The sequence below is a fragment of the Magallana gigas genome, chromosome 6, assembly GCF_963853765.1.
Source record: "Magallana gigas chromosome 6, xbMagGiga1.1, whole genome shotgun sequence".
NCBI classification, from domain to species: domain Eukaryota; kingdom Metazoa; phylum Mollusca; class Bivalvia; order Ostreida; family Ostreidae; genus Magallana; species Magallana gigas.
The window spans coordinates 42,247,593-42,319,681 of NC_088858.1; the positions used below are offsets into that span (position 1 = coordinate 42,247,593).

General features: G+C 33.2%; 3 protein-coding genes and 1 long non-coding RNA gene across 12 annotated transcripts in view; 2 read left to right on the forward strand and 2 right to left on the reverse strand.

Moving 5' to 3' along the window:
• Nucleotides 1–13,878: 13,878 nt before the first annotated feature.
• Nucleotides 13,879–32,565, reverse strand: LOC105337611 (neurofilament heavy polypeptide). Of its 8 annotated transcripts, none has more exons than XM_011442423.4 (9): nt 32,408–32,565; nt 24,596–24,705; nt 21,470–21,729; nt 19,404–20,567; nt 18,113–18,403; nt 16,878–16,958; nt 16,239–16,342; nt 15,941–16,037; nt 13,879–15,578 (listed from the first exon to the last, which is right to left on the reverse strand). In XM_011442423.4, the coding sequence occupies exons 3-9, from the start codon at nt 21,692–21,694 to the stop codon at nt 15,522–15,524; spliced, it is 2,019 nt and encodes a 672-aa protein (XP_011440725.3). In that variant the 5' UTR covers nt 21,695–21,729; nt 24,596–24,705; nt 32,408–32,565; the 3' UTR covers nt 13,879–15,521. The 8 variants fall into 8 exon arrangements, with proteins under 8 accessions (XP_011440725.3, XP_065944155.1, XP_011440724.3 ...); XM_066088083.1 differs by having other exon boundaries at nt 19,404–20,435; nt 21,470–21,734; XM_011442422.4 differs by having other exon boundaries at nt 21,470–21,734.
• On the forward strand, nt 28,528–52,556 carry LOC109619910 (uncharacterized). The gene is made up of 3 exons (XR_002200594.3): nt 28,528–28,695; nt 51,557–51,684; nt 51,969–52,556. It is a non-coding gene; the product is annotated as an uncharacterized lncRNA (long non-coding RNA).
• On the reverse strand, nt 39,030–50,271 carry LOC105337613 (kelch domain-containing protein 2). The gene is made up of 11 exons (XM_011442427.4): nt 50,126–50,271; nt 49,657–49,824; nt 48,729–48,918; nt 47,663–47,936; nt 47,069–47,194; nt 46,604–46,791; nt 46,088–46,284; nt 44,693–44,784; nt 44,283–44,337; nt 40,786–40,883; nt 39,030–40,119 (listed from the first exon to the last, which is right to left on the reverse strand). Exons 1-11 carry the CDS (start codon nt 50,185–50,187, stop codon nt 39,860–39,862), a joined length of 1,710 nt encoding a protein of 569 aa, XP_011440729.2. The 5' UTR covers nt 50,188–50,271; the 3' UTR covers nt 39,030–39,859.
• A 12,387-nt stretch (nt 52,557–64,943) lies between the features above and the next one.
• LOC105318925 (1-deoxypentalenic acid 11-beta-hydroxylase) overlaps nt 64,944–72,089 on the forward strand; it is a 10,160-nt gene continuing 3,014 nt past the window's right edge. The window contains exons 1-6 of one of the 2 annotated variants that reach the window (XM_011416248.4): nt 64,944–65,477; nt 70,280–70,437; nt 71,021–71,138; nt 71,244–71,344; nt 71,485–71,626; nt 71,766–71,860. In XM_011416248.4, coding sequence (XP_011414550.3) covers nt 70,288–70,437; nt 71,021–71,138; nt 71,244–71,344; nt 71,485–71,626; nt 71,766–71,860 — 606 coding nt within the window. In that variant the 5' untranslated portion in view covers nt 64,944–65,477; nt 70,280–70,287. Of the gene's footprint in view, nt 65,478–67,019; nt 67,167–70,279; nt 70,438–71,020; nt 71,139–71,243; nt 71,345–71,484; nt 71,627–71,765; nt 71,861–72,089 lie in introns of those variants that run through there. The other variant, XM_011416249.4, reaches the window with a different exon arrangement.

Sequence of the window (72,089 nt, forward strand, 5' to 3'; positions counted from 1 at the left end):
CCTGTTGTTAATCGCATAAAAAATAAAAATATTGTCAATATTTATCGGAAACCCTCTCAACTTCTTTAATTTCATTAAAAATACTACGTATTTTTCATTTACAACAATAAAGCACAGGGACCCGTTTCATAAAGATTTCCTAAGATGTTTCTAAGATAGAACTTAAGATATGCCTAAGTTATAACTTAGGAAGTTCCTAAGATTTGTCATAGCTGTTTCACAAAACTTTCTTAGCGTAACTTAGCGTAAGTTGACTAAATCTTATCTTAAGATACATTGTAAGCCACTTTTAAATCATTTCGTTAATTCCTAACTTATATAGATCATGTAAATTCTTTTCAATTTGGCATGGGTGTACACTTTCTATGTAAACGTAAAAACACGTTCCCTTATTCACCTAGAAACAAATTTAGTTAGAAAAAAAAGTTAAAACGTGTAAATACAGTGCAAATAGTTCGTGCATACACGAGTAGATAAAATAACGTAATAAAACCGTATATTCTTTGAAAACGGTATTTTTTAATTTGAGAAATCGCAGCATTTTTCTTATTTATGCTACATGTACATATAATTCTTGACAGCATGAATCATTCGAAAAAAAATTGGTCACTCCTAGAATTTCTGTTACTCTTTAGAAATGATCGAGTGCCTTTTTGCGTAGTTGGTCCATTATAAATAGTCCGTGTTTACATATACAGATATGCTTTAAAATCCTAAATTAAAAATACCCGTTGGGATATCCAAATATTATGACTTTATTATATATTACGGTGTATTTCAAAATGGAATACAATACTTACATGGATTTAGAATGGAAAGATGTGGAACTTTTAAACTAAGTTTAATGTAACGCGTGGTTTCTTGCAATGGTTGAAACAAGAATAGGGTTTTTTAACAAAAGGAAACATTGCAAATACATGCATCTTGGCTGATAGGGGAAGCGAGGATAAAAGACAACAATTTCTTAATGAAACAGCATTTCCCAAGGATGATTTAGCATTGACATACCTAAACCACTTGCCGGTCACTCCTACCCCTCCCAACAAAAATTGAAATAAACAACCTCTCACCCCACCGCAAAGAAAACACCTAAAATTTCTTTCGTAAAAGAAAAGCTTATTTGGTGGAGGGATAGGACAAATCATCCAGTCATTCTGTATATTAAGTTTTATTAAGTATTTATTCCTATTTTTATCGAACTACTTAAGACATCAGTGATTCTCGGGGATGAATAATTTCATTATCATCAGTGCACTAACTATAACAATACCCGCTACCCATCTGCGCATGCGACCAGATAATCTTTAAAAAAAATGTTAAAATTAATAAAAGTCTACACAAAAGAAATTAATTGAAGAAATATATGCTATTCTGATAGTTCTAAAGTTTTCAGTTAAGAAGTAAAGTGAACAAGTCCTAATGATTCGTTTTTTCTTGTATTTTTGTTCAACTTTAAAATGCATGAGAATTCATCTATATTACTATATTAAAATAATAGACTCGAATTTTTGGGCTTTAATACCGAGAAATCGGAAGAGTACTGTCTTTTGTTTTATATATTTTAAACTTCATTGGTACTTGAAGATTACCAATTTGTTTTTATTTTTTCTCAGTCAAGCTTTGCTAATTAATAATCAACGAAAATTCCTTTCGAAAATCCGGAAACCATCTGGATTTTTTAGATTTTACAATCTTGCGCATGCGCATTGTATTCACGCTAAATCTATGCTCTTTAGTTTATGTTTCCACAATATCACATTTGTATGGATAAACTCAGAAACGATATTACAAATACGTGTAAATTTTCATTGAAAATTTGTCATATAATATTATTCTGTTCATCAATGGAAATACGGGAGATAACTCTAACTCAGTGCATTTAATATGAAAGATCCCGAAAGTTCCGAATGTATACGTGGTGTGTTAATTCGAAGCAAGTAAAAACGTTGGTGAAAAAGTGTTGAATTCCTCCAGTCACTTATTCTTCATTAATATGAATTAAATTTTTGGTTGAAAGGTATTAACAGCATCAAAATGATTTTTTATAAATAATTTGACTGTTATTTTCAATGCAGCTTCATTAATTTTCTCCAAAATTGTTTCGGAGTGATTCTGCAATTTTTTGCTACATTGCGGGTATATAGGAGGCATTTTAACTGTGGTGAAGGCCTGTGCCGAGACACAGTTAGATTATTCTAACTAAGCAGAGGGTTGTAAAATTGATAGCATTATTGTATTAAGCGTGGTTATGTAAATGTCAACAATACGGTGTGTCGATGTATCTATTTCGTAAATGTCCTATACCATATGCAATGTCAACCCGTGCATGCACGGGTCAAAGCACGGGTCAAAGTCTAGTTTCATTATAAAGTAAACAGTCGCCATGTTAAGTTTGTTACTAAGACATCAATTTACCTGTCTTAAAGTTAAGACATAACTTAGGAATTTCATAAGATAAGACTGGAATAGTGAAACGGATAAGTAATGAACTTAGGAAAAAGTTCTTTCCTAAGATATAACTTAGTCCTAAGTATGCTTTGTGAAACGGGCCCCAGGATTCTAGCAGCACTTTTCAAGTAGTTTAGGTCATGTACTGTTGATATTCACAAAAGTTATCTTTCATAATATCCGGGGTAGTGTTACACTTTTGCATTTTTGTACACATTGACAGAGGAAAGGCTGGCCAAGACATATAAATGTCGATCTGCTTACCTTATAACACACTCGCTGATAAAACAAAATATCCATGCCTGTATATTGTCCTGATTATATCCTAACCGACACTCATCTAAGTCTTATATCGGCATTGTTTACATTGCATTACCAAGATTTGTCTCCCGACATAATCATCTCTATTAATCCTCATGTTTATTTGAGGGTTTTTATCTTTCAACAGCTGTTTTGGTCAGATTTTGGCATAAACAAGTCAGTTAAGGAAATGATCACATTTTTGGTCCATATGTGTACATGTAGAAGATAACAAAACACCCCATTTTTATATACAAAAACAACTATCAATACAAAATATATGTTTTTTTATTGTCGGTAAATACCAATGGTAGCGAAGCGCGTGAATCATTAGTCATAGGTATTAGGCGTGTAGCCCAAAGGTTGCTGGTTCAAATCCATCTATGGTCATTTAATATAATGTTGTGTGTTGTGCCCTTAGACAAGGCACTTTATCTACATTGTCAAAGTCCATCGAGCTGATATTGGGTTCCTGCGATAGACTGGTGTCCCATCCAGGGGGACTCGATGACCTTCATCTGCTTTGCATCGAGGACACCGGGAATAAGCGTCTTATGCGTCTTCATGGTACGAAAGACGATTTAACTTTAATTACAAAGTGTAATAAGCAGATGTGGCATTACATTTACTAGATTAAATACAAGCACGTACATACACAAATAGTAGTTTGATAAGGCGTCATTCTTTGTGTCCCGAGTTTCAGTTTACTAGTATACCTTTCGTTGCCTCTTATGATATGTTTTCTATAGCTATTCGTTCAATTTACGCAGCTCAAGTGTTTTTGATTCACTTGTCTTTCCATGGATTTAGAAAAGGCATGGTTTATCTACGAAAATTTAACACCTGTCTAACCATTATGTTAGTCTTATTTGTGAATTTTTCTTTAATTCACAGTGTGACAGCATTCATTGCGACAATGTGAACAACAGTTATACAAAAACATGAATGATTAAAAAAAGAAACTCAACATTCTAACAAAGTTGATTTTATTTCTTGCAACGATAGTGATTTTCTCCTTTCAAATCAGTTTTTTTTAGATAAGCATATACGTACATGTATATAATATGTTTTAGTTATGACAAAGAATGAACAAAATAATTAATAAATAAAACAAAATCTTGTTTCATTTTGAGAATAACTTAGTAGTAAGAGAAAATACTGACTTAAACAAATAATATAGTGAAAAATTAAATACATTAGCATGTCAACTCGAAAGTATTTCATGATCATATATTTAAAATATCTTAAACAAAACAGAAATTTTAATTGCAATTTTAAAACGTTTTTCTCAAATCTTTGATTGTTTAGAGAAAGGGGATATTTGTTTTACAGTGTGAAATAAAAAATGAATGATTACTATCCGTCGTGCAATTTGATGCAAATATGATTTGAAATGAGGCAAATAAAAACGAGTTTAATATGAATATATATCAGGTGAACTACGACTTTTTCTTTAAATAGGTGTCTAACGATTATTCTGAAGAAAAAAATCTTAATCTTGCATAAAAGTTGTCACAAAACCTTAATTCAATGGAAAAACCACCATTTATTGTAATAAAAACCGACACGTTTAAAAAGAAGTCTTTAGCAGGAGATTCACTCTTGATAAGAAAATCGAAATATCGAAAATGATGATCGTCAAAATCAACCTGGTGCCTCTCCGGATTAGGCCAATATTATAAACTCACAGTATGAAGGAACATTCTGGAGGAGACACACTAAGGGTTTAATGATGACATCTAAATATTTCTCTTTTCAGATGATGTTAGAGAAGTGCTAAGACAGCTATCAGAATTAGTTCAAAAAGTAAATGATATCAGCAGTGAAGTCAAGATTCTGATAGCTGTCTTAGCACTTCTCTAACATCATCTGAAAAGAGAAATATTTAGATGCTAGTATGATTTTACAAATAGATAATTCTTGTTCCTTTTATAACACACCTATGTGGATCGTAAATTACTGTGTTAAAATCTATGGGGGTGTTATGAATGTGTTACGATCTTCCTATGTAGTTTTGATTAAGGTTTTATACAACTGTGTGTTTTATCTTAATTGATGTTTAAAAATGATTATAAGTGTTAAAAATGCTTAGTAAATACTTAAACAAAAAGTAAACTGTTTTGATATCGAACATACCGTATATTCCAGTACACACTTTAAGATAAAACATCGAGCCTGCATATGGACTATGTTCCAGAATCCGGCAATATAATGCATAAGTCTGCATTGAGTTGACTTCAAACAGTCCGACTTGCACGAATCTAGGGTTGTTCTGTAGGAACGCTCAACATCTTTATCGAACACAGCAAATTCGCCTTGATACTGAAGACTACAAGGAGTTGTCCGCACTGTCCGAAACAAATACAACACAAATCATCTCACTTAACAATTGAACAAAATATTACGTTAAAATCATCGTTGATAATTTTTCAATATTAACAGCAATTACACAGATCATGAGATATAAAAGAGAGAGTGCAATCATGAAGCTTACATTCACCGTGACAATTTACTTTTGTATACAGTTCGTCGCTACTTGAGTGGCGTCATCATTGATTATACTGTATCCAATGTAAAGGTAATAGGTTTTTTTTAAGAATCACTGACAATAAATTGTACAGAACTTGTGTTATTGTTTGACAATTAAGACTTTGTAAATACTGAGCAATGTGTATGTCAATAATATGTGTGTTTCTAAAAGAAGAGTTAATGGTGCATTTGTTTATACATCATAGAAAGACACATTACTGTTCATACAATATTTATAAAAATTACCTTTTTTTAACAAAGCAACTAATGCACTTAATTATTTTTTGCTGTGACATGTTTCCCAAGATGAGAAGTACAACATATATTAATCTAAAATTTAGCCAGTTAACCATTAAATGATAAATTTATTTTAAAATGTCCAAAAAGAGACTCTATGCTTGTCGGAGATGTACGGAAACAGCCGAGCGTCTGGTTGAACGAGACTATATATTGAACTCTGGCGTAGGAATACGTAAAATGTACGACTTCAAAAAATATCTAAATTGTTCGTACCATTTAAAATCTGACTATTTACAAGGTACATGTATCTATATAATAAATGGGTTTCCTTGAAGAACAATGCTTAAGAACTCATTACATCGAATTTATTGATTAGAAATAAATGTTGTCAGCGGTGTTGATTTGATAGTATGACTAAAGTAGTCATAACATCAAATTTTATTTTTAAGGTATCCCACTCCTCAATGTTGTTGTATCAAGATTTTTTTGAGAAGTATATCATTGAAATCTGTAGACAAAACAAACTTAAAAAATACAAAGATAATGGGGGACCAGTATCCATCCCTCTGAGTTATGGCCCCTTTAATATGACCTTTTTGCACCTACATATGTAAAATGCAATTTCATCCTGATTAGGGTTTGTTGTCAGTATTTTTGATTAAGCAAACTTATTTCTTCAAATATTGTTTTTAATCATGCACAATGGTCACACTGAATAGAGGGATTATGAAAAAAAATTGTACAAAGCTGCATGAATTTTTTTGTGACCTTTTTGCACTTAAAATAGACAATTTCTATAATAGTTACAATTTGATTTGAAATGAAAACTTCTTGAATATCAAGAATTTTATAAAATCAATCCAGTTTGCCTAAATATGTTTTCAGTATTATTTTGACATAATATAACATGGGGGTCAGTGATGTCAAATTTTAGATATAGGGCTTCAAAGGTAAAATTCTCGCAAAATTTGGCTTAAAAAAATTCAGACATGTTCTATATATATGCATGATTTTATGCTAAACGGCTATCACATTCTCAAGATTTGATTTTGTACATGTCACACAGAACCTATAAAATATGTTACAAACCTATCAAATGTTAAAAATGTGAATAACGAATAAAGTATAATAAAAAGAAAAGTATATTGAAAATTCATAAAATTGCTTGTTTCTGTCATTTTTGTCTAAAAAAAACCTTCCGCACGAAAAAATAGTTCCCCAAAAAACTTGTTTGTTTCTTGAATTTAAATGGATTTTCTTTATGAATGTTGTGTAATTATGAAATAATGATCTATCTGTGATGATTAAATAAATAAAATCATATTCATTTTAAATATAATGATCATCTGCGCAATGAAATCAAAACATGAGTAGTGAGATACCTTAAATAAACGTTTGTGTGGAGACACTTGTCTTGCTTGAACGCTGCCTTTTAAATTGCCGAAGGTTGGATATATCGATGAAAACTTTTGATAAAAAGTGGGTATACGTATTGAATACAGAACAATAACCAGCTGAGACTTGTAATTTTGGGGCTTTTTTAATGTACACAATTTTGTATTTTCTAGCGAAAGAACAATACTTTAACCAAAAACTAAACAAATAGGGACCCGCCCTATAACGTAATACGAGATGAAACTATATACTTACGAAAATCGGTGATATTCGCTTGCCCCAACAAAATAAGATCTGAATACTTCTTTTGAGATTCTAGGATGTGAAGCATATCTCGTAGAGTTTGTTGTCCATCATTATTAGCTGTATATATCAGCTGCGAGTCTACAGCCAATACACAAAGACAAACAATCATACAAATATTCGACATTTTTATCATTCAGTGTCAGTTCCTTGAATACCACCAGGTTGTTTAAAAAAGTACAAAATTAAAATGACGCATTACTCAAGTGTCAGGTTTCATTTGGGACAATTATTTTTTACTTTATTTCTTAGACATACAAAGTAGAATAAGGCTAAAAATTCTTTGGTAGTTGCATTGAGCATGTTTGTGATCGGTGATCCCCACTCGCTGATGTAATCATGCATATATGTGTGTAATATTAATGAAATTTACATTCATGAATTATAAAAATAAAATAAACGTACATGAATATGGTAATGAACTCCAGACAAGTGATCATGCAGTGATTAGTGATTAATGTGATCAAGTGATAAACAGTGTTGATATTGAAATGAAATTAATGATTGAATGCAAGCAAACCAATTGCCAATGTAATTTGTAAGGACTTTTTAAATTGTTTCAATCAATTCCATAGATGAACATGATCATCTGAGTTAAACTTTTAACAAAACTATCTGAATTGAGTTTCATAACATAAAACCAGGTCAGGTTATGTATAGTAAGAAAAATGGGTTGTATTTTTTTTTTGCGCACTTGTAATGAATATACCGGGTATGTAATTTTTACCTACGCGTAGACCAGGAAGTCCATGCATTCACAGTTCAAGGAAAACACTGAACAATGAAGAGAAAGTCGATCGGAGTTTTGTATTCAAAGCACAAAAGAAAGTTTTAGCAAATGAATACTCATTCGGATCACCTCGCCCTTTCCGTCGCTTACTAGAAAAAGTTATTTTATCAAAATGGCCAAAAGCAATCATGGAGATGGACCCTGAAACAAAAACTTGAGGAATCATTTTATAGGCCGGGGGTTTGAGGCCTGGATAATTATGTAATTTAACAAACAAATTTTAGTTAAAATACTTACCGTCCTTACAGGCATATTCATACTAAATGAGTGTGTGAAATTGCCGTTATTCTTAACCAAATACATGTACGATATTATTACAATTGTCTGTTTCTTACTTTTGTAACATAATATTAGTGACATTGTCCACTTGAAATGTCAAAACTTCATTTAAATTTCATCCTTTTTCTGTTAAACAGTTAAATCAAATCTGATCACAATTATTTACTGCACTAGAATTCAGTTCAGATCATTTACCTTTAAAGGGACCTAGACACAATTTTAGATTAAAATTTTCTTTTTCTTTTTTTTTATGTAGAAAATGGTTTACTTGATTATTTTGAATGATTGACCAAAATTTGAATGTTAAAGGGACATGGTCACGATTTTGGTCAAAAATTAATTTTCCGATTTTAATGTTTACAATGTTTCAGAAAGTCATTTTTGATAGGCAACCGAAATTTGAGTGTCATTTGTTGAGTTATAATCGAGTTACAGAGCTTGAAATTCTTCGCTATGTAAACAAAGCGTTTGTTCACTTTTTGAACGTTGAAGTAAAAATTTCAGTTTTAAATCTAAATCGAATGTGTTAAACGTTAGGAACTGTTTATCTATGCTTAAGATGAACAAATAAGCTGGAAAAAGATTTTTTACTGGTATATTGAACCTATGTAAACAAAAACAGGACACGAGCCTTGTTTACATGATTAAGAATTGTGAGCTCTGTATCTTGCTTATAATTCTACGAATGACTCTCAATTTTTTTTTGATCATATATATTAGAAATTTCTAAAGCGCTGTAAATAATAAAAACATAGAAACAGAATTTGACCAAAATCGTGACCATGCCCCTTTAAAAGTTATAAAAGTTATAAGAAAGATAGAAGGGAGAGAAATCATTGTTATGTAAACAAAGCTCGAATCTTATATTTGTTTACAAATAATGTAAAGTATGGAATTACCGTTTTTCCCAAATGACTAGTGGCAAACAAGGTAAACTAATTCAATGTGTTCATAGATAATATGATAAACAGAAAAAAACAATATTTCATTTAGACTTATACCAATAAAACACTTATGTAAACCATAACAAACCTCGGGCTTTGTTTAAAAACAAAGATTTTTAAACTCTGTATCTTGCTTATAACTCAATATTTGACTTTCAAATTTTGACAAAGCATTAAAAGTACCCATATTAGCCATTCTAAACATTAAAATTGGAAAAATAAAATTTTAAATTTTGAGCTCAAATCGTGTCCAAGTCTCTTTAATGCAACGTATGCATTTAAGACTCTTATCAACTAAGGAAACTTTTTTTGCGAATGTATGCACAAACTGAAGTAAAATAGTTTCTTTATGAATCAGATAATAAGTCCAACTTTTGAATTAAAAGCATCACATTTCTAATGACCAAGATTCTCAAGAAAAAGGTTATGTCATTTTTTTCATCTTATTTGGATATTATTATACCCGCACATTCTAAAGAAAGTTCGGGTATATTGTTGAACCCTGTTCCGTCCGTCCGTCTGTCACGTTTTACTTTCTCAAACTACTCTTACATCTTATAAACCAGCAAACTGAACTCTTGGAGTTTGATTTGGGGTATCATGTTGTTTTGTAAAAAGGTTTCAAAAATTCACTGTTAGTCCTGGGGGTCAAATAATTGGTAAAAAATGATGTTTTTTTTCACAAAAAACCTTCTTCCTTGAACTCCTCCTACATTTTCAACAGTAGACAAATCATCTCTTGGAATATGATTTAGGGTATCTTATAGATGCGCAATAAGGTTTCGGAATTTTCAATTTTGTCCTGGGGTCATTTAATGGCTGAAAAATGACGTGGTTTTTTTTTTTTTTTTTTTTTTACAAAAAAACTGGTTTCAAAAACGTCATTTTTTTGGGCAGTAGCCAAATGATCTTCTAGATCTTGGGGGGGGGGGGGGGGTCATATTGAAGTGTGATCAGGTTCCAGAATAATTTTTTTTATTAAGGGGATCAGTGGGCAATAAAAAATGACGCCAAAAAAAGCATGGTTTCCAGAACTCCTCTTACAACTTTTGGAGTAGATACGTCATCCCTTGGGATATAATTGGGGCTGTTCTATAGATGTGCGATAAGGTTTTAAAAATTAAAATTTCATCCAGGGAGTCAAAAAGTAGCAGAAAATTGACGTTTATCACTTCAAAAAAACACAGATCCTAGAACTCCTTTTATGATTTAATGGATAGACATATCATATCTTGGGATATGATAGGAACTGTTCCATAGATGTGCATTACGGTTTTGAAAAATTAAATTTAACCCTGAGGCCCATTACCTACATACCTTTTGATGCCCTTTAAGGATCAAGAATATATATGGTTAAGGGGTGGGGATCTCAACCATTTTCGAGATATTCGTGCATTTCCTGTTCGAGGGGGGGTCATGACCACCCCCGGGGCCCATGACCTAGATACCGTTTGATGCCCCTTGACACAAGGAACAAGAATATAATTATATGGTTTAAGGGTGGGGATCTCAACTGTTTTGAAGATATTAAGGGACTTGCTGTTTGAGGGATGAGAACCACCCACAGGGCACATGACCTACATAACATTTGATGCCCCTTGACATCAGAAACATAAATATATATGGTTTAGGGGTCATGATTATAACAGTTTCTGAGATATATGGTAATTTCAAATTCCTGGGGGCTGGGGATGACCCCAGGTATCAGATCTAATAAACCCTATATATTGCCAGTAACAGTCAATATATGATTATGAAAACCTTATATTATTATCTTTGTCCGTTTTCAAGTAACCATTTACGATAGAGTCTACATTTCTTCATACAAAGTTCAATGTTAGAACCCCCCCCCCCCCGAAAAGTGGTTGTCTAACCCAAAATGAGAAAAATCAAACCAGGGTGCACAACTAGATATGCAGGCCTATCATATCCTAGAGTTTTGTACAATTCTGTTCAGCCATCTCTGAGAAACAAGTTCAGAGCGGGAAAGAAGGAAAAGAAGACGAAGAATAATAATACATGTATTAAGAACCGTACAAAAACAATAAGTCTCCAAATTTCATTCGGGAGACTTAATAAAGATTAAATAGAGATAGGATCATCAAACATCAATAATGTTAAGATAATTGACAATTTCTAATTCTAAGGGGGTCAGGATGACCCCTTAGGGTCATGACTTACATGCCATAATGATCTGATGCGCCATGACCTAAGGAGGAATAATATCTTTGGATTAAGGTGGGGATCTCAATGGTTTTTATGATATTTGATAATTTCAGGAAGAGCACTTGGGATCATGACCTACATACCATCTGAAATGCCTTGAACAAAGAAGCAATAATATAATATGTACATGCTATATGATTCAATTTAAGAGCATTGGGGTCCAAGGTGTATTTTTGGTAATTTTACTATTGATATAAATGAATTTTCATGGGGGGGGGGGGGGGGGAGAGGTCGGGTCTGGACCACTCACTCCCATCCCTTGTCTAAATCTGTGCACATGATGATGTACATGTAGGCACACAGAAGCAAATCTAAAACTGGCAACCGCCACGGGGAGGGGACATAATTCAATTTTTAATTTTGTTTGTAATAATTATATAGACCATTATACTTTCTATGACATGAAATTTTAAGATAATTGATTAACTGAAAATTCACTGCAAACAGTTCAACCCCAAATTGCACATAAAGTGCTGCTCACGTGTACATGTGTATTATCATATGGGAAGGTATCTCATCCTTCATTTATGAAAATTATAATTTTTAATTGTATTACCAGAGCTTGCATGTGGCCTTCATTTTTAATTAAACTGGTACAAAACAGTGTTTTTTAGGGGCAAACACTTGGTGCGGGTATTACTGTCCAATGACAGCATCTATTTTTATTTGGAATCAAATCAACTACCACTACAGAATTTGAATATTTGGTTTTGGCTTTTAATTTTTAATCGTCGGTAAATACAGGGGGTATACATTTAATTTGTCATTACGGATAAAATGCAAGCATATAGATATTTCAAAAAATTGTAATTTCATATTACACCACTGTTTTGGGCTTTATCTTTTGTGTCTTTCTGTGTACATATACGGTGCAAAATTGTTCCTATCCATTTCCGCAACAAGAGGGTTTTTGGTCCACATTTCTTTCCATTGACTCGCAAAGAGGAAAGACGAGTTTTATATATGATAAATCAATCCCCGTCTGCATTCAATTTTATGTGTACTTATTTTTTAAGTCTAAAATGCATTTAGTTCTATGAAAGAAGTGAAACACAAATTCATTGAGCTTGGTTCTGTTTTTTAAAACTGATTGCAAGATAAAAACTCATTCGATATTAAATTAATGTGCAGTGATTATATTTTAAGAGTTGTAGGCACTGTACAAAATACGTCAATTTACAGTACTTATGTTATTAGAGCCCCGATCTGCGGGCGCCCTATAGTGATCAGTCTGTCCGTCCGTCCGTCTGAGATGGCTTGTCCGGAGCATATCCTATCTCCCCTTGGCCCAATCTGGCTCATACTTCAATCAAGGAGTGCCTTTGGGTTAAGGGTGTGCAGTGACCTTGAACCATGTTTCTAGGTCTAAGGTTAAGTCAAAGCAGAATTAAAAGTAAAATCCTGGTCCGGAGCATATCGTCTCTCCCCTTGTTCCAATCTAGCTCATACTTCACTCACATAGTATCTATGGTCATAGGGTGGGCAGTGACCTTGAATCAGTTTTGTATAGGTCAAGGTCATCGGACCGTGAAAAAAATCCTTTTTTCAGGGCATATGTACTTTCCACTTAGCTTTATTTGGCTCATACTTCAAATAAACAGCGCTTATGAATAACGGGTGTGTAGTGACCTTGGACCAATTTTTAAGGTCAAAAGTGAAGATCATAGCAGAATTACATGAACAATTCTTGTCTGGAGCATATCTCCTCTCCCTTTTTTCCAATCTGGCTCATACTTCACTCACATACTGCCTTTGATTAAAGGGAATGCAGTGAATTTATATGATGTTTGTAGACTAAGTGTCAAGGTCATATCAGATCAAACAAAAATCCTTTTTAAGAGCATATATATATATATATATATATATATATATATATATATATATATATATATATATATATATACACACACTCTCCATTAGTCCTTTTAGGCTAATACTTTACTTAAACAGAGCTTTTTGGTTAATGGCGTGCAGTGACCTTGAACCAAGTCAATGTGAAGGTCATAGCAAATCTTTTTATAATCAGTTTTAGATCATAGATTATTTCCCATTTGGTTAATCTGTTCAGATTGAAAAAATGCCTCTATGGACGTGATAATGAGACTGAATTGGACGTTCTATGCCAGGTGGAAAATTTTGAAGTAATAGGTCAAGGTCAAAGCAAAATTCTCTGAAATTCTTTTCATCATATTGTCCATTATGTAAGCGGGGCCCTTTGAGATGGTTACCATCTAGTTCAATTTATTGGGGTTACAAATACATATTATTAAAAAATTATTTAGGCATCATATGCAGTTATGTTGATTCTTTTCTCTTAAACTATCGACCAACATTGCAAATAATTTGAGTTTCGTACGGCTCTCTGCAATGTACAACTGGCCTTTTTTAGTCCTAGTTTTATTTCTGTTGAGTTAAAAACCCACATTTTAACTTAGTTAATTTTATTTCAATGACATACAAGACACTACATTACTACAAGCACTTTTACCACTTATGTGAAATTTTCCCCTAAAATTAATGTCTTTTGTTAGGTATACAAAAAAATGACTAGATATTTTAGTAATTAACAAACACTATAAATTGACATATAAACAATATAACACAATCGTTTCATTTTGATGATTACTTAGTGGTAAGTAAAGATATTAACTTATATAACAAAAAAAATATCCATTAAAATATTTAAGTACAATAAGATGTCTACTCAAGAGAATTTCATGATCATAGATCAAAATCATCTTAACTGAAGGAGAAATTCACTTACAGTTTTTTTTATCCTTTCAAATCTTATATATTTAGAGAAAGGAAACATTCATTTCACAGTGTGACAGCATTCAATGTGACAATATACACCACAGTTATACAAAAATATGAATGATTACTATCCAACAAATTGCATTGCAAATAAATGTAGAATTATCTCCCCCTTGATAAAGCTCACCACAAACTCCTATTCACCAGTGCATTCAAAAATTAGGCAACATTACCAAGAATATGAATGAATACAATTGGTTTAAAAGCCAGATATAAAAAAGGTGGAAAGAATTGAGAACCTCATACAATAATAGCAACTATCTCTCTTCTACCAATCTTACGTAAATTATAACTATTTAAAGCATCTCGGTGATAATGATTAGGCTGAACAAATAAATCACAGAATTACAAAACAAACAGCTCTTGGGGCTTCCATTTGAACTTCGGACTCATTCTGAGGGTTGAACTATTCATATAAAAAAAACTACTTGTCACAACATTTCAGAACCCAATTACCACACTTCAGTCACTCCGTACTTATTGTACTTAACAGCTGTTAATGAAACTCTTGCCTTGTTGACTGTACGAGTAATATGGGTTGTCCCATATAGAGTTACAATTAGAACCACCCTATCTGAAGCACAACAGCAAGGGTCAGTATGAGCAGGGTTTCGAATCAAAATGTGAACAGAGGATGTTTGCAACTGAATTTTTGGGGGGTTAAAAAAAACAAGGTCAATTTAATACTAAATGCTATTCTATTTACCAAACCTTGTGAAAAAAAATATTTGGGACATGGATTTAGCTAAAAACACATAAAAGCTTGGTCAAAGAATTCCCTTTACTACATATTGTCCTCATTAATAGTGTTTTTGATGCTTAAAGTCCCACGTTGAGAGGATTTAAAGAATAAATATTTCATGTACTTCTACAAAATACACATTCACACTTATACAAACACATTTACACTTTTGTAAAGCACAAAATACAAGCAAATACCGCAGAAGTGAAAGTAAAAAAGGCCTTCAAAGATCAAAGCATGATTTCAATGATAAATCTCCAAAGAAAACGTGAGAGAAAAATAAAACTCTTGCTCAGCTCTTAAACTAGAACTCCAAGTCCACCATCAAACAAATATGCTTTGCAAAATAAAAAAAAATCGTCTTGGTTTTCTTTTGGTGTAATGATGATCAAATTTTTCACAAAAAGAAGAAAATATGTCAGCTGATTTAATCTGTATGCTTGGAATGTCACAGAGAATGCGTCTTGACTTAGTGTTGTTTGTGTAGAGTCGGGGAGAGGACTGGGCAAGCTCAGCCGGAAACCACGACAACATTGTTTTCTACTCCATCATCGGCAACTTTGGTTGGCTGAAATGACAAATTTAATACATGTATTCCAAAAAGTTTTTTTCTTATTTAGCATATATCATTTTAATCTAATGCACATAATGCTTCAAAGTTGAATTATTGTATTATAGTATATCAAGGAAGGGTTCTATTATAGCTTCTATATCAACAATCATGACTTTTTGTCATGCATGTAATTGTTTTTATGATGTGTCAAAAAAAAACAGAACATTCAATAGATAAGTGTAGAATTTTCATATTTTCTCTAGCTAAAAATCTGCTTTTTAAATACATTTAGAAACTGTAAAGACATCGATATACGGATGTAATTCACCATCTACATATTCATATGTGTACCGTTGTTTTAAATACAAATGTATTACCAGTTTTTTGCTAATTATCCAATTATCATCCACAATGAATTTGAACACATATTCTCCTTTGGGGAGATCAATGACAGCTTGGAAAACGTTGTCTCCACTGTAAAAAAAAAACATGCATGTGTAATTAATGTAACTCTTCATCATTAAACATTTTTAAAAAATCACCTTCAAGAATTTTTTTTCACCCAGAACATATTTTATGACTGTGGTGAAAAAAAAAATGCTGTAACATGAATTTAGAGGAGTTATCTTTCTTTGCATAATAAAAATGCTGGTATGTTAAGCAGCATAAACATACTTTTTCTCTAAAGGCACTTGCTCTTTCCAATCATTAAAAGAGCCGGACACTTTGACGGTTTCTCCTTCATCTTCCCATTGGAACTCAGTGGCAAACTTCTCACTCTGAAATAATTTTTTAATGAACATTAGCTTTAAAAGTCTCCCTTATTATTTAAGGTACAAAGAGGTATACATATTGAGCATTGGTTTGCAAATATGTTCTAACTTGGGCAACAACCAATTAGATTTGCTTAAAAGCATTATGGTACAGTATATGTATAATATTTGGCATGTACAATATTTGGTGGAAGATACCATTTCAATAAGTTTGTGTGGATTTGATTTAGCACATTTCTGAATCATTGATCTACTGTAACATATTTATTTGACATTTGGTGATGTACTTGATACAGCCACCAAAAAGGCTAAATAGAATATGCAGATAAATACCTTTACAGTATATGAAATATTGAAAAGTACTCTGTTTTCTCCTATTTCAGATATGACTGATTAAATCTGCATATGCTCAATCAATCTTAAAATTTCAGCTCTTCAAAATATACCAGAACAGTCAAAGAATAACAATCAATTAAACAAGCTTTTCTAATGCAATACGCTACAATACCAGCTATTTTATCTATAGTGATAGACTACCTACCTCTGCACTTTCCTCCTGGGTGGCTACTGGTGGTTCTGACTCGGCTGGAGCCGCTGCCTCTGGTTCTGTCCGTGGGGGCTCCTGTTTAAAATTTCAAAAAGGGAAAAGAAAATTTGATCCTAAGTATTAGTAAAAGAGCAATGCCCAGTCACTGGGAAATTTTAAATTACAAAATGTTGGAGACTAAGTAAGCTTAAAAAAAACACAATGTATAACCATGCATGTACCAGTACAATATAACTACAAATAAATGTAAGCTCTACCAAACTAATTCATAATGGAATACAATACCAGTAATTAAAAAATAAAAAATTTCAGGAATTTTTCAAAATCATCAGTCAAAGCATATTTCTGATGCAAAAAGGATCAATTTACATGTTGGACTTTCATTTAGATGTGAACAATATAAATCAAGACACAAAAAAATTCAGAACAACATTTATTTGAATGCATAGAAATAATTTTGGAAAATAAACAAATCAACAGGTCAAATTAACAAGTTAAATCAAGTCTATATCCTATAATTGTCAGTGATCAAATTAGACAGATCTCATTTTGTCATTTTGGTCATGGAAGTTGATGGAACATTTCTGCCTTGTTTTCTTTTCTTAGATATTGGAGGAAATAAATACCAAGTGGGTGTAAATATATGATGGAAAAAGACACTCATGTTTAAAAATGTTAACAGCACTTTCAGGAGCTTCCTAAATTGTCCAATTATATATCATAAACCACCTCTACTCATTATTTCCTACAAAAAAATTGCAATCAATATAGTTTCAAATTACTTTTTTCCTGAAAATTGCCACACATAAACTACTTTTCATTATTCAATTTCATTCCCACTTAAAAACAGAATTCCTGGTTGTCAGCAAAAATCCTCGTAAGTTTTAAAAAGCATAATGATTATTTCTTATGAAATGAAATAAATTCCTATTGACCAAAAAGAATCAGTTTATGTTAGAAATAAAACCAATCATGGGAATTTTTGTTAGCATTAAATTTCAAATTCATTTTTGCAATAATGTTTGTACATTTACCAGCTTAATCACACCCATTGCAGGAGGCTGCAAGATTCTGGTTCCCATGAACCAGGATTATTTCTTGCCTTGCAAAAAACTCCAGACTAAATCTTATCCACTCTCTTATTGAAATACCATTACAATAATCTTTACTAGTCATGTGTGGTGCATGCATTCATCAAAATTTAAACTAAATAAGAATTTAGCACTTACACAAACTTCCATGGGAGGCTTTTCCTCTGATTCTGGGGCTGGTTCTTCCTTGGTTTCTTCCTTAGTCTCTTCCTTGGTTTCTTCCTTAGGTTCCTCCTTAGTTTCTTCCTTACTTTCTTCCTTAGGTTCCTCCTTAGTTTCTTCCTTGGATTCTTCCTTAGGTTCCTCCTTGGATTCTTCCTTAGATTCCTCCTGAGCTGCTGGTTCTGGCTCATCTGGTTTAGGGGTGTCAGCTGTCGTTTCATCAGGTTTAGGTGTTTCCTCACTCTTCTGTTCTTTGGGCTCTGGCTCCTAAGGTAAAATTTATAAAGTACATTTTTTTTAATTCGACTTCAAATATTGTTTTGGAATACAATATTTAGTCATTTCCTTGTTTTTGTAAATTTGACCAGGTTTATTAAAAAACAGTGTTTAAAGATTAAAAAAGTAGTAATTATTGTAAGTTTTTTATCTCTCTCTCTCTCTCTCTCTCTCTCTCTCTCTCTCTCTCTCTCTCTCTCTCTTGGAATCTTAAAATGTAAGGGTTCACTTGAAGCTGGTTTTTATTTTTTGAACTTATTCTCCCTGGAATTTAACCTAAACTGAACTTTTCTTATCATAGTTAGAAACAAAAAAGCTGCAAGAGATAATACACTTGCCCCAAAAAATTGTTGTATATTTAAGCAACAAGCAAATTGTCATGACAAGAAATTGAGGAAAGGAAGTTGGAAAGTTTCCAAACATGTTTGATAGCAATAGAATGCATATTTAAATGTTTCCAGAGTATACATGGTATAAGACGGTTTGAAAAATTTTCAGAAATAGTAAATTAGAAGTGTTCAGTTTTATCAGAAATCTTTACCCCAAACCATGTTGTCATGCACTGAACTCCCTCATCTACAGATGATGTAATACACTGTATACAACATGAACAAGAATACACCAACAGAGAAGATAGGAAAATAAGATCAGTATTTACTTAAAACTTTGCATTGCAGAATTTATCAAAAGGTTGGAGGGTTTATCTAGATACTATTTCCACATTCCTTAAGATCATCTCCTCCATTTTAAAGCATCCCTGTTTCTTCACTCACAGTTGAATGAAATAGATATTTCCCAATAATGATGGCTTTATTACATAATCTTCTTTTAATGGAGTCCACTTTCATTTTCGTCCATTTCCATACAACTGAGTGGTGTAATAACTTAGAATTTGGTTTAAGATTTGCTTTTAATTCCGCCTATAAAGTGGTGGCACTTCCATTTCTCCATTTTTTCATTCCTTCCTCCTGAATTACTAGCCTTTACTTACCTCTACATTATTTTCTACAACCTCCTCCTTTTGTTGTTCAGTTTCCATTGAAGGCAAAGTTTTCTCCCCAATTTCTGACTCCTCTGGTGTTTTTTCATTGTCTCCTTCATCCTTTTCTTCTTCAACTGTTTTCGATTGTTGCTCTTGAGCACCAGTTGCTTCCTCACTGGCAATATTTGCCTCATCTGCAGGTGCCTCTGATTGTTTTGATTCTTCTAGGTTTTCATTTTTTCCTTCATCCTTTTCTTCCTCACCTGCTTCTGGTTGTTGCTCTTGAGGAGTGTTTGCTTCTTCAGAGACATCATTTGCCTTATTCACATGTTCCTCTGTTTGTTGCGTTTCTTCTGAGTTTTCTTCTGTGGCTGTTTCTACAGACTGCTCCTCTGCAATTTCTTTGACAGGTTCTTTCATCAATTCTTCAGTCTTTTCGACAGTCTCTTCATCTTGGGCAACAGGTTTAGAGCTCTCCTCAGATTTCACTTCAGTCTCTTTTGGAGTATCTTGACTATTATCTGAAGCAGGTTCTTCCGGTTGCTTTTCCACTACTGCTGCAGCATCATCTACTGATTCCACTGTTGGCTCTTTAGCAACTTCATCACTCTCTTGAGCATTTTTCTCATTGATTTCAGGTGTGTCTAATCCTTCCTCATCTTGACATGCTAAAGGAGGATTACGATCTGTAATATTGTCACTAGTTTCACATTTCTCTGTTTCATTTTGAGATGGCTGTTCATTTGTTTCTTGCTCTGCCTTAACTTCAGCTGATTTCTCCTCAGACTTTTCAACTTTGCCTGCCTCTTTTTCATTTGAGACAGAACTAGATACTGGTTCAACATTGTCAGACTTTTGTTCACTAGAGGATTGTGCCACATTGGTGTCATTTGCCTTTTGTTCATCTTTTATCTCATTTTCAGGTTTTGCATTATTACTAGCATCAGTTTTTTGCTCTACATTTGTTTCTTTAGTTTTGACAGTGGCGGCATTTTCTGGTGACTTTTCACCTTCCTTTCCATCTGCTTTCTGAGCTGTTCCCTGATAGAAATATACAGACAGGGGGTTGACAAACATACACACCATGTACCACAAAACACCAAGGACATTCATTGCTACATATTTCCATGGTGACCGATAACCAGCACCCAATGGCACAAGTCCTCCAGTGTTCTATAAAGTAGGTAAAACAAGGGATCTTGTCAACAAAAAAAAATTACCCATCCCCAATCAGTATCAAATAATGTGTTTCAATTTTTGATTTGAATATCTAAATGAAAAAAATTAAATTCAAAGAAATGCAGATTATACATCAAGAATAAAAAGGTTTGATAGTTATGGCATTACGCTTTTCATACACACCAAGCAGTTTTTTTTTTTTTGATGATTTTTTCCATATAAATTTTTTGAAAAAGAGAAGCAGTGTTGATGAAGTTTACATATACAAGTACTGTAGTATATCTATTTTAAATCAACTTTTATTAAATATCAGTTTTGACTATCAGTAAGTATTTTTTTAAAGGATAGAATAAAAGCTTTAAGTTTTGTATAAGCAGTACTAACATGTACTTTATGAATACAAATGTAAAAATACAATCAAATTTCAAGATTTATGCTTTTTTGTGAAAAACCATGATTAGTTTTCCCTGCAAGTGTAAACAAGCTCCTTACTTGTATCATCTGCCAAAAAGCTTAAACAATGTGAAGCACTTGAAATTTGAATATTGAATGCAATTTTTGACTTGTGATAGAGACAGGCTGGAGTAGAAATGAAATCAGCACCATGGAAATATAGGACAAGCAAAAGAGGTCCTTGTGAACATAAATACTTCTACCACTCAACACAGTTATATATGACCAATAATATACAAGACAAGTATCTAGATCATTATAAGCCTCAAGCAACCATTTTCATGCAAAGAGATAAATTAAGTATAAAAGAAATAATCGAAATAATTACAATAAAGAAAAGTAATTTTTTAAAGTGAAATGAAAGTAAAGAATTTTCCATTTTATAAGTCAACACAAGCACCATAGAGTACAAGGATAAATACTTTGCTAGATCTACTTGCTACCTTTGACTCTTCAGTTTTTCCTTCTTCCCCTCCTCCTCCTTCATCTCCTGCTTTGTCTTCTTTTGTTTCATTGGCTGCTTCCTCAGCAGGTTTGTTTTCCTTGTTCTCATTGGCTGCTTCCTCTCCTTGCTTTTGTTCTGTTTGTTCATTGGCTGCTTGGTCATTCTCTTCTCCTTCTTCCTTCCCCTTCTTATTTTTCTTGTTTTTTCCTGATGAATTTCCCATTTTTGCTCTTCAAACCTTCACTCTCTGGCCAAAAACTGATCTAAAAAAAATAAGAGGCTAAATAATTTTTCTATGTATTACATATAAGCATTTAATTTGTTAATCTGTTCTATAAATCATTTTGTGAGGTATTATAATAGACAAATTGCTGTATTCCTCATAAAACCTCACTGACAGAAATATTTCCTTCACTAAAGCATCAGGTTTCCAATTCAAGCCTGCACAATTTTTACATAAAATGAATTAGCCAACAGATGTTGAACTATTCAAACAATGCCAAGGAAGTGGGTCACATGTTTAAACTCTGGATAAATATACCTAATAATATCTCATAAATCTGGGGGTCTGTTTAAAAAAAAAAAAAGAGGGTGCTATTCAGCCATGCAGGGATTCCTTTCAATGGTGTATGTGTCTGGCTTACTCCAAGTTAAGCTCACTTTCACTGAATCGAGCTCAGTGTGAAGAATTTACTGATTACATAATGTTGATGTTAAAAAAACAACCCTCCATAGAAGCTATTTCTTATATCCTAAAAACATGAACACATAAACATTTTGGAGCTCTTTGATGATAAATAAGTTAGCTTTGCTGCATGTCTGAAAATTGGAAACAACATAAAGAGACTGGAGATATTTCTTGCAGAATACATAGCTAAATGATATGATGATTGTTGATACAGAGCATTCAAATTGCAGCATCTTTTCCTGGTTAAGGCACTTGACATTAGACAGCCAACATATGTTTGTTGAAGCACTTTACACATCTAGACTGATTTCCTAAGAGCTGTTTTCTATTGAATTGTGTAAAAATACAAATTTAAGTGTACATCTTGTAACAAAGTATATTCATGCAGAAGACGTTTTTTGACTTATTTACTCAGATGTTTAAGACCTTTTATCAAAACCTAATTGATAATGTCTTCTATACATACTATATGCCAAAATGTGCACATTCACATCTGTAATATAAAAAAATTGATAAAATTTTTATTCAAAATTAAATACATCCTGGAAAAGTGTTTTCAACTTAAATGTTTATTTAATGCATATGTGCAATCATGTTTATAGTCTGTTTTCATACTAAATTGAAGAACATGAAGCTGATGGGTTTTTAAAGTCCAATCTAACAAATATTAATTACAAGATGTTTATCTGTTTCTTTGTTTTTCCTACAGCAAATTGCCACTCTTTCCAAATGGCAGGCTTAGGTCACTTATGCATTAGGTAACCATGGCTACCACTGGGATTGCCCCAGTGAGGTCAGACAGCCAAAATGTCTGGTTCTTTCACAGAGCAGACAATCTCATGCTGAGTCTATCTGTTAAATCTCTGCAGAGTTCTGATTAATAATTAATCAGATTCCATTTAAACAATCATAAGAGAGGATCCCTTGCTGAGTTAATTAGTGAAATGCAGTGCAATTACTACTAGTCCCAGCTGACTATAGCTGTCACAATCTTTCACTTTTTATTACTACCATAGAATCTCAATCTCTCTCTCTCTCTCTCTCTCTCTCTCTCTCTCTCTCTCTCTCTCACACACACACACACACACACACACACACATTTCAGTGGAATAAATGTGGAGATATGGACTATCTATGACAGCCCGACCTAGAGTATACTAGCCTCCAGTCTGTGCATCACACATAAAAGTCTGCTTTGCACACTTTATCTTTGTGTCCTTGCTAGTGGCAAACAACTTATTACTGTTTGTGTGTTTATATCAGAAAGATATAATACTTGTGTGTGGCCTTGACAGAGGGCCCACATCTATTACTGGTACAATGCAACAGCTGTGGGGTGCTCAGATTTTCTGATTGGACTAAAAACACTTAATTTCATATCGCTTTTTTCTTGATGCACAAATGAATTGTTAGATGTTTCTTTGTTTATTTAAGAATGTGACTCGAAGGACTGCAATACATGTTGATATACATAAATCAAGGCTTGTTTTTAAACATACATGTTCACTTATAACTTGAGTGATATATGCTGTAACCCTGACAGCTATGCACATCAGATTATACCGGTTAATGTCTTTAGTCTGCCAAGCACTGGTGCACGGTACATGTACTTGGCATGTTGTTTATGATAGCAAGCCATATGATCATTTCTTTTTTAGTTCATCAGTCGAAAACAGTGTGGACATAACATAAAATGAGCCAAGCTTATTCTTTTCTGGTCTCATTTTTTTTTTGTTCAGCCCCCCCCCCCCCCTTTCCTCCTATGCACAGTTGACTACTACCCTACAACACCTTAATATCGAGAAATAGTTTACATCTTCAAAGTACTAGTATGTATATTGAATAAAATGTACATGTTTCTTACAGGATATTAAGCTCCCATGGTACAACATACATTGTGTTTATGTTAAATATAAAGCAAAACAAGCAAGTCTGCAAGTATTGAAGTCCACCATGGAAAAGAGCATTAATTTTTTTTCCCAATTACACTCTAAAACAGCAGGAGCTAGGAAAATGAGAGGAATATAATGTTTGAACGCAGTCCCCGAGAACATTGGTATCAAATTAGGTACCAATATAACCTAGCCATTTCATGACAAAATACTTTTAATGTCTCTGTCACAAGATGCATGCTTCTCCATTATTATATTAATGATCGATTTAAAGGAGTTTGGCCTGAAAACAACCCCTGAAAGTCAATATCATTACAAAGTTGCTAAATCTTGTTTTACTAATGCCAAAAAAATGATTTGAGAAACATGAAATGAGCCCATGGTAGAAAATTATCTTTGGGATAAACCCTTGTCCAACAGCATATTATTTGACATGGTTAGGGCAATTTCTTTTCTAAAATCATACGTCATATTCTGAGATCAAAAAGCACTTAAAAAAGTAAATCATATAACAGAGATAACATAGATAAACATTGATACATACTTGTCTGCGAATAAGAGTTCCTAATTGGTGTACACACTTCAGCTATTTTCCTTCTCCCTCTGAATCTCAGAGACCAAATAGAGATGACACCAATAATATTCCTTCTTGCTCTGAAAACAAATCCAATGAAAAATTTTAAAAGTCCCAAAAGAGTGAAAAAAAATAATCATAGATGTCCTAGACTTGCAAAGATTGACACTAGCTCACTGGGGGCAGCTCACAGAGTGACCCGATCAAGTTACAGATTGATACAGAATTTATTTATCCGAAACTGGGATAAGTGACCCACAAGGCCAGACCCAGAGAGTGAAGAGTGTTGCGATGGTTTATCAGATGGCAAATCCTCACTCCCGATTCAGAGATTCCTCACTCACATCTGTTCATCATCAAAAATGTTTTCATTATAATAACTTTCTCTCTCATGTAACGGCATTCCTCTCTCTGAGAAACAGGGGCTACAAAAAATGCTTCCTTTTCAAAGTCTTTCAGGATGTCATGATAATAAGTTGTGCAGTCAAACTTACTCAGGCTAGAAGAACAGAGAGCCTTGAAGGTTTACTAATCTTCTCTCATGAAACTTTGCAACTCTTAAATGCAAACAAATAATTGACCTATATACACATGTACATGTATCTTATTTGACAAATATTTTAAATAAAAATAAAATGTACTTCCTTTTATCAATTTAAACTTATTTGACTATGATGATTGCATAACTTTTATTTTCAAAATTAAAGTGTAAGAGAGAATATGTACCATATGGAGAATGAGCATTAAAAATTAGCTCAATAATAGCAGACAAATCTGTTCTTGTTTCTGACCCCTAAAGTGTCCCCAAATTCAGAGAAAAATTTCAAAAAATCACAGTTTTACGTATTGGAAGGGTATTGGAAGGCTCTTGAAATAATTAGTGTTGTACAGCCTATAGAGTCCTTTGTTACAAGTAAAATGAGCAGAGACTGACAGCATCCCATTCCTCAGGAGAGCCTGGGACTCAAACATCTGTCTGCCATACACATGTTGACTGCCAGCAAGGGGTTCACTTACACTGGGGGCATGTCAGGGGACCTAGCTGACATAATACGGACCCTATCTCTCCCTCATCCAGTAGGAACTAGCTGATGACAAGACTGATAGCCAAAGAGATGGCATGAGACAGACAGTGAAATATCGGCTGTTTGATTCCATACAATTTCTACTCCTTGTGTGATTCTTTGGTTAAAATAAAAGCAAAGATGCTGTGTTGAATTAATTGCAGTAACAATATAAACTTTGGGATTTAATAAATACAGTACTACTATCTCCGTGCATGATATACTTGGGTTCCTTGAGACACAAATGTCAGCAGAAATAAAATTTGGTCTCAAATTGAAAATAAAAAATTTAACTGGCACACTGAAACAATTAGGTTGGTAATATTTCTGAGTCATGAACTGTATTTAACATTTATGTTTGTTTAATCTGCAGAGGAAACTGTTATCAATCTACAACTATCATGCATGTGTCATTAATACGAATCACATTGCTAAGAACCTCTGTTCTCTGGCCAATTCTGACTCAAACCTAGCAAAACAATAAGATACAAGCTACATGTGCTAATGATAAATGCTAAAACTTCATCCAAAAAAACACTCTTACAAATTGTTCTATTTTTTTATATGGCAGTATCAATTTGTTGAAGAAATGCAACCCTTTTTGAACAGATGTCCCCAAATACATGGATGTTTTATAATAAAGACAGGGAAAGGATGCACTAGCTTGTTTAGGTTAAATACATGTACCGGTACAACTAAAAGCATTGTTGAACACAGACAATTCTCAAAATGAGGAAAAAAATTCTATATATTTTTTTTTTCAAAGTAAACACACATCATACATAGGAGGGAAGGTACATGTTGAATTAGGCTGAATCACTCAGTCAATTTTATCTACTATATACCTGTATACTTGAGGACTATCATCATGCAATCTACCCCAGTACTGCACCAACTGATATCAAACTTTAAAGTGCATAATAAAGTGCATGCCTCTTTTCCTCTTTATCTTCGAGGAGAAACCTTGAGCTCCTTATTACTTGGGAGGTAAATTTTTAGCAAAAAGATTTTTCATCAAATTCACATGCAAAATCAAAATGTGCATACTCTTTACATAACAGACCTAGCCTTCAATGAGAACAATAAAAATTACCTGCTGGTATGCACAAGAGTAAGTTCCTGGTTTGTTTACACCTGGGCAGAGTAAATATAGACTAGCACACAGAGATACTGCTCAAACTGACATCCATCAGCTAGTAAGGTGTAGGGACATGAGTTACTCCTTGCAGATAGCATTAAACAACTTGTCTGATACCCTGTTTATCAATTATCAGTCACAAATTACTCCCCGCTGGTCAAGGAGAACAAACCAACTACTGCTTTCTGTTCTTAAATATATATAATCGTAATGTACAAAACAGGAAATTTCTTACAGTTAAAAAGTTGAATTTTTACAGAAAATTCTACCAACTTATTGCAATAGCTTCAACTCACTCACGTTTTATGAATGCATTTGTTAAAAGTAGGAAAAATTTTACCTTAAAACAATTATTAAATAAACAATTTTTAAAACAGCTACTGATAATTGTTCCCTATTCATTTCCTTGTTAATTCATGTGGCAGTCAAAATACATTTCAGAAAACCTTTCCGACCTACTTTTTTTCATGAAAATGTTTAAAACTTAACTTCAACCTTTATGAGTGCCACATTTGGAGTACTTCATTTTAACAGGAAGAAAATAGATAAAAATTTGTACATCCAAAAGTCACGCAAGAGGAGAGAGAGAGAAAGAGAGAGAGAGAGAGAGAGATGTATATCCATAAACCAATACATCTATAACCATGGCCATTATCTATGTATCATGAGATGGTGGGGGGGGGGGGGGGGCAATAGTTATTTGCAGCATGTTTTAATTGTTTACTTTTTGCTGAATATCATAATTATGATCTTAACTAATCATTAGATTCTTGTACACAACTCTGGCTTGATCATTGATACTGCTGACTGATGAAGCATGAATCACACTCTTCATCAATCCTTTCTCCTGCATCAATCCTTAGCTCAAGCTGCTGAGCTGGTTTAATTTAGCCAGTGATACAGGCCATAGGGGAAAGTCAACAATTAGGAAGAGAAGTAAATGAGTTTTTAGTTACACTGATAAACCACAGTCAATTGATAGAAGATAATTGTGCGAATGAGTCATGTGACACACTTGATGCTGTGATGATGTTTCCCCTATCCTAAAGGTCAAAGGTCAAGTTGTCCTCAAAATGCTGTTGCTGAGCACCATTGAGCATGCAGAATTAGTCATGACAGTGAGCTAATGGTCGGAATGATGTTCTAATTGAAATAAGTTGAGTAGACACAAGCTTATGACTCAAAGCTACTCAGACTCAGCCATTTAACATTTATAGTAACATATGTAACACATTTTCCTGCCGTGTATTTATCCAGGAAGCCATTTAATCCTTTCCATTGTGACTACAAACATGACAATTTAACCAGAGCAGCTTACAAATTAGTACTGGAAAAATATTTGTCCAATAAAGTTGTAAAGACTAATTATTAAGGCATGCTCGACCGATCTCCTTAATGTAAACATTTCTGAATCACAGCAAATTAATAGTCTTAAAAAGTATAAAACAGTGCTACATGCTTTATAATTATTGATTGCACCTATAAAGTATATAATAATGGTTAAAATCTGTTTGTGTAAAACAATTACCTGTTAAGTATTTACATAAGTCCAAATTAAACCACAATACAAAAAATCCCTTAACAGCAGTTGTTATTGGCCCAACAAGCAGAAACAATTACACTAGTGCATCCTTCCACAACAAATGTCAGAATCCATACAATAATGATGTGGCCCGAGGGCTGAATCACACGCAGGCCACTCTACAAATTGCTCATCCACATTAATCTATACATTATGTTGGATTTGGAGTCAGAAGGCATAGATTTGACTGTCACAAGCAAATACCGACAAAATAGGGGAGGATCCTGTGAGATAACACAAGGGACTCAGAATAATTAATCTACACTGGAGAGACTCGGCTGAAGGTGTAAGAGGAAGATTTTTTTTACTATTATATCAGTTTTATTTCAATGAGAAAAAAAGGTGTTAAGGAAGTACTCCTTTCATCTTCCTTATCAGAGCACGAGCAAGCTTAAAATTACAAGGGTTAAATTAAACATGTAGATGTAAATGGTTTGTTATATGAAGTTGCCCCAATATTACTGCTGAGTCAAAGCTAGGACGATTATCATGAAAAATTTAACTTGGCAAGATCCTTTGCAGCCTTTTATTTTTTCTACATCCCCCATTTCAATATCACAGAAATTCAGTTCAGCTTGAATATCACAAATTATCAAACTACTCAAATAAACATTTATCACCATATCTCTTTGTAGTCTCTTATATACCCAACAGGTGATAATAGGTGTAGATAAAGATAAATTCTCAAATATTTCTCTGCATCAGAAAATGAAGAAAATATAAAAATACACATTAGCACAAAAAATGCCCAGTAATTCAGGCCAATGTTTCAAGCTGAGTGCTTGTGGATATTTTTATTATGCAGTTCTCTCTGAGGATTTGAGGACTGAATCAATACTTTTACTCCAGAAACTACATATGGCTCTATATCTCTCCAGAGATTAGGGCAAAAAACTCATATTCTCCCAATAAAAGGATACTGATGGCAATTTGATTAAATCAGTAGGAAAATATATCTCTCACATTATTGTACTTCTAATAGGTGTACATTCAGCACTATTGGTTTGCAATGATACATAATTTTTCACATATTGTCACTAATATCTATTTGAAATTGAAGTTAAATTCACTTCATATTGTCAATATTTAATGAGAATAGGATCCCCTGGTCAATGCACTTATAATGACAATTTCAGAGAGTGTAGTTGACTATTTGATCATTATAATTTGAAACTGAAAACATTTCAACATGGCCAATTTAAGGTACACATTGCAAATATTGTTTGTAAAATATAATAGGAGATGGGTTAATTGGGGTCACAGAAGACAAGGCAATTAACAGGTGCATGAAATGAGTATAAAATATCACGCTACATCATTTCAACAACAAAAACCCCTGTCACCTTTTTACTCAAGGTCTCGTAAATTTTCATGGTCATACCCATCACCACCCCCAGAGAAACATTAACTTGTAATGTCACAAATATATCATCTAGTACACATCCAACGTACCATTATACACTGAAAGAATGTGGACAAAAATGTGTCAAATGGTATAAGAAATTTGCCATGTGGATGCAAGTGACAATTAATAATTTTCTGAATGAATGTCAGTGATCTGGGTTACAATGCAGCCTCAGAGAAATTCCCCAGATTCCACCGAGCTTCACCTATTACTGGCACCACAAGTACAAAAAACCCTTAAAAACCACACTCCCCTGAGCAGATGAAAAAAATTTCCACAGCTTGATAAACTAAATGAGGTGTGTAATACGATGTACTGACCTTATAAAGATCAAAAAGCAAGTAACTGCATTTGCTGATACATCAAATTATCATTCTTAACCTAAATTTACCTTTAAGATCAATTAAATGATATCAAAATACACAGTACAGGTTTTTACATCACAGGTACAGAATTTTTATCCTCTACTGATGATTTATGTCCAATTCTTAGATGCATTCATGTATTTTACACAAAAGAGATTTTAAAATGCAAATAGCAATACAAAGATGATGATCCACTGTTTAATAAACGGCCTCTCTGAATATCGTTTTTATTAACCTGCCATCCTCATATATAACATTTTCTTCCTCCTCTAGACACATGGTATATTGGTATACAAGACCTCAAAATGTTCACAACGGTTAAAATAAGTACTTTTTCTCTGTGGCTATACACATGAATGCACTAGCTTGCACCAACAGATATTGCACTGAATTTGTGGCCTACCTTAGACTGAAGGAACCCCAAAGTATGACACTCCTAGTTCACTGTTACTCAACAACACTGGCTGATCTACATACCATAGGGGAGTGCTATGTTGTATTACAAGTATACACACATATTGGCTGTCAGGAATTAGTGGTCCAGCCACTTAACCTTTGATCTGATGGGATATCTTCACAAACATATTCACAGTCGTTAAATTAATGAAACAAAAATTGAGAGTATCAGCTACTTTGCAAAAAGTAAGTTTGTATGTTTTTGAATGTTAGTCAGTTTACCAAACAATTAAATAGTGGTGTCCCATGGTGGATTGCATGGATGTATGTACACATGAGGTTCGGGTTATACATGTATAAATATTCCTTTCGTCATACACAGAACCTTTACCTTTTTTTTCCAATATGAAAATAGAATCAATGGCATCAGAAGCTTTTCAAAAGAGGGTGAGGGGTTGGGAGACAACTTAAGTGTCTAACGAGTCAAAATGCTCTCTCGTCCTCATATACAGGACAAGAGTGCTGTAGATGCAATCATATTTAGTGAAGAGTCAGTCAGGAAATGAGAAAATTAAATCATATAAGGAAGCTTAGATTAAAAAATTCCTTTGAACTTCATAAAGCTATCTATTGTGGTTAAGCAAACAATCCAAAAATACACCAAACACATTCTCTTTGTAAAGTATGAAGCGTCATCCTGAATCCTGATATCAAAATGTAAATGAAGTAAATGGATCCTAGTTGTCTTCACAAATAAGATATCATAAAAACCATATTAATTTTGTCCATTGATTGGAATGCTAAGTCAGCTACAATTGTGCATATTTAAAAAAAACTGCAATATGTGCACAAAACCCAACCAATTTCTTCAAAACAAATGACCTGATATTTTTTTTTCTATCAGTGATATCATTGTCCCTAGTCGGTACTCAGGAGAGAGCAGCAGCTTAAGTTGTCACAAGTCCTGGAATGTCAGTGTTTTCCCTAGACGTTATTGACCATCAGAGAACAGAACAAAAATCAATAGACCTCTCCCAAAATGTCTGGCTCAGTAGTTGACCTACATGACAACAGCTTAGGGTTATCAGACTTTGGTTGTGTGCAAATTAATGCTCATGTAACTGATGACAAGGTTATTTCAGTGATGCACCAGCTTGCAAAAAATCAGACAAGGATATGCAGACACTTGAATGAGGATGTTATTGATGATACATGAATATGTAACCACATTTTGACATAATTTGCATTCATAAAAATAAAGCTGTGCAGCCTATCAGTCAAAGAATAATAAATGAGTTCAAAGGTTGCTTTACACCCACAAAGAGGCTGTAGTAACTGCTTTGTAGCAGGGTGTGGCTGGGCGAAGGCCGTTTATTGAATATTGCTAACAAAGTGCAGGGTTCACCTAAGGGCCGCTATAATAAGCCTTATAGAGCTCCACAATGATCAATGCACAGATGTTACAGATGATGCATTGAAATCACTTTACATTATTGTAGTGAATTTATATATATACAATGTATACAATGTATACACATATATATACAATGTGCAGCAGTGAAATTGGTTTCACAAAAACTTGAACAAGTTCAAAAACACATTTTTACAACAAAACTATAACATATATTTCATTTTTCATAAAGTAGATAGAAAAACTGCGGAATTTTCTCACAGAAAGAAAATTGAAGTCAGTTCAGTTTTTAAGGCTGAAAACATTATACATGTACAATTAATGAAAGTTCAAGTGTTCAGAAATGGATACAAATCATTTGTTGAAAGGTATTTGATAAAATCAACAGAGTAACTTATAAATATACATACATGCAACTTACCCTAGGGACTATCAGAAATACTGTCAAAAGACATAAAATCCTGGCTGTTTACAACATTTAACAACAATCCTGTTGCTCTGGTCGTTAAACAGGAAGGAAGTGTGTACACAAGGAGCTCAGCAATGGAGTGAGGATGTGAATTTAATAATAGAAATTAATCGTACTCATCCACAGGGCAAAGACAGAGCTCTACAGTCTCGGTGTAGTTTCTCCTACACTGGTTTACATGTAGCAGCGAGCGGATAGGCACACCCTATGACAAAATCTCCACCACTCAGTCAGTCTCTACCGTTCAATAAATGGCATTAGTCATCTACAGGTTCACACACCTTTCTTTATATACCTAAACAACCAGTTACATGTATTGTTTGTCAAAACACAAACACATCGCAGCTAGACTGATTATAACAGATGCTCCTGATGAAGTCCAATATTTTGCTTGGTCTGAGTCTCCAGATTGTTTGCCCACAGCCAGACTTTCCTCTTTCCTGTTGAACTGTGGTTAGGAGACTAATCAAGATTGGTAAACTGATACTTTAATTACAATGGCTGTTAGACCAGTTTTTTTCTTGTCTCCTTCATCGATTGACCTCTGAAATAGATATCCTTTTATCACCTGCCATTGAATGTGCTGATTCACCAATGGTTGAACACTAATTAACAGATGCCAAAAATTATTGGCAGTTTAATGCTTCAAATTGATTTATTTCAATCTATATTGAAGATTTCTAGTTCTCAATTTTAATCAAATATTTCACTGAATTCTAAGCATTCTCATTTGATAGAACCTGTTTATCTTATGTGTTTTCAGCGTTCATCTAAATTAAATTCTCTCTCTCCTCTCTCTCTCTCTCAGTTGAAATAAACATTAATGTGACACATCCTGTTAATGAAATTTTATCTTTATTTAATATGTACTCTACATCATATATTTTCCTGTCCATTAAAACACATGATACTATGATAAGAGGCATTATTACATGTAAATCTGATCTACTTTTAAGGAAAAGTTACACATTATCAATTTGCCGATCCAACTACAATGCAGACAAAGGAAATCTGATCTATCATATCCAACAGTCATTTAAGACAGTGTATTGTCATTGGTATTGATATTATAAACTTGTAGCTAAAACAACTTGAATAAGCAAATCCTGTCATATGTATATAATCAAAAGTCTTTTCTTCCTGCATGCAAATTAGCAGTGCCCTTTATATATCCTATTGTAATATCATCCCATAACAATATCTATTGAAATTACCAGATCAATAAATCCTACTATATTAAAATCTTCCAGATATATTGCCAACATCAGCAATGTTCTACATAACCCCTACTGAAACTGAGATTCTACAAATACAGCAGAACTACCAATTAGACTCTTCAGAAAATCCTATTGATTTAACCCTGCTGTAGATTAAACTTGACAAATTCCCTAGTAACATTCAAATCCTTCTTAACAAACTCCTCCTTTTAAAGTAGCCAAAATCAACCATTTACAGCAAATCTTGCTAAAATTATCTTCATCAAATACTACAGTAACTGATATTTGCCTACTTCAGCAAATCCTATTGAATCAACTGAAATCTTACTGTAAAAATTCTAGGTTTTCAGTACATCACAAGTTATAGTGATTTGCTACTTGTACTGAATTAAGCCCCCTTAGCAACCTCTTCACAACTTAACCCCATTAGTAAATGTTCCTGAAACAACCCAACAACTGTCACCACCCCCCCCCCCCCTTTTTCCGAATATCCCACAGAAATATCCCCATTAAAGTAACAGAAAACCCACTTCAGCAAATTTTGCTGAAACCCCATCAACACCCACTATAAATATAGAGAAGAACATTTATCTCAATCTTAGATTTTTAAGTATATATTATAAATATAAATTTAACATCCTGTTATATGTCCACTTCTCATGATTTTTACATGGTTAAACAGAGGACACATCCTGTATTCTCTTCCTCTTGTACCTTTTCTTAATAAAAGCAGTTATGAGAGAGAGAGAGAGAGAGAGAGAGAGAGAGAAGGAGAGAGAGTGAGTATACACTAACATCTTAATGTTTGTAAAGAATTTCCATATCAACTCCCCCTGCCAGTAAATAAATTGTCAATTTCTAAAATATGCATTTTATACTCTTTAAAGGGCAGTATTTAAGGAATAAATATTGTACCTTTAGTTTTTCAAAGCAAGCTAATATGTTTATCAAAATTTTATCAAATGCTGTAAAATCAAATCATGCCTCAAATTTTTATTAACTGTTTACTAAAGCTGATATAACACTGTCGGAAGGAACATATATATTTATATCGTGCTTTAGAAAAATGTTACATTTTTCTCTGGTGAATCAGCTTTTTCTCTAAAAATTCCCTCACTTTTTAACATACAGCCTCCTTGTTTCTCACTTTATCTGCAGGCTTGCACTCCCAGACAGACTGTATAATAAGCTGTTAAGAAAACTCTCATTAATCCCCTTCAGATTCACCCTCCGTGATAAAACAAAGGCGAAAAGCTGTCATTCCATTATCTATAGAGATTTGACTCTTAAACAGAATTGTTGTCTAGATAACAGGACTCCAAAAAGCTCACAATGTGTTTTGATATTAAATCTCCCAGAAATTTAAGAATTTTTCACTTTTTTTCATTCAAATAATGGCCCCTGGTAGATGATTATTATAAATATACTTTGCAATAATTCTTCGTGATGTTGGTGTTGAATGCTCAAATTCTAAATAGAATTAGGCCCATAGGCTTTATTGCTTACATGAGATTAAGGCAAAATTAAGGCTTCTTCCCACACCAATGAACCCCTCGCGCTAACATCCGTGCCAACGAGAGATATTAATATAAGTTGTAGAACTTGCTTATCAATCGTTGTAAAATAAATGAAGTTCAGTTCAACAGTGACAGTTGAATCTCTTCTTCATGACATTGTGTATCTTTGTGAAGTTAAAATATTTAAACTAAGTTTTAAAAATGGATTTAAAAATAAGCTAAGTATTTCAATGCTCATTATCCATCAATATCTTTGAATAAAGTTTAATAGATTAAAATATCTGGAAAAGTTTATATCAAAATGAGCTAAATGCAAAGAGTGATAAATAAGACAGATAGAAAATGGATATTAATATGACAAACACTTTACCATTAAAGTGCATAGAGGTTTAAGAGAATCGATAAGGTTACTTAAAGTCAAAATAACAAATTGACAATTTTGCTCTATATTAACACTCATTCCTATACCAACATGTTTATTATCATGAAGTTGCAGTTTCTGAATTGACACAAAATCTGTTACCTTTATTGATAATATTCCTAGACATCAGGTAATTAAATGTTGGAATTCTTGGCCAGGAATCAATAACATCTACCTCTAGAATCTGAAGAAAAAAACCATTGGCTTTTTTGTAATAAGAAAAAAGTATTAAATATGACATATCAATTTTCTGCTATATAATTTTCATACTTTATCGTGGTATATGGCGAGAAGCATCTCATGTTGATCATGCTTGCCACAGGAATGTGTTTAGAGGACATGACCGACCTTTCTGTACTTAAAAGAAATGTAACTTGTATCTTTACGCTTTACTTTAAAGTAAAATAAATGATGAAAGATGGAGTGATTTTCCACATTTTTTGTTATTAACAAGTTAAAATCAGGAGAAATGATTGATCTGTTTATTTGAAACTAGTGCAATAAAAGATGTAGAAATAAACTCAAGGTGATTCAGAAAATAAGGCTTGAGAAATTTTGACACACCAATATGTAGCTTTGAATCAAGATGAATAAAAGCTGCTTCATCTTACTTGAGTGAACTACAAATAAAATCCGAAATTGTGAAGTTAAAGTAATTGCACTGATAGTTAAAGGTTAAAAGTGACAAAGTTTAATTGCTCTTACCAATATATAACTATGCTAAGATTCAATAAAAGTATTGTAAATTTTAAAAGATTATTTCTAACATATCTGAATCTTAGAAAGGCACCTTCCAGTCTCGAAGTCTTTATAGAGTACTGCACATCTTCTGGCCAAAAACAATCTCCTGATCAATGAAGAGCTGTATAATAGAACCAACACCATCCCACTATAAAAAGTAGGAGAAAATGGCAGTGGATGAGATAGGCATACACCTAACCTCCAAACCAAGGGTAGCAATGAGGTGGACACCAACTAGAAAGAGAAAGATAGGCAGACAAAAAGAGACCTGGAGGAGATCTGAGAAAGAAATGAAAGACAATTTGGTCTAGAAATGGACACAGGACAGACCAGTATTGAAGTCTCTTGTGATGGCCTGAAGTGTAACCAGTGCAAAAAGGACTAAGTAAAGAAGTAAAGTTTCTTTAAAACTGACCATACAGCATGGATGATGTGAGGACAAAAAAAGCTCAGCTACTGGGCTTATACAAGTATATTTCCAGTCTCTTTGCCTGTGATAACACTGCATATCAATTTTGTACTATATAACCCATAACTTCAAATGACACCAAATTGAGGTGCCAGTGGGGTTTGCTTATTTATATTTTAAAATTTAATTGTACGATGGCTTAAAATTATATAAATATAAGTAATAAGGAACCATTCTTTGAATACTATGAGGTGATAATTTCAGTTGGGGAATGATCAATTCTATCATGGGGAATGATCAATTCTATCATAAAGCCCTTTGGGCTTTATTGGATTTGATCATGCCCAGACCAAAATTATCACCTTATAATACTCAAAGAATGATTCTTTATTCCTTAAATCAAGCAAACTAATGAAATTCAAGACCCTTGGATAAGAGCACTATTCAACATTATATGTGAATCTAAATTTCTAAATAATGGTCACAATAAAACTTTGAAAAGTACTTACTTCTGTGGTTTTGTATCAATCACGCAAAAATAAAATCACAAGCACAAAACTAGCTTTCAATTTCTTATGGTTTAAAATGGCCAGAAAATGCAAGATTTAAAATCCATGAGGGGTCTTTTCACAATTTTGCTCTGATATTAGTTCAGAATCCTTGCATTTATAGGAATCTATGACAACACAAAAATACATTTACTTCAAACAAATATCATCATTCTAAGTCTTTGATCAAATCAAAGGGCATTATGTTTCCATTCCCTTATGAGGAATATACATGTCAAATCACTTCACCATTTCATTTTACCATAGATTCATATCTCTAGAGGCCTCACATTATTATTTAGTCTACCTGATCTTGCAATCATTATGTTAAAATTAGTTATGTATTTTTACACCACCCCCTCCTCCTCATTCACCAGTAGGCAATAGAATGACTTTTATCAATGATTATATACAGACAAATTAGAAGACTGTAAGATTAATTGAAATCACTTCTTCACATCATATAGTAAGGTTGTAAGAAAATAGTTTGATGTCGCCTAATCAAAATAAGCAGCTGAGCTTTTCATCGTATAGAAATGCAAACATTCAAGTAATGGTCACAGCATATGTATTTGTTGGTGATGAATCTACAGGTCATTCATTCACAAATGAATTTCTGTCAACTCTCTCAAAGAAGCAACCATAATTTTCCTGTTTTTAGATGTTTGGGTGCAACTTGTGTTTAACAGATTCCATCATTCCACAGATAAAATAATTGCTTAAGGCTCAAATAGTAACAAAATTCAAGAATATTTTTACTTCTTACAGTTGTATTAAAACTAAGGCTAACCCATTAATTTCTTACATACTACATAAACTCTAATTGTGACATACTTCCTATGGAAATAAACAATAAAATCAAGTATAATTTTATATTAAATTCTTTCTTTTCCAAAATTGATACTGTAGATTCCTTATTTAACACCAGTACTGAATTCTGCGATTGAACCATTCTCTGCCGAATTGCAAGAATATATCACAAACAACAAATTTTTATCAGTTTCATTCAGTTTACATCTGTCCAAAAAATAAAAGCGAGATTATAAAACCTGCAAGATAAGTTTCTTGCGATTTCAAGCGGATATGAATTACTTGCATCAAATTAGGAATCTACAGTACTACCAACATAGCCAATTGGGTTAGATCGTTAACTACAAATCTGTATGTCATGGGATCCCACCGGGGCTTTTATGATTTTTACCTTTCCATAATTTTTTTAAATATATCTTTTGGTCAAATATTGTAAAATATGAAAAATCTAAACCGGTGAAAGTATTTAGATTATAATACACCTTTAATTACAGTAAAACACACTTATAACAAAGTGCCAGGGACTGGCGGTTTTACTTTGTTACAAACGTTATTCGGTATATCTGTCAAGTTTACAACATGAAATTAAGTCACATGGAATGAAAATCACTTCTCTGTACACATCAATTCATTATAAGCGTGCTCGCTTTAACCGTGTTTTACTGTTTCCACCTTAATATGGACAGGCATCCCATACCACCTAAAGAGATGCTCAAGTCATATATAAACCCACATCTTAAAAATATGAAATGCTGCTACATCTTTAATATATGTATAAAATAGTTTCTTCAAGTGTATCTACACATATCATAAATACATGTTCAATGGATATTGTCCATTAAGTGCCAGTCAAATCATAAACCGTATTATTATTGTCTTTCACAAATAATCCTAAAAAACTTTACAGAAAATCATGTTCAGTATTTTATTTCATAAAATGAGATGCTCCTCAGAGCCCTGCATACATCCATTCTATATTTCTTTTACCACACATAATACAGTTAGGTTAGTACATGTATAAGACATCTACAGCTGCCATATTAGGACTGCATAGTAATGATCAACTATAAAAATGTGCACAGACAATGTACAATGTAGCATTGAACTTGCACTTAATTTGGATACTTAACAGAAAAGAATTAATAAAAATAATTTGATGGCTTCTATTCCTTAATTAAATCATCAACTAACAAATCAAAATTGTATTTCATACATACAAATAAACATACATATAAGCCTACACGTGAGTACAAAGGAAGATCCGAATATCAAATATTGTAGAAAAGTCTTTATATTTACATGCTAGTGACCACATCAGGAATGTAACTATAAAGCAGAATTCAAATAAATATATATGGTATCCCAATTTATCTATTTTGTAATTAAATTATTGTTTACATATCTATCAAATGTTATACAGATTATATTCCTTCAAAGCCCACCTACAGTATGTGCAGTTACCTGCCCCCTAAACAATGTACAAGTGCAGAAAATACACTGCTAACAATTAATTCCATGCAAAAAAAATTAATTCCCATAGATAAAATATCTGATAATAATGAACTTCCTAGATTATGAATATACAGCATTACAATGAAGGATGGGCATCATTTCCTTTTTTCAAAGTCAAAATCAATATCTCATAGAGACATTTCTATATCTAAGCCCTATAATCTAAAACTTGTGAATTAATTCATATTCCTACAATAGAAATTGAGGTAGGACTTTTGATTTATACTGATCATTGGACTGCTTCCATTTGGTTTGCTATGTTATCCAGTGGTTTTGATGTAGTGGTTACAGATTCATCCAGCACTGGGTTCAGAGGTACGCTAGCACTGATGAGATCATGGAAGAAAGCTCCATCATTATCCCCACCCCCAAAGATCAGCACCTCATCCTGCTCCTGGTTCTCGTGGTAGTACGGTAGGGACAGGGACTGGTGCCCACAGCGGGGGATAGGTGTGGGGTCAAGACGGATCTTCATCCAACTCAAAGTACCTGTCAACGTGAAAGGAATCCCATTATCTACCAGAGATTATTTAGGGATTACTTTTTAATAATATCTCTGCATTATTTTTGGATAAACCAAATCAAACTGAGTAAAAAAATATTCTTAGCAGAGAAAGTCTCTTGAAATTTTTACAATATATACAGCAACACAAAAGGCGACTGGAACTGGGGTTTGTACTCCAATGTTTTAGGTATAAATATAGACAAAGGAAAATTCTCAATGTCCCTCATATGCTTAAAATAATGTGAAGAGCAGGAGTATGCAGCAAAGTTTATTATAGCAGCAGCTGACTAACTTATTTTTCTTCTTAATCAGGTCAAAAAGTAAGCAAATAATTCCTGTGGTATATAATATGCAAGGTATGCATTGAAATTGTTGTACCAAACGATGTTCACTAGAGGCTATGTGAAAATTTCCTTTTTTCACACACAGCTTGTTACTAAATCAACAAAGCATTTTTCATATACATATATCTCATAAACCAGGATTTAAAATTGCAAACGTCATTTATTAATATGCATTACTAAAATTCTTACATAAAGGTTTTTCTTAATAAAGAATGATAACTCTCATATTGCTCATGAAATTACTACATCATATTTTTTTTGGTTCATGCTCCCTCAGAAACCATTCAAAAATTAAACATTGATTACCCAAGTTGAAGATATGTGTATCCTCTAGAGCAAGATCTCCATCATACCCGCCATGGATCAGGATACGGTTATTGGCTAGAGCACATGAAGCATGCCAGCTGAAACCAAAAGAATTTTCAAAATCATATTTTGGCCATGTCTTTAAATGTATTCATCTAAACACAAAGCAACTTAGGCGAGAGAAATTTAATTTTTAGTTTTACGGATTTTGTTGTAAAAAATTTGGGTCGGAGGAGGGAAAATAAAAAAAAAAAAAACTGGGGGCAAACTTTTATTAATCAAAATTGCATATTATTTGCTTGAACTTATAATATTAAGTTTAATTTGTCCACTATCCATTGTGTACTTTGTGTTTGTTTCAAGATCATTGGTATTAACCTTACTAAACTTGTTCAGGATGACATATTTTCTTTGCTTTTCATAACAAGAGGCCCAGGGGCCACATCGCTCACCTGAGCAAAAATTGCCTTAATTCTGATCAAATTAGCATTACAGTATCAAAATATCTTGACAACTGAGTACAGTAGATCTTGCTAAAAAAAATTGAAAATCTGCCAATTTTTATCAACCTCTTATTTTTTGGTAAATACCAAGCCCCTTTTGTTGTTGTACCTGTAAGAAAATTTGTCTCTATTCCTATATACCCCCCCCTCCCCCCATTTCATGGCCCCATTTTTCTCTAGGGAATCATGGTTTCATCAGACTTAAATCTGCATAACCTTTGCTTTCACACTAAGTACTGAGTTTTGAACCGAACACTTTCCCAGAATAGTTTTAAAGATTTTCTCTTCATATTCCTATGTAAAAATTCAAACCGCCATCACGGTCCCGCCCTACCACTAGGGACTGTGATTTTGCAAACTTGAATTTACACTACCCGAGGATGCCTCTACACAAGTTTAAACCCTTTCTGGTCAAAAATTCTTTAAAAAGAAGATTTTTAAAGATTTTCTCTATATATTCCTAAGTAAAAATTCATCCCCCATTGTGGCCTCACCCTACCCCTGGACTATTATTTAAACAAACTTGAATCTATACGATCCGGGGATGCTTCCACTCAAATTTGGGCTTTCCTGGCCTAATAATTTTGAGAAGAAGACTTTTAAAGATTTTCTCTATCTATAAAAATTCATCCCCCATTGTGACCCCGCCCTACCCCCAGGGACCATGATTTGAACAAACTTGAATCTACACTTCCTAAGGATGGTTACATGCCAATTTGAGATTTCTTGGCCAAATATTTTTGAGAAGAAGATTTTTAAAAGATTTTCTCAATATATTCCTATGTAAAACTTGATCTCCCAATTGTGGCCCCACCCTACCCCCGGGGATCATGATTTGAACAAACTTGAATCTACACTACCTGAGGATGCTTTCATTTCAATTTGAGCTTTTCTGGCCTAATAGTTTTTGAGAAGATTTTTAAAGATTTTCTCTATATATTCTTATGTAAAACATGATCCCCCTATTGTGGCCCCACCCTACCCCCGGGAACCATGATTTGAACAAACTTGAATCTACACTATCTGAGGATGCTTCCACTCAAATTTGAGCTTTCCTGGCCTAATAGTTTTTGAGAAGACTTTGGCTCAGGTGAGCTAAAAATGGTTAAGTTTACAATGCAATAAGTTGTTAAAGTTGGTTTCTGGAAGAAGAGACTTTGAAAATTTTCTTAATAAATATTGAATTTTTTTTTAGTTTTTTAATCTTTAGTTTTTAAGATCTGTGTACAAACATAGAATTGTGAGCAAATCTCAGTATCTTGCTTATAATTCGAAGCTTAACACTCAAATATGGTTAGTAAATAGAAATTGTAAACAATTATATAAAACACAAGAAACATGCACTATAACAAATAAAGAACACAATTTATTTTTTCGAAATGAATCATATATATACATGTACATGTATATACCTACATATTTCCGACAGCGATATCAAACTCTATTTAAACTGAATAAACTCGAGAAAATGCCGAGCATCTCAACAAAACCTATTGCATTAATATACCATTACGCAAAATATAATGCCGAATTACCGATAGAATGAATTGTATTTCAGAACTTTTTTGATACATCAGATTTTGCTTAATTTGCGCAGGTAAACAGTTAACTGTTTGATTTACCGAAGTCTCTGTTTGATTTGATACGTAAAAATCACGAAATACAGACGATAGTTCCCAGGTTACAAAGCATAAATAATGAAAACGAAACGAAAATCAGAACAAGCTAACACCAACGTCATGTGTGAAAACTGTCAACGCATTGAAATATTTAGCCTCAATTTACTTCACAAAATCGGCACAAATACATTTTGCATGTTTCAAAACTCTCCCTTCATTCGCGAACTGTTGCACAACAAGCAAATTCATCATAGTCAGATCGACCCTTTTTCGTATAATGTCATGGCTGCTTTAAACAAAGAACCTCGTTTTAGATGTATGGAATACGAGTCTTGGTAAAATGAGTACGCAAACCTGGGCCGTGGCAAAATAAAAGCCGGGGCAGATCGGCAATCGTCAATTCCAAATACGCATTATTTTGCAGCAATATTTACAGCAAATACAAATATACTGCTCCATCAAATATCCTGAAATTTTAATGAGATTGGCAGATTAATAACTGCCAATCTTTTGTTTTGCCCAGGCCAAGTCTTGTCTACCCATTTTACCGAATGCCGAATCCGAAGCTATTAAACTGATTGAAACACGCCTTTCCTTTATTATTATTTTCGTAATAACTCAGATTTGAAACATAATTAGACCTTAATTTTTGCAATTTATATTTTCCTTCCCATAAGGATAATTTATGCTAAACAACGTTGAATTGGAATCAGTAGTTCTTGAGAAGAAGATTTTTTAAAATGCACCCCCCTTTTTTTACAGTTTCAAGGTTTTCTCCGCTTTGAATACAGATCTGACTTTTATTTCTGCAATTTATATTCGCCCTCCCATAAGGATGCTTTGTGCCAAATTTGGTTGAAATTGGATAAGCGGTTTTAGAGAAGAAGTTCAAAATGTAAAAAGTTTACAGACGGACAGACGGACGGACGGACGGACGGACGACGGACAAAAAGTGATCAGAATAGCTCACTTGAGCTTTCAGCTCAGGTGAGCTAAAAACTTTTAAGCCAAACCATGCATGGCTGACCTCCATCTTAAATACTCCATGTTATAGAGACGCTTACACTTGATTTTAAAAGCTCCCTTTGTCAAACGTTTTGCAGATTTCAAATAAAATAAAGTAATTTTAAAACCAAGATCGGTCAAACTTGAAAATTCCGGAAAAATTTCCGAAGATACGAAATTTTTTTCATTATTTTTTTTTTTACAAAATCGGAAAAATTGGGTCGGCGGATCCGTAAAACTAAAAATTAAATTTCTCTCGCCTTAAGTGTAAAAAAAAATTTTCTACATATTAATTAACAAGCATTTTATTTTGACATTCATTTTTTTTTTCATTGTAAATAGTAAAGGATCTGAATGGTAAAATTCTGACCTTCTTGGAAGAGGTGGAGTGCCCAGAACTTTGGGTTTAGACCACTCAACAAAGCCTGAAAACACAATCAAATACAGAAATAAAAACATAAATAATGTAATTTTCTGAAAAAATTTTTGTTGACATAGAATTCAATGTGATAATTTGCAACAGGGAAAACATATCTGGTTTTCTGAGGGCATTTTTACAGCTATGATCATTTTTTAAGATTTTCCTGTTGACAGAACCAAGCAAAAGCAAGTAATTACCCACAGAAAAAATCTTGCAAAATTGAACTGTGTTGAAGACCTTTACAACATATGTAATAGATTGTGTGCACATGTAAAATGCAGCTGTCACCAACTGATATCAATAAAATCCAAGTTTTGATTAATTTTTTTCCTAAGATCAAATACACCAACAACACTTACTCATGTCTAAGATGTGAAGATCATTGTAACAGATAGGAGCATCCCAGCCTCCAAATATGACAAGCTGATCATTTAACATTGTAGCAGAGTGCCTGTAAAAGAAAGAGACCATGATAATGAAAATATATTTTCCTATCAACTTTTCTATCCCCCAAATGCTAACTTCTGAAACTTTCTACAATAGTCCTGGCTCCTACATTGTACTTAAGGTGGCTCGACACACCAATGCATTATTTGATGGATAGATGAAGAATTCTCTTTTAGAAATGTTATTAAAAAATGACACCTATATCGGCCTCTGATTATTTTATATGAATTTTTTTGTATTTTTTTTTATAGAAACCGGAAACATCGTTTTAGCTGCGAACAAGATATATTAGAGCTAAAAATTTGTTATTAATTAATGCAGAATACAATTATCTATAAATACCTATCAATAAAGGCCAGATAAACTTTGAAATATTTTTGTAAAAAAAATATCTATGAAAATGAAAAAAAAGGATTGTAGATATTTTTTAAATCTATGGATAAAAACTGCAGATAAATTGTTACTCGCATTTAACAATTGCTGTACAATCATATTTCAACAAGAAATTGAAACCAAAATGTGAAATTAAAGTATAAATGGAAAATTTTAAAATCGAACCGATCCCGATTGTAATTAAACTGATCCCGAACGAAATCACATAAAGTTAGAATGAATCAGAATTTTGCAAAAATTTCAGGTTGTTTAGCTGTAAAATGATTTCGTCATTTACTAACTTTATAATTTATATCAATTACTTAGAAAAAAACTGCAGTTTATTTGTAAAATTTCAATTTTAAAATAATTCTGATCGGGATCGGTTTTTTTAAATCGGGATCGGTTCAAATTTGATAAATAGCAGTTTTTCCAAAATTTCGCATTTTCATTTCAATTTCTTTGTAAAATATCATTGTTTAGTAAATAGTTTATGTGACTATATGTTATTTTTAAAATTTTATCCATAGATTAAAAAGATATTAAAGAATTACAATTTTGATTTTCAGAAATATTTTTTTAATTAAAAAATTAAACACTTGACCAAACGATCTTTTGCATGAATTTATTTATAATTATATTACACATTAATTGACAACAACTTTTAAGCTCTAATATATTCTGTTTGTCTGCAAAACAGTTTTTCCTATTTCACTGAAAAAATACAAAAAAATTCGTATAAAATAACTGAAAGCCGATATTGATCTCTGTTTTGTGGAATCATGTTTCAAAAAAGATTCTCTATCGATCCATAAAATAAAATTTTGGTGTGTCGAGGAACCTTAAACAAATCTTCTTTTAAATTTTGCATGCTTTTGAGTTTTTCTTTTTACATGTTTTAATAATTCAAGAGATTACAAAATTTTACGACCTACCCTGATCTACACAATGGCTTCTCCCCATTGACAATGGGCTGGTACCAGTTCTCTGACACAGGGGAAAAGATGTGTATCTCATTGCTACAGCCATCTGGCTGGGGGTCAGGGCGAGGGTAGACACCTCCAAAAATCCACAGCTCATTTCTGTACAGTGTGGCACTGTGGTAAGCTCTAGTCGGGGCTTTTCCTGCTACCTGTAAAAAATCACAGGAAGGTGACTCAGATCTGTTTAATATCAGAAATTTGGGTTATCAAAAAGCATATTTAAGAAAATTTGGAGTTTGCAATGAATTCGCTTCCAATTTCAAGGGTGTGAAATGTTTATTTACTGTTTATTTAAGATTGAAAACTAATGTATTTTTAAAAATCTATATTAGAATTACACTGTTATCAAAATTATGCATTAATATTATGTTAATAAAAAGAAAAAGCAATATTTTTCATATACCAACATTTTCTGACTACAACTGCAAAATACTAGTATTCTAGTACCCCATGTGAAGTCTTTTATACCTTTAGTAAAGTCCACTTCCATTCCTCTAGATCAAGCATGTGAACATCATGGAACCACCTCTGGTTTTTGGAGCCACCATACACATAGATACAGCGAAGTTTGGGGTCATAGGTGGCAGTGTGTCCCATTCTGTACTCGGGTTTCTGGGACTCGGTGAACACCTCTGGACAGGTCCACTTTCTAGTAACTGAGAAATACAAATCAGATTTTGCATATATGTACTTCATCACAATATAATTTTACAACACCATCAACCAATAAATCTTTTTTGAATTACAATTTCCATCACAATCGACTTCAAAATATGAAGCAAGACTTGCTATTAGAATACTAACACTACCATGGAGAGTTTGGACACCCCCCTCCCCCTTCTAAAAAGAAGAGGAAGCACAAAAAAGACTTACACCAAATATTAAATAAGAGCAATATATTTAGATTCTGGACTGGATTCCATTTTAACTGACCTGTATCTAAGCACCACACTGAGTCCTTGCTGAGCTGTTGTCTTTCACCTTGTCCCCCAATAACTACAGCAGTGTTGCTGTCAGTCAAACACATTGTGTGTCCCCAGCGACTGGTGGGATGGGGTGCTGAAAACAGTGAAACATAAATATACAGCAAATCTTGGTAATGAACTTTAAAACATTGTTTAAATAAAAAAAATACTGTAACCATTAGATGAATCATTTTTGTGTTATATGATTTTTCAATGAAAGAGATTGTTGAATTTCATCATGTAATGTAACACTGCAATACAATTGCAGAAATTGGGAAAAGCTAATAACCATTTCACAATCCCCATAGCACATGTATCCTCAAATCATTCCATATCATGTACATACATTATCACATGTATCTTAAAATCATTCCATATCATGTTCATACATTAGCACATGTATCCTAAAATCATTCCATATCATGTACATGCATTAGCACATGTATCCAAAAATCATTCCATATCATGTACATACATTAGCACATGTATCTTAAAATCATTCTATATCATGTTCATACATTAGCATATTTATCCTAAAATTATTCCATATCATGACACCCACCTCTACTAGTCAGGTCTTTACAAATGGCAACTTTTGGTTTCCCACCCTCGACCATTTTAGTGAATTTATTGGAGCTAGGTGAAATGTTTATGTCTCCCTCGGTGCCAATGTTTTCTTTGTCTGTTGTCGTATCAGTGTTAAGAGCTTTTGCTTTGCCTGTTCTGGATCGTTTAGGTGTGGGCCCTGTTGGAGTTTTCTCCCCTTTACCCAGGCTTTGTCTGCGCTTCTGCTTAACTGGCTTTGATGCATCTTTGTTCTTTCCTCTTTTTGATACCTGATGAGTGAAAATCGAAAATCAAAAATACTGGAGAAGGAAGAGCAAAGAAATCTAAATTGAAGTCAAAATGAAGGAAACACAAAGTTAATTAATTTGGTTGTAGATTTCTCTAGATTATAATACACCATATTGCAATCCCTGTAAATTCAATTCACAGTGAAAGTTTTTCATGATAAAATACTGCTTCATTAGCTCAATGATGCTTGACTCACATGATATTCATATCTAGATATATCTTACCATTTCATTTCTATGATAAATATCTTCAGTATAAATGATATAAGAAAAGAATAATGTACATATGGTGGTCTTTTTGTCTTAAATTGACTTGTGAATTTGACCTAGTCTGATACATTCAATTTGTTAATCGCAAACATTTTGGTGGTTTACATGCTGTGTGAGGTAAATTTTAGGTTGATCTATCCACTAGTCCACGTAAGTGAACATCAACAATTGCTGTATACAAATAAATATTTTTCACACAGTTAAAACCTAAATAAATAGCCATGATATCGTAACATTCGTCGAAGAAAAAAAGTAAGATTTATCATTTTTACTCATGTGGATACTGTACGCAAACATTTATTCACAAGTCAACTCTATTTCGCAATTAACTGGGGATAAACTGGTTTGCAAAGACTTATTTTCCCAACAGCCTTACTAAACGTGTGTTATGAAAAAACATACAATGGTGAATTTGCAATAAAAAAAACATTCAAAAAGACTAGGCTCTAGCGAAAGGTTTTCATATGTGAATGAAAGTTGATTTACAGTTTATTCAATAGATACCTTTGGCGTGGATTCATTGATTTCTTTGTCTGACAAATTCCCCTTTATTATTTTTGTAAAGTCTGTTTCTGTGGCACTCTGAGTAGGATCACTGGTGATGAACTCTATACACAGCTTTGCCATGCCTTGCTCTGCATCTGAGGTCATGATGCTGGGGATATTCCCAAGATTCTTCTCCCAACAAAGGGCCCTTCAGATAACATCATAAAATACTAATTTGATCCAAAACAGATATGTTCATGTCAAAATAAATTGGATTAAATCTCGACAGTATACCTTCTTTTTGTTCAGAAGAGTTTGTAGACTTTTTTTTGTTAATTTTTGTACCACATTAACCACAATATTATACTTTTGTATACACTAACAGTGAATTTATTGTAGTATATCCAGCAAATATGGCGGATTTTAAAGGGAGTGCACACCCGTTGCAGGCCCTCTCCTAAAATTGTCAGAATAAAGTTAAAGGCAGCCACGAAATCCTCTGCCTACAACTAGCACCCCCTCTAACTCCAAATCCTGTATATGCCCCTGATATCATTACAGGTAACATGCAAATGATTTCAATATGCAGAAAAACATTTACTGATTTGAATGCAAATGACTTCTGTTTGATAGATAGAATAGGTATACCAAACAGGTAATTTGACCATCGGGTGGGTGGGCGAGGGTGGTGGTCAGGCAGTGCCCAACCATTGATTCTCTGTGACAGGGTTTTGCCTTTGCAACAAGATAAGAGATAAAACGACGGACCAGACCACGATTTACACCTGGGCCCCCTAAATCTTTGGTCAGTTGCTCTAACCACTGAGCTATCTGGTGCCGGTATTTGAGCCAGTCTGACTGTCAAAACTTTAACAAAGAATAGCTTTAAATGAGTATACAAATGACAATAAAAATTTACTCATATTTTATCAATCACAGTTTTTACCTTGTTTGTTCTGTAAGCATTCCCAGACGAAGGTTTTCATCTTTGTAAGTCAGGGCAATCTCCACCTCTAGTTCTCCAACCTGACTTGGCCAAATTCCGAGTCCAAATATAATCAACTGATCTGGAAGAGGCGTAGGAATGTATTGGGTGTATATCCCTTTGTCTCTCCTGTTGATCAGAATGCGTCATAATAAATCAACGATCTTTCAGAAGTGATAAAAAATTTGGTAAAATAAGCATGATACCAGGGACGTGTATATGCTTTAGTATATGTGTCCATGATGATAATGATAGATATATATTCTATGTCGGCCATTTATTAGGTAAATCAAGGTCCTAAACCCAGTAGTTACTTGATACATCTATCATCAAACTATTTTTTGTTATTTACAAAACAGCCCTGCAAAAGTTGAACAGGAAGAAAATATATTTGATCAAACTTTACTTATAAAAGGTTTAAGTCACTCACTTCATTAACTCCTTTGGTGGATCGTCCACGTTTGAAATGCAAAATAAGTTGAAATCGTCCATTCTGGACTGTTTCCTCCAGGTTGTAAATGGCGCTAAAAGTTGGCGCAATTCACAGTTCGGGTTGAAAAAGAAAACTTTATTCGGATATAATTGGAATTTTTTTTATGTTAGTGCCTAAATTGCAATGTAATAAATATTTTTCAAATTATATATCAATTATGCGTGTTTTTTCTTGTTTTATTAACTTGTAAGTTGACAGTTTCGTGACCCATTTATGGTGGATGTGTTATCAACAGTTACATGACCCTGGCCTGATTAATTTGTCACAGGCATTCGCGGATCCAGAAATTATTTTTTTTCAAAGGGGAGGTCCAAATTAAGTTAATTTAACTTATATTAATTCATTGATTTGTTGAAAGAAAGATATATAAAAAATTAAAATGTTCCCTTCGATCAGTAATAAAATTATTTGTTTATTTCTATAATTTACAAAAAAAAAAAGCTTAAAAAGTCGTATCTAACACCAGAGACATAAATAATTTATGTCTCTGCTAACACTTAAGTTTCTTGATTTTACATACATTGAATTAACATGGAGTTGCCCCCCCCCCCCCCCCCCCCCCCCCCACTTTTATGGGACCATGTAAGAAAAATTATATTGAAAAATAAAATCATATTGAAAATTAAAATTGAATATTAGTTAATTAAAGTTAAAGGTATAGGATTTCATAAAGAAAAGTGACCTTTTTTCTTTTTCTCTTTTTTTTTGTCAAGATTTTTTGAATGAGTCTGCCCCCCCCCCCCCTCCCTCCCAGGATGCTACTTGCCTTTCATTTCTATGTGCATTTCTTTTCTTTTCTTTCTTTTTTTTTCTTTTTCTACAAAAGCAGAGCACTACCAATATATGTACAAAAATTCTCGGCTTCTATTTCAATATTATTAATACAAGGTCTTTATGCAAATTTTGTATATCATGCAATGTTCAAAGCGTAACGTTCAATGATATGTCGCCAATCTAGACTAGAAGTGTTCTGCTTCAGTCTTTTATCTGAGAAATGCAAGTAAAATTGCTTTTAATCAACTACCGTGTAATAAAAATCTCATGATAAAAAAACTGAATTTTCCAATTTTAAAGTTGGAATCTCCAACTTTAATCTTGGAATTTAAAACATTAATTACCATCTTTAATCTTGGATTTTCCAACTATAAAGTTGGATTTTGTTAACGTCATGTAGATACAAATTACAAGGCTTGGTTTTGACCTTAATTGTCTTAGTGTTCTTCTTTCTAATCATACATTAAATTAACGACACCCTCTTGTTTTACATATTAAGATAAATAATTCAAAATAATTTCGATATTTGATATCTCATACTGAATGCATTTTAAAAAACGTTTTAATCTTATATATTTATATGAAAACTTCTAGTTCAGACATATTCATTAACCCAATAGAAAGGAGATGGATAAGTTGACACAGATGCCAAGAAGAGAAGATCAAGGCTGGTGTCAAGAAAGCCTTAGGAAGATAGAGACATTGGAGGCAAGGCAGAGGTGGTAAGTTCTTGTTAGAGCCTTTTAGATCTATGTATGTAAAATTACAAACTCTCGCAAGAAATTATCTCCGTGAATAGAAATTTATTTCTATGCCAATAAAGTGCCCGAGGTTGCATGTGTGTAAATTCTTATAAAGGCCTTTTTCTAACTGGTACAGGCATTGAGGTGCAGGAACAAAATTTCAACTTTAACACAATTCCTTAATTGACATTAAAAAATTAGGGAACTGTTTTAATTTCATGTATATATTTTGGAGAATAGATGCATTGACATTTTCTTTGTAGTTGATGAAAGCATGTTGGAGAAATAATGAAGAATCAATTATGAAGGGTCAGAACAAAAATGACAAAATTAGTCATGTTGTGACCTGGAACCACTCAAGAGGAACCATTGTTTCTGCATCATTGACCATCGTCATTTCTGAAATATCATATCATTCAAATTCTGTAACTTTAATTGAACTAAAGAGTTAAGAACCTATTTTTTTGTTTGACTTTATTTCTATATTCTCTTATTCTATGTAACTTAATTCCCTTTGTTAGGTTTTAGATCTCAAGATATTTAATTCAATTTTGATTATACATATACCACATGGTATAATCCATGTACATTGCAAATGCAATGGTTGTTGATTCTTGCATGCTAATTTAAGTCTCAATTTTATTTTTTGCCTTGTGAATTTTGGCTTTGAACAAGAATCTCCTTTTTTGAAAACTTTTTAGCACTTTTATCATCATGGGGAAATGTTAGTATGATGAAAGTGCATGTACATGTATCACTACATAATTTGCTTGTAATGAAATAAATAACTTTACACGATAAATTTGTATGTATAACCATTTAGTGTCTGTGTTAAATTAAAATAATACTTTTGCATCAAATCTTAGTAACCAAAATTTTAATGATGGCGTAATCACTTATAATTTTACTTTGCCTATATTGCTTATTTTACAATGTCATAGTCAAATTCCTGATAATTATATCGTTTGTAAGTTTTATAATTCAGAGATATACGAAACATATGAGCACATGCACATTTTAGCTCACTGTGACGAAGCCTGGGGGAGCTTGTGCTATACCTCTGGCGTCGGTGTTTGGTCCTGGTTAAAGGTATATAGGTGCAGGTAATATATTTAAGTTATTACATGTTCTATCTTTACCAAACTTGCATGGACGATGCATCTGCACTTATGCACTTGAAAGACTTGGATGCTGAATCTTGGCCATGAATTTCAGATGCTGGAGGAGAGTTAGGTTTTTGGAGCTGTTTAAAGTTTTTTGAGCAGATGCCCTTTGATAGCCATTTCTAAATTGCTACTGGTCCTAACTTCATCAAACTTGCAAGGATGGTGCAACTTGTGTGCAAGCTGAATATGAGCCATAGGTTTCAGATGCTGGAGGAGGTTTAGTTTTTTGGAACAGGTCACATATGTTTATATAGATAATAGTACTATTTCAAACTCAGTGGCGGATCCAGCGCCGGCGCGCCGGGCGCCCCCCCCCCCCCCCCCGTTTGATTTTTTTTTTTTTTTGTGGATGATTTTTTTCTGATCATATAAAGTCATGCTTTACTTTAATATTAAATTCAATTTGTAAAATGAAAAATACAAAGATTTATAATTTGTAGGCATATTCATGTAGAAGTGTTATTTCATTCGATATAGTTTAGTAATTAAAAAAAAATAGGAACGGCTCAACTTGTGTACGAGTAGACTTCTTGTGTAAGACTCGGTTTATGTAGTACATAATATTCACAGAATAATTACTCTTCTATTACTTATTCCTGTGTCGAGTGCTACTGTTGAACGAGGAAACTCAGCATTAAAACGTATTAAATCGTCCCAGAGAAGTACTATGGGACAGGACCGGTTAAACGCCCTTACTCTTCTCCAAATTCACAGAGATATTCCCCTAGACTACAAGAAAAATTGTCGACATCTTCATTAACAAAAACCCAAGAAGAATGGTGTCTAACAATCCATTTAAATAAAACAGCTATAATTGTGTACGATATTTTGAAGTATTTCTTGTTTTTATTTATTTTAATTATTTACGACCGACAAACTCATTGGTGCAAATTTTCTCCTGGACAATTATGACAAATAACAATATTATTGAGTAAAATTGCAAAAGCCTACAAAATGAACAAAATTTAGTTAAAAGTCTTATCCCAGATACAATGAAATAAATACTTCTTATTTGTAAGAGCTCAATTGAAACTTTCTGCAGCTTTTGTTACTTCAAAATTAAATGTCTCATAACATTTTGGTAACATTTCTAGTGACTAAAATGACGGGAAAATAAGTAAAAATTGGCCCTCCAGACAACATGATTTTGCCTTTCAAAATATCTAGATTTCAGGAGCTTCCGGGGCTTCGCCCCCTGGACCCCCACCAGGGCTTCGCCCTGGACCCACTGGGGGCCTCAAGGCGGCCCTCAGACCCCGTGCCTTTAACTGCGCCCCCCCCCCGTTTTTAAATTCCTGGATCCGCCACTGAAACTTGCATGGTTCATTTTATTATATATCATTGAATGAATCGCAGAGGAAGCTTCAGATACAGAGTATATTTAAATATAAATAAGCAAACCCCGCTGACGCCCAAATTATACGTCATTTGAAGTTATGGGTTATATAGTACACAATCGATACGTAGTGTTATCACAGGCAAAGACACTGGAAAATGTAAATATTGTATGATGACGGTGCTTTATTATATGAAGACGGTGCTTTATTATATACCATCATCATATAATAAAGCACCATCTTCATATAATAAAGCACCATCTTCGTATAATAAAGCACCATCTTCGTATAATAAAGCACCATCTTCTAATGAAATGTATGGTGGCACAGATATGCCACCACTTGTCAGATAATTATGTCGACTTGTCAGATCTTGATGTCGACTTGACAGATAATTATGTTGACTTGTCAGTTCTTTAAGTCGACTTGTCACTTATTTACGTGTTTAAAAATTTAACACCGTAACCTTCCCACGCCTTTGTGCCATCCAGTTGAAATAATATTTTCTGACAAGTCGACATAATCTGACAAGTCGACATAATTATCTGACAAGTGGTGGCATATCTGTGCCACCATAGTTTTCATAATTACGTTGCATCGTGCATCTATGATATCAGACCTGGGCGTTAGTAAGCGATTTTACAGATAAAAAAATAAGATTCCCTTAAATATTTGTAACTTGCATGTCAACATAATTATCTTGCATGTAGACATAATTTTGAAATTAGCATTTTGTCACAATTTCGTGCATGTTGACATAATTTATCTTGCATGTAGGAAGCAAAAATTAATATGCCAATTAAAACGACAATTAACCTCTCCAACTTTCCAAATTCACGAAATTCCTAATCCGTGGGGGGGGGGGGGGGGGGTATCTATAACTTCAATATCAATCTTTATTACCTTATATTTTCATTTCAATTATTTACATATTTCAAAAAGAATGGAAGGGGGGGGGGGCGCTAGGCCTCCCCTAGCCCCCCGGTTCCGACGCCTTTGAAATATGTCGACATTCCAAATAGATATGTTGACATGCAAGATAATGATATGTCAACATGAAACATAACTATGTTGACATGCAAGGTAATTGCACTCAGATCAAAATCCTTTAAAACCTAAAAAAATAAAAAAATATTAATGTCCACATGTGGCTTTCAACATGCTAGATGCTACTCATTTATGTTGACATGCAAGATAATATGCTGACATGCATGCAAGATAAATATATATGTTGACATATCACTTAATTTTGTCAACACGCACCTTATTTATGTCAACATGCAACTTATAGTTATGTTGACATGCGAAATAAATATGCTGACATACAACTTTTTTAACATGCAACTTTGTCATACTGACATGCGAGATCAGTATGTCTACGTGCATCTTGCTGACATAGTTAAGTTGCACGTCAACAAATTTACTTTACATGTCGACATTTAGTCATAAATAAGTTGCATGTTGACATAAATAAGTTGCATGTTGGCATGATTAAGCTGCATGTCAACATATTTTTCTCGCATGTCAACCGGCATAATAAAGTTGCATGTCAACAGATTATAAGTTGCATGTCGACATAAATAAGTAGCATCTAGCATCGCTGAAAGTCACTTGTGGGCGATATTTAATGTTGTGGGGATTTTTTTTATAATTCTTATTGGAATTGTCTTTTTTTTTTGCACGTCAATTTAACATAATTATATTGCATGTTAGTATATTTACCTTGCATATCGAAATACATATATTTGATGGAAAAAATAACTGAACACAAGGGGCAGAAGTATATGCCACAAAAAGACGTACATCTGTGTCATCATACATGTGGGCGAGTTTTGATGCTTTAGGGATTTTTTTTATATTACTCTTATCTGAATACAATTTTCTTGCATGTCGACATAGTTATGTTACATGCTGACATATTTATCAACATATATTAATATTTATCTTGCATGTCAACATATATTTGAAGGAAAAATAACTTGAACACAAGGGGCAGATGGATGTATGCCACCACACTTTCCAGCAACTTACTTTCCATACTATAGTGTGTAATGAAGTGTATACAGAATAAACGACGGCGACACTCGATAAGTGACCCACTTCTAAAACAATTTTGTGAAATATATAGTTTATTGTTATACTTTCATGTTAAATACTGAAATCTGATTGGTTAAGACGCAGTTAATAATATTTACTATTACCCTCAGCGTTAGCAACGCACTTGGCAACGGGTAACATTAAAAAATGTTACATGCGCGAAAATTATGCGCGTACGGTTCGCTGTAGAATTCACGTTATTCCTATATAAAAGCAGTAAAATTTTCTTAAAAATTTTAAAAAAGACATTCAGTATAACAAAATAAATAGTGCCTGTTTGGGAGGATAACAGTTGAAATTGACACCCCTCGAAAACCATTGTCAACCTCCGCTTCGCGTCGGTTGACAATGGTTTTCTCGGGGTGTCAATTTCAACTGTTACCCTCCCAAACAGGCACTATTTATATAATGTACATGTATAGTTCTCTAATGGACGCGTATCATAAACGATTTACAGTTTCATTTAAATCACAAAAAGCACATATCCTGGCCACTTCTAAACATGGATGGGTTTGGGGAGATTATTAGTACAGTGGCGTCGGAAGCAAATTGAAATTGGGGGGGGGGGGGGGGCTAGACTAATCCTCAGAAATCTTGACAAAATCCAATTCCCAAAATCATGAAAATCCTAATCCGTGGTGGTGGGGGGGGGGGGGGGGTATACCTATAGTTCCAAAAAAAAAATTCTTACCTACCAAAGTTTTTCCCCCCAAATCATGAAATTCCTAATTCATGGGGGGGGGGGGGGGGGGCTAGTATACCTGTAACTCCAACTTTTCAATATTTCAATATGTTTTCAAGGTCAATTTCAGATCAATTATGTTTACTGCGTGAAAAAGTAGGGGGGGGGGTTGAACTCTCTATTATGCTATGTGCCTAATGGATAGAACTAACTTTGCAAAGACCCCCCTCACCCAGCCCCCCGGTTCCGACGCCTATGTAGTATACTGATACACAGTGTTACCTACTTTTCCACATTTTCAGTTTCGGTCTACTTTGCTATTCACAGGTGATATTTATGATTTTGGATGTTTAGTTAGTAGCGTTTGGGAGAGGAGGGATGTTGATTGTCCCCTCATCCAGTTTTTAGGAGCATGTAAAAAAATCATGGGCAAATCATCAAAAGTACATGTGACTTTTTGGAACCCCCCCCCCCCCCCCCCCCCCCCCCACGGTAAGGATTTTTAAAAAAGTTTTTGTTTTCTCTTTTTGCATGTCAATATTTCGGATAAGTCCCCCCCCCCCCCCCCCCCCCCACACACACACACATACAACACACACACACTTTCAAAACGATTATACGTGCCTGCTCTAATTCTGTCTTATTTCAGTGGTGCCTTGTATAGAAGGTCGAAATATATCGCGGCGAAAACTGACAGGGGCGAAACATTCTTGGCCCCGCTTTCAGTTCAAACTGGTTCTCATTCCAACCTGGTCACCAGTTTAATTTACTTTTGGCATACTGTCATACAGAGAAGCAACTGTCGGCGTTTTTAAACGGCGAACTGTTCTTTAATCGTGTAATTAAACCAGGTAGAAGAACTTAAGGCAAGGATCCGTCAGGATGACACTTAAAATTCATGTAGTATACTGGTATGCATTGAGGATGTTTTCTTTTAAGCTTTTTGTATCATAGTTATATAATTTTATACGGGTATTACGTGTATTTATATTAGGCCTATCAGATTATTGTCTTTTTATGATATACTTCCAAAAAGGGACACAAATTAACAGTGCAAAAATGTTAAAAAAATTTGGGGGAAATATGATTTTAATTTGCATCAATGAAATAAATCATTTTCTTTGAGCCATATTATATATCCTCATGTTTTATGTAAAGTGCGATCCATGGTTCCAAGAAAATGAATGTGGGTAAGTTTATATTACGTGGTGCTTAAATTAGACAGGTGTTGATGTTATAATACATGTACCCTGAAAGGTTTAATGATAAAACCAAGAGTACTTAGTTATTGGCAGATTACGAGATGCATTATAAATTATTATCTCATTCAGAGTTTTAATGATTAAAAAAAAAACACCATAGATCTACTATCAAATTTTATTGAAGTATTTTGGAAAAAAACAACAATACAATCAAGACGAGGTGTCATTGGTTTTGGATCAGTTATAACTGACTAGCTAAATGTAGAGTTCAGGTATTTTGAATGTAATTATCAAAGATGGTCACTGTAGCTCTGGTAGGTTTAATGGACAACTCCCAAGTTAAAATTAAAGATGTCATTAAAATTTTTAATTTTATTGCTGAGAATGATACAAACATAACGGAGATATCTTCAACGAATAAGAAGTATATTAATAAGGGCCCCATTCTGTGGGCACCCTATCGTGATCCATTTGTCGATCTATCCAAGATATCTTCACCGCAGCATATCTTATCTTCACTCCCCTTTGCCCAATCTGGCTCATTCTTTGGAATACTTTGAAGTTATAGGTCAACGTCAAAGCAAAATTCTCTGAAATTCTTTTTATCATATTGTCCACTATTTAAGCGGGGCTCTTTGAGATGGTCACCATTTCAATGTTGTCTAGTTTAATAAAAAATTATCCAAAAATATGTGGTAAATATGAAGGTAAACAATAGTTTGTCCTATTTATTTACATATTTATTGCTTTAACAACAACTCAATCGACAATAATGGAGAAATTCAATAAGAAAAAATTGACTAAATTAGTTGTTAGAGAAGTTCCTATCTTACATTAGTCGACATAATATCAGTGGGGTCAAACAGAGGAAAAACCTCTGATTTCTATAGAAAGTTATTTGTGGCAGATTTACTTTCAGTTTCAGTTGAACACATAGACTTGCAAAAATGTTGTCAATAGAATATATTCTATATGACAAATGTTTATATAACTGCATAAATATTTTTCTAAAATTTAAAAATTGAGTCATTCCCTATTCAATATGGCAAAAGACAAAAAAAAATAATCGATGTGTCAGCATTTGACCTGAATTTTTTTTTGGCCATAGCATTTGAATTTTATTTAAAATATCTTTTATGTTGCATGCATGCTAACCCGAGTGGTCAATGATTGATATCTACTTACCTATATAATTAAGTTTTTAAATTATTTCAGCGGTGCATGAGGATACGCTCCCAAGGTAAGCAAGTTCAAGTGTATTTTTCTACCTCATATTCTTTTCCTATAAAATCACTCATTATCAATGATACATTAATTGAAACATTACATGACAGGCAAATCTTCAAAATCAGATGCTGCAGAATAATGAATGGTGAATAAAATTATCTATATGAAGATCATTGTTGGAAACTCATGGAGAGTCTTGCAAAAACATACTGAACTTTGGCAAACTTACAAGAACTAAAATTTTCTCAGTTTTTAAATGATAAATGTTCATTATTTTCAGCCCACCAATCTAAAAGCAAATTCTTTTGTTTTAAAACATGCAACTGTCTGTAAGCAAATGTGGCATTCATGTGCTTGCATAGGTTCTATAAATTTTATGTAAGTTGTTGACAAAATTTGTTATTTTCTTCACTCTCCTTTTTAGTTTCGCAAAATTAAAGCGGAACTTGAGAAAGAATTTCCCAATGAGTTAGAAATAGTAAGTAACATATACTACATGTAACTTTACATGTTATTGTAAATTCAATTTAGAACTGGAATATCTAGCTATTTTATATCATAATATATGTAACATAGCATTTTACTAAGGATAATACTCCACTATTACCAGGTAAATTCTTAATCAGCCATCAGTATGTCAATTTGATGCAGATCAATTCTTGTCCATTTTCACTTTCACTGCAATATACCGAGGTACCAATTTAAGTGTTTACTCTGCTGCATTGCTATAAATGTCTACAAATATATCTTTTCAATAAATATGCATTAGACAGGGGAAGGCACTCCTGGCACAACAGGTTGGCTGGAGGTCCAGGTGGTAGGGGGTGAACTTCTCCATTCCAAAAAGGTACATGTATGGTACTGGTAGTTTCAGACCTTGCAAGTTTGAATAATGACTCTTGATAAAAAAAATTACAGTGCATTGTACTAGTAATAATTAGTGTCATGCATACTGGGTACATGTACTAGGTTTTTTCACTTATGAAATTGTCATTTAGAGTATTCGGCAATCAGAAATATGACAATTATAGTAATAGTTTGAGAATGGGTAAAAATCACCATGTGTGTGTACAAGTAGCAATGACAAGCTCTTACAAGATGCCAAGCTCTTACTGGCCACTCCATCTGGGGAGAGGATGTCAACAATGATATATACATGTATGCTAAAAAATGTAACTCTAAAAAAAGAAAGAAAGTATGTCTTTTTTTATTTTGCCAAAATATATGTACTTGGATGTCATTAGATCATAGAAAATTATAAAATAAAAATTTAAAACTTCTTCCTTCAAGTTAAGATTTATAATCTTTAACTTGGAATGCGCTTAGAATTGTAAGAACATTGATGTTTATTTGAGAAAATCTTAACAGTAGGGCTTGGTGGGTTAAAGTAACAAGAATAAAACGTGTTGTGTAAGTACCACAGGTGCTTGACGTTAAAAATATTTCTTTTCATAATATAAGATTATTTCCTTGTTATTAATAAAAGAAGTATTCTTTACGTCAGGCGCCTGTGTTGTGTACGATTCGAACTTCACATGAGTTCTTTAAATTCCTATTCAAAATTCAGCATTCATCAATAACCTTATATAATGTTTAGCTTTGTTATGCAATTCATAATAAGGGTATCTTCAGAATTGTCTCAAGAAATTTTTGGTCTTAAAGTTTTCACAGAATATATTCCTAAATAAGTTTAGGAAGTCCAAAACTGCGCAACTTTTTGTGTGCAATAGATATACAGGTTTTTTGGCTTGGATGGAATGTAGCTTTACAGTCCATCAACCCAAATTTACACTATAATATAAGGAGTTTCCTTGCTGGTCCTGCAAGCAAAGTACATGAAATATACAAACCTTATTAGCTCAATAAAATTTATTGCAGTGGTACCCGGATATGGCTGTAAGCAATGTATTTACATATAACATGTATTTTTACATAATAGAATGGGGATGGATATGTTGACACAGATGCCAAGATGGAGAAGATCAAGGCTGGTGTCAGGAAAGCCTTAGGAAGATAGAGACATTGGAGGCAAGGAAGAGGTGGTAAGTTCTTGTTAGAGCCTTCTATGTAGAGCCTTCTATGTACTATGTAGAATAACCAACTCTTGTAAACAAGTCTTTTTACTGATATATGATTTTCCATGCTATTTCGGTTAATGTTATTGTGTAAGAAATTATTTCTTTGGAAATAGAATTTTTTTTATGCCAATTAAGTGCCTGTATGTAAATTCTTATAGAGGCCTTTTTTAACCGGTACAGGCATTGAGGTACAGGAACAAACTTCAACTTTAACACTCTTCTTTAATTGAGAATCAAAAATTTGGGAACCCTTTTAATTTTGTGTACATATTTTGGATAATAGTGAATAGATGCATTGAAATTTTCTTTGTAGGTGATGAAAGAATGTTGGAGAAATAATGAAGAATCAATTATGAAGGGTCAGAACAAAAATGACAAAACTTGTCAAGTTGTGACCTGGAACCACTCAGGAGGAACCATTGTTTCTGCATCATTGACCATCGTCATTTCTGAAATATCATACCATTCAAATTCTGTAACTTTAATTGAACTGAAGAGATGAGAATCTATTTTTGTTTAACTTTATTTCTATATCCTATTACTCTGTGTAACTTTATTCCCTTTGTCAGGTTTTAGATCTCATTATATTCAATTCAATTTTGATTATACATATACATATATATAATCCATGTACTTTGCAAATGCAATGGTAGTTAATTCTTGCATGCTAATTTATTCCTCACTTTTATTTTTTTGCCTTGTAATTTTTGGGTATGAACAAGAATCTCCTTTCTTTTTAGACTTTTCAGCATTTTTATCATCATGGAAAATTTTAGCTTAATGATAGTTACATGTATCACTAAATGATTAGCTTGTAATGAAATAAATGACTTTACATGATAAATTTCTATGTATAACCATTTAGTGTCTGTGTTAGATAGAAACACATAATCACATTCAAATAATACTTTTGCATCAAATCTTAGTAACCAAAATTTTAATGATGGCCTATATCACATAATTTTACTTTGCTTATATAGATATAAAGTTTGTAATTCAGGGATATACTAAACACATGAGCGCATGCTCATTTTCGCTCACAAGGAATCCGGGGGGAACTTGTGCTATACCCCTGGCATCAGCATTTGGACCTGGTTAAAGGTTTCGGTGCTGGTAATATATCTAAGTTATTACTTGTCTTATCTTTACCAAACTTGCATGGATGATGCATCTGGACCTACTTATGCACTTGAAAGACTTGGAAGCTGAATCTGGGCCATGAATTTCAGATGCTAGAGGAGAGTAAGGTGTTTGGAGCTGTTTAAGGTTTTTGGAGCAGATGCTCTTTGATAGCCATTTCTAAGTTGTTACTGGTCCTAACTTCATCAAACTTACATGGATGGTTCATCTTGCGTGGATGCTGAATATGAACCTTAGGTTTCAGATGCTGGAGGAGGTTTAGTTTTTTGGAACAGGTCACATTGTTTATAAAGATAATAGTACTATTTCAAACTTGCATTGATCAAATCCAATAAAGCCCAAAGGGCTTTATGAAAAATTTGATCACGCCCCGACCAAAATTATCACCTCAAAATATTCAAAGAATGACCAAACTCCGCTGGCGCTTCAATTTGACTTATTTGAAGTTATATAGTACAAAATCGATACCTAGTGTTATCACGGGCAAAGACACTGGAAAATATAACTATAATACAATAATGTTTAACATGATACATTATCGTATCACATTATATTATACAATATCATATCTTGATACAATGTCATATGCGACACAATATCATTGTATCATGATATATATTACAGTATTAGGCCAAAAAAAATTAATCATTAGTTTCTCGGGCCAAAATTTTGAAATTTTGATGAGGCAGGCAGGTTTTTTTTTTTTTTATGACAAAATTTACAATGACGTTAACCCATATTTTATTATTTATTTGTGTACTCATCAGCATATATTCATCAAGCTGATACATTGGCAAAGTTTAAATATTTGTTTTAATTTGTTCTTTTTAGTTCAAACTGTTTCTGTTTCCTTTTCAAAGGTTGAGTTTTTGCAATTGAACAAACATAACAAATGGTTTGTGCCCCTGCCCGTCTTTCCCCTCCACAGTAACAGCACAAGTCTGAACTGGAATAGGGGACTTTTTATGGCATTTCACTAGTTGAATTTGCCATATAAAAATTTATCAAATAAAGCATTCATTTGGGGTGTTTTCTTATCAATCTCCAGTGCATTGAGGACAGAAATCAAGAAAAAGTAAATTACCGGTAGTCATCATAAATTTCTCAAACAATACAATTGTCCTTTATTCCTGCTACTAGGCAAGTCACAGAGGCTTCAATTTCTTAAGATAACGGAGAAATTTCAGTGGTAGTGTTAACAGGGACCAACCTACAGCAAACTTAGTTTAGGAAGACTCCATTTCTGAAATTCTCCCTCACAGAAAAATAGGGAGAAATTTGAGAAATCAGGTAGACTTCCAATCTTTGACAATGGCATAATGCTAATGATAATACATGTATAGAATATACAGATTCAACCTTAATTTGAATTGGATTAAAAGCAAGCCAATTAAAAATTAAAAAACTTCTAAAAAATTTAAAATCTTATCCACTTTTTAAAATTTAATTTATTAGGTACAGTATTCATACATTTTGTAGATGAAATGTTTCGTAATTGTGTTGGCTAAATGACAAATGAAATCAGTCTATGTGTTTCAGTGTATTTTGGAGGTATTAGTCCAACCCTTTGACCCAATTACAACCGTCATATATAGTTGGATCAGTTTTATTTTAAAGATAACTGAAGACAAACGGTTTTATGATTATTTTAGCACGAACTTGGCAGAGTTATTAACTAATTACAAGTTACCAACTAATTGTTATATCAGCAACTAAAGTTGTAAACATCGGTTGTAATTTTCAGTGCACAGTATGAGAATGCATCAACCGTATTTTAACAATAACCTCTAAAAATAAGACAGTCGCTAGTTATTAATCACAACAGGATTTAACTTAGGCTATGAAAATGTCTTTTGAATTAGATGATTATCATTTTCTTGCTTTTGGGGTTAACTTTCACAATCATAAACTCAGAATACAGGGCAACTTCAACCTCTCTTTCCGAGGAAATTCTGGCGAAGTTACCGACCACAAAGCGAGTACTTATATTTACATAAACTTGCATTTAGCCCAAGTAGCCCCCTAGGTTGGTCACTGGGTAGATGTGTCAGATAAAATAACGTTTTTTACTGACAGAGACAAGCCTTTATTCTGAGCGTTTTGTTTACATTGATTTTATAATAGAGAAAACCGATATTGATAAGATATGAAAAATCCGGAAAAATAACGTTAAAAAAATTTAATGCGGCGGTGCCTGAGAAACAAATCATTAATTTTTTTTGGCCTTATAGTGCAAGTATCATATGCTATATCATATGACACAATATTTTATAGGATGCAATATTGTATTTTATAGTAGAGTTCTGATAAACACTGAATCAATATCGTATGATTTACATATATTATGAATATCATACAATTTTGTATCATATGATTTAAGATATTGTGTCAAACTACACAACAGTGTCAAATATATGTAAGATCATTAACAGTGATTTTCATATAAGATGATAAAGGTGGACTCACGAAGGTGATGCCTCGTCTCGGTGAGCTTTTTATTCTATGATTACCTATGTTTAACCTAAGTTGTACGATTCAGGGTACAAATCACGCCTTATTGTTAACCAGTATCCTAAAAAGGATCCCTGCCAGAGTGACGTTGGCATATATATATGCATAGTAAATTCTATCATCAATGTTACGGACTTAATAATTGCGATTCCTTGATTTTCAGCAAATGGCAAGATTTTGTTCTTTAAAGCACTTACACTCTTCCGTAGAATGTCGCCCGAGACAGCAAATATATCACGAACACCAAATGCAAGCTTAAATTGTTCTGAACAATCATTTTGTTTGGCTTTTCCGGTGGTGTTTTGGAGGACGTATAGTTTCAAATATATATAGTAAGTTATTGTTTTATTCTGTAACACGTAAAACTGCTTCTATTGTGGACCAGTCTGGTAACTTTTCCATAATTCCGTTTGTGAACGAAATTGCGGGAAGCATACCAGACTGCAGCCCCCCCCCCCCCCCCCCCCACACACACACAAAATGGTGTAAGTTTGTTTCATGCTTGGTTCATGTTTTGAAATAGGTAATACTGCTCCTCAGTAATGTCTCGGTATATTCCTAATGTACGTAAGGCAGACTGTTTCTAAATTATTATTTTGATGGGGCGCCGTTATAATGTTTTTAAAGTATTTTCTAACACGCTCCTATTGGAAAATGCAGGCACGTACCAACGGGGGGGGGGGGGGGGGGGGGGGTTCTCGCAGCAACTAATTTTTTGAAATTTACATATAAAAAATTTCATTATCATGAAGTCCCCCCCCCCCCAATTTTTTTGGGAGTATGTAAAAGATTGGTATGAAAATAAGGACATTAGAAATTAGGAGTGAAATTGAAGTTCAATATAATATGAATATCAATGAGAAAACCGTTAAAAATTCTTCCCAATAATTTGTGATATTACCATGCAATCCTCCTGATATCCATAGATCGAATGTTAAATCTGTGACATCCGGATCCAGTGAAGAGTGCAACGTTTCGTACTAAAAAATATCTACGAAGCCATAATTTGTGATATTTCTATGCAAGCATTCTAAATTATACATGTACCGAATTTTAGAAGTGTTATATCTTTTAAACGTTTCTCCTTTTATATACGAGGTAGACGTACAATGAAGAAAGGGATGAAACATTACTTGAGATTTGTAACTCAGATGATGATGTAGCCCATGACCTTCTTGTTTAAATTCTATCATTAAATTAATTTTTACAAATTAGATACTTTAATTTATTTAAAGTACATCGCAAACACTATTTTATTTCAAGTGTATCATTGTAATTCATGGTCAATTTTCTAATGAAAATTTGAGTTTACTCAAGCCATAAGAATTTGCAGGGAATTTTTTTGTACATGATCTATTACATGATATTGTTCAGATATTTTGTATATGAATCCACAAAGCTGATTTTATTATGTCTATTAATAGTTGCTCAAGTGAGTGATGTGGACCATGGGCCTCTTGTTTAAAATCCCAAAGAACTGAACCAAAAATGTTGTATATAGTAAGAAAGGGGTTGTCCTAGCTATCTCTCATTTTTAAAAATAATTCTGCTATTCTTTATTTTTTTCCCAATGATTTAAAAAAATTAAATACTAGTATTTTAATGTCAGACACAAGGGAAAATTAATGCAAAATACATGTTTTAAAAAAAAATTAATTTTTTACTTATTCATTCACATGTTGTGTTATGATAAAATTATACCTGACAGGTAATACCATTTAAGTCTAAAACAGACTGTACGTAGGTGACCCTCAGGTATGAAAATCACAATTTTGGCTAGATGAGAATAAGAAATAAGTGGGATTAAACCGAAGTCAATTTAGGAGTGGATCGAAATAGCCAATACATTATTACATACGGTACGATGATTTGACCTGTAAACAAGCACATGGCCTCTGGTCGTTGATGACACCGCCATTCGGATCGCGGCGTGACCTCGAAGTTGACACGGGGTGGACTTTGTTGTGTTTAAAAGCACCGACAGTCGTTATCTGTTCTTAAAAAGTGAGGATCGAACGAAGGTAAAGCTACTGTCGTTGACAAATTTTAATATATGCATGTATATATAGATGATAACCATATGTTAGCTCCGCTAGCTGTGTCGGCATTTTCAGTATGCATAATTACACGCTTAAGACGTGTACTTTTAACTTCAGTTTTGAAAACCAAGTATGATTTTTGAGTCGCTAAGCACTGTTATGATAACAGACAATGCATTGTATATACCATCGACAAGCTACTCTATTGTCATTTATCTGTAACCCATCTTATTATATTGCTAATCGATTACGCAGTGTCCGGTGTCGTATAATTTAAGATCCACCCCGTAAAATTTCCGGCCGGAACATTTAAGGTCCGGCTTTCCCCTTTTAGAAAAGGTCCTACCCGTAGTCACTTATTAATTTTAGAGTAATTTTTCATTTTTGTTGTAAAAGATGTAAAAATTTGTTTACATAAACCAGTTTGCGTATGGTACATGTATTACTGTATCATTAAATTACTTTGTGGATTATTGAAATGCCAATATTTACACCAAAGCTTGTATAAAGAGTGAAGATTTTAAATTGTTAAAACTGTGACCCCCGGACTAATACTTGGGGCCCCAAGAGGAGTTCAAACTTTTGACATAAAAATATATAGGGAAAATGTTTAAAAATCTCCTCTCCATTGAAGAACTGTAATGCTACAATTTGTGAGATTACTATTCAAGCATCCTTATATAATGTAGATTATAAGTTGTGAAAACTGACATTCAGATTAATACTAGGGCCGCAAGAGGGGCTCAAAGTTTGACATAGAAATACATACGGAAAATGTTTACAAATCTTCTTGTCAAGAACTACATTGCTATTATTTTTTAGATTACTATACAAGCATCCTTATATAATGTAGATTTTAAATTGTTAAAATCGTGACCCCCGCACTCATACTGGGGCCCCCAAGAGAAGTTAAACACTTTTGACATAAAAATATATAGAGAAAATGTTTAAAAATTTTCTTCTCAAGAAGTACAATGCTACAATTTGTGAGATTACAATGCAAGCATCATCAAATAATGTAAATTCTAAATTTTGAGATCATGAACCCCAGACTAATACTAGAGCCCCAAGAGGTCTCAATATTTATCATAGAAATATATAGGAATAATGTTTAAAAATTTTCTTCTCAAGAACTACATTGCTACAATTTGTGAGATTACTATGGACGCATCCTAATATAATGTAGATTTTAAATTGTCAAAATCGTGACCCCCACACTGATACTGGAACCCCCAAGAGGGATCAAAGTTTATCATAGAAATATATATCGATAATGTTTAAAAATTTTCTTCTCAAGAAGTACAATGCTACAATTTGTGACATTTCTATGCAAGCAATCTCAAATAATGTAAATTCTAAATTCAGGGCCCAAAGAGAGGTTCAGTGTTTTACTTTGAAATATTGGGAAAATATTTAAAAACTAAACTAAACTAAAAAAATTAACAAATATTGGGGTGTGCAATGTGGCCCATTGGCCTCTTGTTTAATTTTTAGCTCACCTGAACCGAAGGTTCAAGCGAGCTTTTCTGAATATCTGTTGCCCGTTATCCTTCTGTCCGTCTAAAGTTTGTGCCAAGATATTTATGCTGCACGTTTGGTCGATTTTTAATAAATGTACACATACCTGTGAAAGAAGCATTGAAAAAGATATAAGGAACAATTTCCAAGATAATTTCATTGACACATTATCATTTTTCACTGGAACGAAAACCGATTTCTAACGGAGATTTATAATGGGAAATGTTTACATCTTTTCACCATTCGGAACTCCCTCGGAATACCTCGCACAACTTTTTAATGTTTTCACCCGGGTCTGCTGCAATACAAAATCCCCGTAGACACCACAAATTTTAGCCGTGTATTGAAACCTGATAAGCTAGAGAGAGCGTTTCAAGAGAGAAATCTTGGAAATTTTTCATACTTTTGAATGAACGTCGTTTTAACCCTGGGGTGTTTATAACATCGGGCAATTAACAAAAATGTGAATCGAGGTTATCTTGGGACAGAGTATATCTTTAAACTTTTTACGATTAAAAATCAAGACATCTTCTCTAGAACAACCAAATGTAGTACCTATCGTTCTAATGAGAGGGGATTCGACATTGTTAAAATTAAGGATCTAACCCTTTTCTAAGGGTAAATAATCGTAAAAATTTGAAAATAAGTTGTGTGTCTTAAAAAATCAAATCAAGAATCACTGCATCAGAAATGCCTATATATATATATATATATATATATATATATATATATATATATATATATATATATATATATATATATATATATATATATATATATATATATATAAAGGTTAAAAGTTCAACATAGAAATATATTATAGTAGGTAAAATGTTTTAAAATCTTCTTGTAATATTACTATGCAAGCATCTTCCGATAGTGTAGAATGAAAAGTAAGATTCTAAATTGCTCATCTGTTATCCTAAGGCCATTATGGAGCCATTAAAGAGGTTCAAAATTAACATAGATATATGAAGGGAAAATGTTTTGGAATCTTCTCAAGAACTCCAATGCTATAATTTGTACGCGTAGTAATGCTTTATACAAATATTTTCACATTTAGCTCACATTTAGATGGAGATCATCGGTATTATTTACAGCCAAAATATCTAAAATCAAATCTTTTCGTTTACGTTAAATATATATACCTGCAAAAATAACTTAACCTTCCGTTTCAACTTGAGTATATTTATCATTATACTTTTTAAAAATTGTTTAACCCTATCTTCAATGTTTTTAATTATAGTCTTAGATTTATATGTATTCAAGTATAGCAAAACAGTTAATATATAAAATTCCTCAATATTCATGTTTGATATATAGAATTTGAGAAACTATAAAGCGTTGACTTACTCTTTAATATACATTCTACAAACCAGTATCACCTTTTTGATATCATTTGGCCAACAAATCAAGACAAAATTGCTCTTGACACCCTTCACTCTGCGATAACTTATCTAATGTGATAAGGTAAGGGACAAACAGATCCAAAGGGACCCAGTATATGTGACCTATTATTGGATTCATTGTTTAGGATGACTCTTCAGTGAACTTTGAATTTCCTTTTTTTTTTTAAGAAAACAAGATGACGACCGCTGAATCATCCACGGATGTACTTCCAGGATTGACCAATGAACGACACCCAGATATCTTCAACCTGAAAGCGAGGCCAAAAGTTACAGAAAAAAAACCTGGTCAGCTGCCGGAACACATGATAAAACAGTTTTTCGAAGATGTAAATATAATTTTTCGTTTTGAAATTATTTTTTTTTAAATTACGCTTATTCTTAAACACCAATAAGATTCTGCGAAAAGCACGTGTACATTATTTGAAGCAATATTCTGATATACATGTATTACTTGATGCATGATGTCTTTCTTTTAATTTGAAAATCTTACAATCTTACAATCTTACTTTTAAGAGATTATGTACTCGCAAACCAAATTATATAAAAGATTTCAAAATGTTTTGAAGATGAATGTAGATTGTCAAAGTTTTGGATCGGGAAACATTGTTTAAGTGTTTAAATATCACCGAAAATTAAAGGGGCCTCGGCTTTGTGAGGTAAAGCTTAAGATTCCTGTAAATTTCAACATTTGTAATGTCTGTAGTACCTAAAGGCGATCTACATGGTCATCTTCAGAAAGAAGCATTTTTCGGATATGTATACACATGTACAAGTACTAACTTTTAAAATAGAAAGCACATCAATGAACACATTACAATATATATAACATGTATACATATTATATAACTACAGACCAATTTAAAGTGATATGGGAAAAATCTTATTTTTCACCCATTTTATTCATTTAAGGGATACGTGATTGTCAAAGATTTCTTTACCAAAGAAGAATTGGAACCATGTAAAAAAGCAATCGAAAGGTTCGTCGACCAGCTTGCTCATAAACTTTACAACGCTGGGAAAATAGATGGTAAGATCTGAATGCTTCAAAGAAAACAACAAATGACTTTCGAATTATGTTTACTAGTTCTTGATTGAGTATAAATATGAAACTTGTAATGGTTTTATTGGACAGAACTGTATAGTGGTTACGGCTTTTTCGAACGACTGACGAAGATTGAGAACGATTTTCCTGGAGCGAACATAGTCTTACATAAATATGGTGTTTTGCCCCAGGTATATTTCATGTGATTTCTGGGTAATATTGAATTTTTTTAAAGTAATTTTTATTTTAAAGTTGGTTTTGAGTATATACTGCATTAAATAACCAAAATAGCCTTTTGCTCATAAAGATAAACATTTAATTTTTTCCAAAGGCTTTTAAAGATCTTTGGACAAATGAACGTTTATTAAACGTAGTTGAGCAACTGATTGGTCCAGATATCGCGGGGCATCCTGTCTGGAATCTACGTACAAAGACACCTCAAAACGAGGCTACAACTGTCCCTTGGCACCAAGGTAAAATGAAAAAGATGATATGGTAAAAAAAAATACAACCTTTGAAAAAACTAGATAGGTCTTTATAGCTAATAAGAAATATAATCCAAAATTTATGTACATGTAAACATAACCTTTTATTTATGTAATATCCTTGCAGACACTGCCTATTTAGACAGGAACTCGTACACTGTCCTCCAGCCTACGGCTTGGATTCCTCTTCTAGACGTCAATGCTGATAATGGATGTATGCAGGTACAAACATGTGAATACTAAAACCCTATTTTGATTAAAACAAGCTACAAGTTCTAATGTTGTTTGGTAATTTTGGTATTGGTTGATTATATGATAATATATTGTTTTGCCTCGGACTAGAATGTCGCGACGTCATTGGATGAAACGCGTCACGTGGCTGCCTTACAAATTTCTTTAAAAGGCAAGCGTCAAAATTTATAGCGCAACATGGCGAACGTAACGTTATTTG

Bases quoted from the DNA above. Each gene is read 5' to 3' on its own strand.
- LOC105337613 (XM_011442427.4), bottom strand. From the start codon at position 50,187: ATGGACGATTTCAACTTATTTTGCATTTCAAACGTGGACGATCCACCA. The intron at 49,825-50,125 runs GTGAGTGACTTA...TCTGATCAACAG, and splicing joins CCACCAAAGGAGTTAATGAA to GAGAGACAAAGGGATATACA. The intron at 44,785-46,087 runs GTAGGTCGTAAA...TTTCTTTTACAG, and splicing joins AAGCCATTGTGTAGATCAGG to GCACTCTGCTACAATGTTAA.
- LOC105337611 (XM_011442423.4), bottom strand. From the start codon at position 21,694: ATGGGAAATTCATCAGGAAAAAACAAGAAAAATAAGAAGGGGAAGGAA. The intron at 18,404-19,403 runs GTAAGTAAAGGC...ATTTTACCTTAG, and splicing joins TTGTAGAAAATAATGTAGAG to GAGCCAGAGCCCAAAGAACA. The intron at 16,038-16,238 runs GTATGTTTATGC...TTTTTTTTACAG, and splicing joins CAAGTGCCTTTAGAGAAAAA to TGGAGACAACGTTTTCCAAG.